Source organism: Anthonomus grandis, chromosome 4 (assembly GCF_022605725.1).
Source record: "Anthonomus grandis grandis chromosome 4, icAntGran1.3, whole genome shotgun sequence".
Taxonomy (NCBI): Eukaryota; Metazoa; Arthropoda; class Insecta; order Coleoptera; family Curculionidae; genus Anthonomus; species Anthonomus grandis.
In genome coordinates this window covers 7,045,102-7,106,049 of record NC_065549.1, presented here as the reverse complement: position 1 = coordinate 7,106,049, position 60,948 = coordinate 7,045,102, and the positions used below count along the sequence as shown (strand labels likewise).

Below are 60,948 nucleotides of genomic sequence, written 5' to 3'. Positions count from 1 at the left end.
GACTCAAACAAAGTTGTTGTTTACTAATTCTAGCCTTTCAATGTTCTAAGTAGCCGAACATAATCTCCCTATGAATTTGATGGAGCATTTCATCGATTATCTCAATGCTGTAGGCACTGATTCAGATATTGTCAAACAAATGAAATGTAAACGAACAAAGATGTCAAGAGTTTTACAAAAAGTTACAGGCTTGTCTCAAGAATCTTGGCTATTTGGCCTAATGAGGGATAATAAATTTAGCATTATCATAGATGAGTCTACTGATAACTCGTGCACCAAACATTAATGTTTAGTTGTAAGAATGTGCATTAATTTTGACATTGAAGACAACTTTTTGGCGTTAATCCCAGTAGTAGAGACCACAGGGGCTGCACTTTATGAAATTTTAATCAACTTCCTTACCGAAAATGGTGTTCCATATAAGTCAAACTTTATTGGCTTTGCTTCAGATGGAGCGAGCAACATGGTTGGCGTTAATAATTCTGTGGTCAGTCGATTGCGAGAAAATATATATTCATAATGAAATGCATATGCCATAGCTTTCATTTGTGTGCATCATATGCATGCCACAAGTTGCCTGAGGAAGTGGAACAATTTGCGAGATTTTTTTAATAGCTTAATACCAAATAGTTAAAAAAAATTTCACACAGGGTCTCCTAAATTTGGATTTAAGGATGACAACTTTTAACACCCTGTAGCTCAAAAGTTAAGGAATTTAGGACATAGCTTTATTTGAACTTTTTTTCTTGAAAATATCTAAGAATTAACACCCTTAAGGGTCAGTATCTTATTCTGCAACACCCTGTATATCAACAATCATAGGAGATATCTATCCTCTCTCCAGTCTTTTTGCTCCTACCCTAAAATCCCTTTTATATGTGCGCTTTTTGAAGCTCAATCCCACATATAAGAAACCGTTTGGTCGAAACGTTGACAGTTACAAAAAACTTGTTTTCGTTTACGTTTTATGTTGACGTGGTTTTTCAATTAATTTCGCTTATTTAACGATTAGACCTAATTGAAATTCTTCAAGAAAAAGCCGGTCAAAATGTCCCAAAAAACAAAAATAAACGTAAAAGAGCGATTTTCCGATGGCGAAATCGACTTGAGCATGTCAGACTTAAGCGAGGTCCCAGTTAAAGAAATCGTAAGCCCAATATCCACTTTTTTAAACTTCCACTCTACTTTAAACCAGATTGTTATTTTAGGCCGCTTTAAAAAAAACGTTCAGCCTCGACTTGTCCAACAACAGATTAACGTCTTTACCAGTAAGTCAAAAACACATAAATACAGATATTCTAAGTAATAATCTCATTCTAGGACACTTTTATCAGTTTAACTTTCTTAACAAAGCTAGACTTGAGTAAAAATGAGCTCACCGAGTTGCCTGAAGAGTTTGGGCAGTTATCCAAACTGAAATATCTGGATTTGTACAAGAATAACCTGGAAAGATTACCACTTAGCTTCGGGCAATTTACTGCATTGAGATTCTTGGACCTAAAAGACAATCCATTAATACCTACAATTGCCAAAGTTGCAGGACCTTGTGTGGATAATAAAGGGTTAGCTTTTTACATTTATATATATCGATGCCGTCACGACAAAAAGGTGTAAGTGCCAACCAGCAAATTTTACAGGAGATCCGAAAAATTAATACTGCTTGTTCTAAATGCTTGGATAAGTTTTATTGTTTACAAACTGATAAAGTGGGGTTTAAAATGAAGAATTTTATTTAAAATGTAAAACACATCTTAGTTTTTGATTATAATTATTGTTTTGTCGTTTACGCCTTTTCTAATAAAATCTTTTCTATCATTACGGTCTTTACGCCTTTCTAATTGGACTTACGCCTTCTCTAAAATATGGTAGTTAGACAGTAAATACGCCCTTGCCCATTTTATTAAAAAAAAGTTCTTGGAACTTAGATGAAAATTTAAAAAAATAAAAAACAATAATAAATAATCGTTTTTATTAGAAATATTTAAAAAAAATTACAAATAAGTAACATAAACATTTATAAAACAAAAATAAAATCAAATTCTTTCTAAAAGGAAGTAAAATATCTAAACAGAAAATAGCAAAACATTAAAAAATTATTATTTTTTCATAAAAAAATATTTTATGAAAAAAACAAAACATTCTTTGGAAACTAAACTTAAAAACTTTGGAAAAAAATGAAATAGAAAAAGTATGTAAATCTGAATAAGCTATTAATCTTTGCTGTTATCTTCCATATCGGTTTCAGGTAGCACATCAGGTACTTTTTTATTACAAGTAAGGGAAAAGTATTCGGAATGATAATGCTTTTTAATAGATAATTTTTTACATAAATTTGTCAGATCTTGATATTTTGATTTATTAATTGGTAATTCATTTGTATATGTGCGGTAAACAAATTGCAAGGTAATTTTCGACAACTCCAATCAACTTTATAAAATTGTGATTCTAAATCATAACTTGTGGAAATCTCAATGCAAGTTAAATCTAATTTGGAAAGCTTTGCCTTTTTTATATCTGTTATTTTAATTTCGGTACCATCTTTTGCCTTAATCTTTTTTAAAGAAGTTACTGCTTTCCAATCCAAAAAGTCAGAAAAATTCATTTGAACTACCTCATATGGCTTAGGCCGCTTTCTAGCATTCCTAATGGCAGTAGGCCATTCTGAAGGTGCTTGAATGTTCATGGATGCAGTATATTTTTCAATAATGGCGTGAACACTATCTACTGGCATATAGGTATGCCCCGCTACTAAATAAGTTATTGAAATATCGGTTACATGCAGTGAATTTTGTAAAAAGTATGACAACATATTTAGCATGAATTTGTTTTTGTTTTGCCCTGGGCAATTATCGCAAAATAAGGACAGTGATTGAAACTTACCACCTCGATCAACTTGAAGTAAGTAGGTGTATAAATTAGTGCAAATCTCATTAACACCGCGCTTTCCGTCCTTTTCGCCCCCATATATAGGTAACATATTCCGTCTTTTGATTTACTTTCATAAACTGTAAAATTGTAAACGGCATACTTCCTTGAAAAACCGAAAATCATACTTGGTCCATGTGGTGTAGAAAGAACTTTTTGTAGGTCAAACGACACGACAAGAAACCCGTCTTTCGAAGTTTTTCCTGCTCTGCAAGAAAAATCCGTTTTGCTTCATCTTTTTTTTTTGGTGTGTTTTAAGTAGTCATCTTTTACGGAATCAGTTTTTTCAATATCTGGAATATTTTTGTATTTTTCACATTTCAGAGACTTATCTTTTTTAGGTCTGTGTATTCCAATATTACATTTTTCTTTAAAAATTTTTCTAAACGCTGAGAGTTTAATCGGTTTATTTCCATGACTCTTTACTACCGATTCGTACATTCTAAACAGATTTTGTACATTTCTAATTTCGCTTGAAAGATACAACCTATTACTTGAGGCACGGCAATAATGTGAGGGAACTCTCGGCAGACTTTTTATAAAATTGTCGAACTCATTTATTTGATCTTCATTCATTTTGTGCTTGGCCGTATGTTTTCCTCTATGGTCCCTATTTTCTTTTAGTTTTCCTTGAATGGAGTTTGTAATTATTTTTTGTGTAATGTTTAAAGTGTTAATTACAAACTGTTGACAAACTCGAACTTGCATCCCTTCCTTCATGAAATAATATTGGTATGTAAGGCCCCTCCTTGACGATTCCTTTCTAGTCCTCTTGCGTTTTATTGGTACTACATTAACACATCCATTCAAAAAACTTTTTTTTCCACTGAACTCTCCATACTCCAATAAAGCGAGAAAAGTTCTAATCTCTCCTCCTCCGTAAAAGCATTGCAGTTGTTTACACATTTTTTATTCAAACAGGGATTTGGTAAAATAGACTTGGCCTTTACTGTTTCATTTTTATAATTTAAATGAGATAAACCTAAATTTTGCAGTCTTTTGTTTCTAAGGCACTTACTTTCTGCCTTTTTTTCTTCCTTCCTATTAAATAATTGCTGCTAGAGGTAGATTCGGCACTAGATTGGTTACTGTCATCAGAAAAAGACATGCTAGTAGAAGATAATACGTCAGAGTCACAAGGACTGTTGTTTTCAGTTGATGGTCCTGCTGCATCTTTTTTTTTTTTCTTGATTTTCATCTTCCGGTATTTTGTCACTAAATTGCTCTGGATACAACGCATCTTCATCGTTTGAGTCCGAATAGTCTACTAAACGTGATCTTACACTACTACAAGTTTCAGTCACAGTTTCAAGTAATACATCAGTCTCACATTTTTCAGTCTTATCGGAAATACATTGTAACGAAGTAAAAGAAATATCTTGGTCACCTAAGATATAGTTGACAACATTTACAGGACCTTCTCCTTGTTCCCCAAAGAGAATGTCATGTTGCAAAGCTTTATTAAATATGATAATATTGGTTCTTGTATCATCTAAAGCCTTATTTGGTGATTCTGGTGCAATTACTACTTGTTCTTGCGCCATTTTAACAATTTTTCGACTTCGAGATATCTGAAAAAAAATACTTATTTTTATAACATAGGGGGGTTATTATTATTTTTTTTTTGTTAAATAACACAAAAAACTATACAGTATAAAACTCTTTTAAAAAATCTTTTATGACACAAGTGTAACTAAATAAAAATTATTTATTTTTTATAGCTACTTTGTTTTTAATACTTTAAATTATAACTAATAATAATTATTATACACAATAGTACTAGTATTTTTTTATTACTTAATAAAATGATTTTACATTTTGGTTTCTTAAGGCGTAAGCGACACATCTTCACTTAATTTTAAAGTTAAATTATGTACCTATTGTTTGCACAACATTAGCGTGCATTATGTAATTATTAAAATTAATATTGCATTAATTAAAATAAGCAATAATTTACAACGGAAGTTTAACTTTTGTAGCAGATAGACTAATCTAAACTTTGTGTTACTTGCTTATGGGAGAATGGCGGTTAAGCCTTTTAAAAATTGTAGTTTCAAAAGGCGTAACCGCCAAAAACACAATTAAGGGCTTTTTTACCTATATTAAAAACAAATGTTCATTTCAATATGACAATTCACCTTATAAAGTTAAATCCAGTCAAAATAACCCATAAATACTAATTATTTATACTTACCGTGGTATAAAATTTGCACCGGGCGTAAGAGCACCTTTCACCGTGGGAGTTAAACGATCACTAATGGAAAATCGGCATAAAGTGGCGCTTACAAATCTTTTGGGTCAATTTAGAGCGAATATAATTTTTTTGTCGCTTGCGTTCAATACACCAAAAGATGAGTCGTTTAAAGAGGAATTCGTTTTAATTAAAATCTCAATTTTGATTTTTTGGCACTTACGACTTTTTGTCGTGACGGCGTCGATATAAAATAAAATTGATTAGACATTTAATCTTAAATATCTTTATTAGGATGAAGTTACTGTTTCTTTAACTTTTTTCTTGTTTCAGTTGTCAACAGTGTGCCAGAGACATTGTACAATTTTATAGAAGACTTCAGGCTGAAGTAGATAGTGAAGTTGAAATGAGCAAAAAAGCGAGACAAAAGCAATTGGAAATTAACCAGCAAAAGAAACAAGAGGAAAAGAAGAAACTGAAAAAGGAAAAACAAAAGCAAAATAAGGATATTGCGCCTGAAGCTATTAAAGCCAATGGGACAAGCAGTAGTAGTAGTAAAAAGAAATTAAAAAAAGAGCAAAAGAAAAACAAACACATACAAGAAAGTAGCATTATAAAAACTTTTGTTAAATTTATTTTCTTTTCTTTGTTATTGTGTCTTGTGGCTCTTTGGTTCATATTTGCCTTAGACTTACCTGTAACGCAACCAATGAGGCCTAAAATTACTGAATTTTATGGGCAATTCTTAGAGAAGTTGCCCCCCAATTTCAAACCGTATGGGCAATATATTAGTGACTCAGTAGTGTTACTGCAAAATGGTACAAGACAGGGCATTGAACACCTAAGAAATTGTGAGGTGGTGCAAATTGCCGTTACAAAAGTACAGGGGCTAGTTAACAGTTTCACTAAGTAATAAAAGTTTTTATTTATTGTTGAATATATAGATTTTAAAATGGTCATTTTGTTTGTTACTCTTGTAAATTTATGGGATTTCTGGTGTTCCATATTTTTTATATAATATTATTGTTTATGAAGAGTGATCATACATAGTGTGATGGATACAGAAAACTGTTTATTATTGATCTTTTGTAATAAAATTTTATTAAAAAAGTTGATTTTTTTTTTATTGGATCAAGTTGCTTTCAACTTAAAATATATTCCATTAAGTGGGTTGTAGGTAAACTGTTCCCAAATATTATAGAGTGCAGGAGATATTGAATTTTGTAAATGAACTCAAAAAAACACAAAGCATGGTCCCACAGCTATAGTTGGAACAAAAACTGGATTCTTTTATAGGAAGAATACAATAAAAATGTGAAAATGTACTGTTACTATAATTTGTAATGATTTTATTTAAACCTAAATTTTTTAAATTCTACATCCTGGCATGAATAAACTGATTTAAACCTAACTAATGTATAAGTAAATTTCAATTTATTTTTATTTCCTAAACAGTTTTGCTACAATTAAAAAAAAAAAAGATACATAACGACGATTGAGAAGTAAAACCATGTATCTACTGTTTTCTGAAATTCGTGAAACCACGTATCTTCAAAAACTGAATTTTACAGGCGAGCAAAAAAACTTCATTAAACTAAAAATTTTAATTAAAAAATGTAAGAAATGTGAAAGATACGTATTATCACACATGGACGGTGCAGGGCGGAAGGAACTTTTTTTTTTAATTTATACTAAGAAAATTAAATCCCCATTTAGTGTTTTTCAAAATTTTTATTATTTACTAAAGTGAGTAGGTAAAGAAAACGAAAACTTCAAATTAACAAAATGAATGTTGAAACAGTTTTTAAATAACAAAAAACGGATAGGTTAATTTTGGAACTTAAGCTTATTTTATGAGATCAATTCTTTAAACCAAACCGCTCGAACTGCAAAATAAAAGGAAACTCTTAAAATAACATTAAAATAAAAACTCTTTAACATTGGATATTAACAAATATAAACTTTGCTTTAAAAAATACTTACGCCTAGGGATTTTTTTGAACTAAATTGTTCTTTAATAAAAAATCAAAAATGGGAACTGAATATGTGTGATACACTTTTATTCTGAATTTGGTAAGTGATCATAGAATAGATGACAGTCTTTTGAAATAACAGATTTTAACTGTTACAAATGTACCCATTTTTGTTTTTTATCTTTATAGGTGCTTTTCGCAATTGCACAAATGATAATAAATCAGGTACAGTCTTTTCTACTCGTCGTTCTGGAAGATTTTGAAATTCTTCTTTAAAACCTAACTTAATTTGAATAATGCCATCGGGGGTATATCTGATAACTTTAATATCATTAACCGTAGGGTCATTTACGCTCCGACCTGGTCTTATAGAGTCGTATTTAGGTGACAGAGTAGTCTTTTATAAAGTCGAAATTAATATTTTTAACTAAATAAGGGTTCTTTTTTCTTGTATCCGTTGTAATTTTTAAATAATCACTAGGTAAGTATATCGACTTATTCTTAAGATTTCTCTCGATAGTAGCGTGGACCGAGTCCACTTCCATTTGTGTATGTCCACGTTCAAGGTATTTTTGGTAAATGGTAATGTTCTTATGCACGCTTAAGCTTAACAGCGCATTTGACAATACAGAATTTCGGTTTTGATAAGTGCACCCGTCACTCCATATTATAACGGGTTTATTTAAGTCTTTAATTTGCAAAATGTAATCAGCAATGCAAGTAGCAAAAGTACTAGCCGTAAGGTCGGCTTCGGTTTCAGTAAACCAATAGCAAATACAATGGTGGCTATTAATAATAAATATTTTCAAATTATGACAAAGTAATTTTGTTTTGTAATATAAAGCCGATGCATTGAGTGATGGGCACACTTTTACAGCCTGCACATCCTGGGCTAAAATAATAGCTTTACCTTCTGCTCCTAAAAACTTGTCTTTTTGTTTTTCTTCCCTTGCTAATGTTTTCCTTTCAACGTGGTCTTGGTAGGTTTGATCATCTAAGTTTTTGGCTTCATAGGAACAGCAGGTATCGCATTTATCTTTTTTGGGAGGTTGAAAAGCAATATTTTTTTCTTTTACAATGCAGTCAAAAGTATATCTACATAAGGGCTTTGCATTGGGATTTTTTTCCAGGCTATAGTTCTGGTACTCTCGATAAACAGCAGACATGGAATGTCCATATATTGGCTCCAAATATAATTTATTGGTAGACTTTCTGCAATAATGCGATGGGTGCTTTGCTAAAAAATCCAGAAACTTTACAAGAATTTCTTTTGCAATGGAACTGTCACTTCTAGGTCCCTTACTTTTCCGCCCAGTGGAGTTTGCTGCCTCTTTTGAAGGATCAATACCAGACTCACACGTTTGGACCCACGTTAAAAGACTCCATTCTCGAAGCCCTAATGTCGAAAGAAAAAAATTCTTTCAATACTCTACCGTTAATATTAAGGGTGTATTTTAATGTTGAGCTTCTTTTTGAAACATCACCCGGACCCTTTGTTAAGCGCGCAGTCTCAGATTTCGTAACAAGTGAACAGACATAGATTTTTCTTTGATCCCAACTCATTTGGGAAAGTTTTAGTCTCGTAACTATATTTCGGCATAAATGTAGGTGCGTGATCTCACAATTCTTAGAAAATTGTGGATCCGGGGTTTCACTTCTGAACCGTCGATAAGCTAAATGGAAATTTCTCATAAAAGAACATTAACATAAACTACTAAAACTAAGAACAAAAAAAATAAAATAAGATAAAATATCATGTACTTATCCTTACACTATACTCAAAATTATAAATGAAGACTGTCAGGATAATAAGACTGCAATATAATTATGTTACAAAAATATAGGAATTGTAAAGACAGTTAAAATTGCCATATTAATTTAATGTATTCAGGAGGAATTCTTATTCCTACAGGTCTTCATTAAGTTTTTGAATTTTCTGATGCTTACATTTTTATAGCTGTTTGGCAAATTATTTAGCAATTATGCTGACATACATTTAAAGCTTTGAAAGGTCGATTAAGGCCTAGAATAAAATTAAATTCTGTTATTGCCTGCTAGAGGAGTTTGCCAATGTAAATTGGTCTCTGTTTTTATATTTGAACATAAGACATTCCAGTATATAATATAATGAGGTAGTTTTGTTATTGAGCAATATGCATAGCAAACAATGATTTTTCCAGTTTACCTGGTTGTCCAAAAATACGCCCTAAGCAGTCTTATATTCTTTTTTACTTCTGTATTGATTGCACTCTACTAAATACTAAATTTTCTGGGGCTGTATTTTGTTTTTGAAAAGCAATACATTATTTGGTTTTTTCAAAGTTCATTTCTTTTCCATTGTATATAAACCATCTGTTTGTAAATTTCTGAAATCACTGTATTTATTTGTCCTTTTTGTTTTACAAGGCAAAAAAGGATGACAAAAATTTGTCATCTGCAGCAGTTATGCATAAAGGTAAATCGTTTGTATACAGGAGGAATGGAGTCGATTCTAGGTACTGACCCTTGTGGTATGTGCCACCATTTATCCCGTATTTAAAAGAGTTTTAGTACCTCAAGAATAATACTATCTAAAGCTTTTCTTTTATATTATTCATTTTTACCAGGAGATTTTAAAATGGCTGAGTTTAAAATTAATCAGGATTTACAAGCTATTTGTGATGTTTCTTCAAAGCATTTATTAAAATTAAATCCTTCGAAGTCATCTATAATATTCATAGGTAATCGAACTAATGTAAATAATATTTTAAATGGTATAAACATTAAATTGGGGGACGAAAGAATTCCAGTTGTTGACAAATGTAAGAGCTTGGACCTTATAGTAGATAATAATATTCGTTTTAAACATCACGTGTCTAATATTCTTAAAAAGGCATATCTTGCTCTAAAATTAATTTTAGACACTATAGTAAAGATATTAAGAAGCTTTTATGTGATTCATTGGTCCTTTCACAATGTAATTACTGTGATGTAGTGTATGGCTGGTGTCTTGAATATGAGGATCGGGGTAGACTGCAAAAGCTCCAAAACTCTTGCATTCGACTAATATTTGGCATTCGCAGGAGAAACCGCATTTTCCATAAACTTTACGAACTTGGATAGCTTAATATGCATAATCGAAAAATTGCTCTATAAAATTTTAATATGTCGTAGTCCGTCCTATCTCTATCAAAAAATAACTTTTAGAAATGATGTACACCATTTAAATTTAAGAAGAAATACTATTCTCATTCCGAGATTTAAATTTGGATCCGGACCGATTATCAATTTTTTTGTAATACTTTTCGTAATAGGTTGATTGTACTAATTGTCTAATGAAGCAATACAGGGTATATAATTTTGGTTCTTTTTTTTAACTTTTTGAAAGGTTGTTTTCTTGAGTAATTTATTACAATTTTTGGTATTGGGATCATTTTATTTATTTATTTACTGTCTGTAATAATTTTTCTATTTTTTTGTTATTTAACAAAAAATTTAATCTGTTTTTAGGGTGTTTGCAATGTGTATTGTTTTGCTTGATGTTAAACTGTCAAATTTAGAACTTTTATATGTAGGTTTCTTAGAACATTGAAAGGCCTTTCAATGTTCTAAGGTAGGTTTTTTAGGTATATGATTAAAGAAAAAGCTGTATTTAATCAGTTATTAGTTAAGCGTTACAGAAATTACCATTTTTTTTTATGAAGTGTGGGGTAAAGACCAGAATCTGCCATGGCAGAATTCTGAATTTGTAGGCCTTTTATTTGCGTAAATTTATTACTAGATTTTGTAAACTTTAAACGATTATTTTTTTTCTTTCTATACAAATAAAAAATATGTATTATTATTATTTTCTGAAATCACATGATAGTCCATAGGTCATTTTGTTTTGTTCGACTGATGTCAGATATTATTTTTTAAACTGCATCTAAGAAAATGCCTTTTTGAAAAGCTTTTGATTCATTAAAATCTCCAACAGTATAGGGGTGATTGATGATTTGATACTAGGGGTAAGCTGTCAGTTCAAACCTGTTTTGAAGGGTTTGACTTACATTTTTAATTTCAGTTACATCTACAGGAATTTTGTTTTATAAAGTTATTTTAGAATTTATATCCTGATGCGACCATAGTGCATATTGCGGTTCTGCGACAATATTTCCGAAGAATTTATTTAAAGAGTTTGTAACCGGATCTTCGTTATTATTTATGTTGCTTCCAGGGGAATGTAAGTCTATTTTTTCATGTTTTTTAATGATTGAGCCTTGTGTTGAACTGGAAAAATCATTGCTTTTATTGTCACTTTCAGAAATCCTATCTTCTAAACTTTTTCGTTTTGTTATAAATTTTTTTTGAGAATTTTTGAATATTGTTTTATATAGCTCTCCAGAATTTCATGCCCTACTGTGTTTTCAAGTTTTACTGAATTTTAAGATTTCTTTTTACTTACTATATATACATGCATTGGAAACTTTTTTATCTCAGGTCATGGAATTCATACTCAATAGGCAAAACAGTTTCAGGTAATTTAGACCATAATTCCACTCCTAGTTCTCAGATCTGCTTCATTTTTGTTTTAGAAGTTTCATCGGACTGTTTTTCAACTTCTATTTAAAAAATCGTGAAAATCCATGCATTGAAACCTTTTTTATCCAAGGTTATATGGAAATCATGTCCAAGAGGGAGTCATAACTAACCAGTCATAATTTCACTTGTTTTTGTTCAAAAAAATTCTTTACTTTCTTTAGTGATCCATCTTTTGTTGCAATATTTATTTAGTGGAAATGATTCATTAAAATTATGTTTACAAACTACCATGAATTGAAATTTGTCATGGATGGTGCTGTTTTCACAGAGTTATTGATTCTCATTTGTTAAGAATTTCACTCAATTTCTTTATATTGGCGGAGCTATAATTTCGTCTATAGACGTATTTATTTTCTTTACTTGAGACATAGTTTATCGATTGTGGTCTGAGACCGAAAATCTATTCTGCTGCTGAAATCCAACGTGCCGTTTTGACTAACTTATGACGGCTCATTAAATATATATATTTCAAGCTAAATAAAGCTAGTAAAGAATTTAAGTATGTAAGTTAGAAGAGTCTACGGAATCACCTGCAACTATAATTTTAACTTGCACACAATTAAACAAGCTTGACAAAAAATTGTAAATAGAGATCGTTAGAAAGACAAGAAAACCAACATAACCTTTTTAATCAATTTTTAATTAGTCTTAACTTATGAAACAACACTTTCATATCAAAACTTGTCAGAAATAAAACGACGAATCCTCTACTTCTTGTAGCCGCAAGAGCGCCTACGACCGCGGGCCCTCTCGAACTTGCGACCCTTAGACCTGACCAACGGCTTGGCGTGGCTGTGGGGCACACCGGGAGCCAAACCAAAGTGTTTGTTGGCCTCTCTGGCGTTACGACGTCCCTGGAGCAACACGGTTTTCGAACCGGTTGGCGATTTGAGGGCCAGTTGGTCAAAAGTGATCACTTGACCGCCTGTAATAAGATGGGGTGCGTTATATTTTTGGCTATTAAAGAGTTTAAAAGAGTAGTTTTCGGGTGTGGAATTGTCAGTATTACGTCCACTTATAAGAACAGCATGTTTTCTAAAAGAAAATCTGAATAAAGATTCATCATTTAAACGTTTTGTGTTGATTCAATTGAGGAAGTAAAATGATATTGTTTGTACTGTTGTTTGTAGCATTTTAAGAGTTAAATTTTATAGTTTGTACTACAGTGTTTGAAAGTGCTTTTGTATCCATTTTATGATTTTATGATCTTCATATTTTCTGCTTTCTGGGGAGAAAATTACACTTTCCTGGTGCTGTGCAAAACAAAAATCAATACAAATACAGTATACTTACTAAGGGAGGAAATAAATGTAAGGAAATATAATAAGGAAAAGTAAGACTTATGCAAAAAGAAAAGTGGATCAAGAAGAGATTTAAAAGGATTCAAATCTGTTCTTGATTCACTTATAATCACTTAAAAAGCATTGCTAAAGATTTGTTTATATAAAGGTAAAAAAATATCCTCAACTGACCTGTTTGAAGAGGCAGGAGTTTTTCAAGTTCAATATATTTAGCTGAAATAGATCTGAAGTACTTACAGCAACAAGATTTGAAGTATTAATACCTTTCTTTTGCCTAAAATAAACTTTTCATTTACTGAAAGATCTCTGGGTTATATACCACCAAAAATTTACAATATTATGCCTCTTGAATTTAAAAGAAGCTCCTTTATACTTAATTAAGCCTCGAAGATCCAAGGCTTAATTATATAATATAAAATTAAGCCTCAGATCCTAACAAATCATTAGCAATTATTGCTTTCATAAATTAACTATTTAATGTCATTCTCCTTATTAGCTTGTAATATAGATTAGCTTAAAAAAAACTGAAATTATGAACATTTTCCCATGGGTACCCCTTTGAATTTTTTGAAGAAGACTTTTTGGGGTATAACTCTTTTCAGGTACATTTTTCAAAAGAGTGTTATAAGACTTTCTTGAAGCATTTTGAGTGATCTAACGATTTAGCAAAAAAAATTAATTTTTTGGAGAAATAATTTTTTTAAATTTTTGGTCTCAAAATTTTTCAATTTTTCAAAAATCGTCTATAACTTCTGTATTTTTTGATTTACGGTTAAATGTTATTCTTTATAATTGGTTCTATTTTTTAACAGAATTCTAATACTAAAAGAACATTTTTAATATTCCCAATAGTTTCCGAGAAAATTAGGAAAAACTGTTAAAGAGGTTTTCCTCAATTCTCTGGAAAACTGTTCAACCTAAAAATCATTTTAAACATAGATTTTATTTTGTCCAAACCAGATGCATACATATTTTTTTAATAGAACCGCACACAAACTTACAAGTCCTTTGAGAAAAGAACTGCAAAAAAACCTGCTAATGAATTGCTTGCCAGGGTTTGTCCTTTTCTTACATTCTCATGCAAGAAAATGAAAATGCAACTAATTAGCTAATACAACTTGTAAGGTGGAAAGTTTCACTTTCCTCCTCTTGTGTAAAACATCATTGAATAGAAAAATAATGTACATAGGAGGAAATGATTGAAATTGTTTTTACTCCCTAACTTAGTTGATAGCTCTGAAAATGTGTACATTTACAATGCCACTACATAATACAATTTGTTCTTGAATAAACCATGTTTTATTTTAATAGACTTGGCAACAGTAAAAATGGTTGTATATACTAACTGTGGAATGCCCTAAATTTATTTAAACTTTATATTGTATTTAATGGCAGAGCACTTCTAATGGTTCAATTGCCATTGACAACATTGTGAATGTTTTAATTAGCAAAAGCCCAAATACTTAAAATTATTTAATTTATTAAACACTTAAATAATACCAAGTGATTATTGTGTGTGAATTAAACAGTTTTCTATGACTTATACTAAATTTAAAGAAACTAAGTTATGACAAAGTTGTTTTATTTTTCTTGCTTTGACTGCTATGTTTGGTAAAGCATTGTAACTCTTAATACTGCCAAATGAAAGTGATCTGTCCTTTAATGATCATGAGTATTTATTTAAAAAATCACTTGCACTTGTTACATGGTACAAATTGTACAATAACACTAGTACCATATCAGCAAATACAAAATATCTCAATTTTAGTTTTCTCACTTTAGTTTTAATAAGCTCTGAGCATAGAACCTTAAACCACATCGACACTAATAAATTTTTTATTAGCTCTAGAATTATTTATTTTTAGTGCCTCCTATTTTTGAAGGCATTTATTTCAGTTCCCTGCAATCCCATTTTTTAACAATATATGTCGCCACATTTTCGAGTAAATCTAATGTTGTTCCCAAAATGCTGATGTTTTTTTGGTAGTATAATAAAATTTGATAATACAGTATAACCTCGACTATCCAAACACGCGTTTATCCGATTAGCCGAACCAACAAATTTTTGGTCATTATCCGAACCCTCTCGATTAACCGAACAGTGGCGTCAATTTGCAGGTCTCGACTCTTCAGTTTCTCGGGTGTTTGCTTTGGTTGTTTTGTTCATTATTTGGATTAGATCAGCGGATGGGTACACGACACGTTAAGCGGCGTGTTACGTACATGTTCTAGACGGTTTCAGTACATACAGTGTTTAATAAAAAGACTATGTTCCTGAGTCTAACACAATTAGGTACTGCAAATCTGTCAAAGAGAAAACGCATTTGTTTAAAGTTGAGTGATAAGGTCACAATTTTAAAAAGTATTGACGCTGGTGACAATGTGTCAAATTTAGCTACTAAGTATGGTGTTGGTAAATCTACGATCTGTGATATAAAGAAGAACCGCACAAAACTTTTGGCCTACTTTGCTAGCTTGGATAGTGGCCCTGGAAATCGAAAGAGTCTTAAGTTAAGTACTAATCCTGACGTAGAGAAGGCGGTTTACATCTGGCTCTTGCAGGAGAGGTCTAGAGGTAAAATTTCAATGCATAAATGTTTCTTAAACTTACGATTTTTTAAAAATTAAATTACAGGTACACCAGTGTCTGAGTCTGAGGAAATTATTTGTGAAAAGGCAAAGTATTTTTACCAGCAATTGCATGGTAACAATACGTTTAAAGCTAGCTCAGGGTGGCTCCAAAATTTTAAGCAGAGATTTGGAATTCGACAGCTTTCTATTTCCAGGGAAAAAGTTTCTTTACAGTGGCCTCTCTGCAGTAGATCCTTTCAAACTAAAACTTCATGATAAAATTAAGGAGTTAGGCTTAAATGCCCATCAACTTTATAATGCTGATGAAAGTGGGCTATTTTGGATAATCTTGCCTCAAAAAACATTGGTTTATAACCAGGAAAATTCAGCTCCAGGCAGAAAACAAAATAAAGAACGGATAACATTTATGCCTTGTTCAAATGCTTCAGGTAGCCACAAGTTAAAATTACTGGTTCTTGGTAAATCAAAGAGGCCACGTTCATTTAAAAGCTATTACATTCCTGTATAAAGCTATTACATATAAGATAAATTTTTACAGAATAGTTTCACACGTGCTTTGTCCCCGCCGTACATCAAAAAATGTACGACTTGGGTTTACCTGAAAAAGCACTGCTACTCCTTGATAATGCACTAGTGATGTGCAATGTTTACTTTTATAAGTATCGAGTATCTACTCGATACTGATACTTTATATCTAGGTATCAGATACTTTGTATTCGTTACAAAGTAGTCATTACTTGTATACTTGTTAGTTGTAAGTGAATATACAGACGAATATTAAGATTTTATATGAATACCTATATTAAATTTAGGGCTTTCTTTGGCGTTTGTTATATTTTTTGAGTATAATAGAGGGTTATCAAGTTTTAGTAAGATATTACAAAATGATACTTTAATACTTATGGTAATAAAAAGTAATCAAGTAATCGGGCACGATGGTCGAATTTAAATACTTTTACCTAGAACAAGGTATCGAGTATCGAAGTATCAGCAAGTGCGAGGCAACCGGCGACAACGCCGGGTCAATATAAATAGGTATTATTGATCATTTTATTAACAATATTGCCATATTTTATTTATAAAATAAATTTAGTACGCATAAGCACTATAAGCAGCCACCGGTGACATGGACATTTGGGATTTAAAAAAGTATTCGAGTAACGAGTAGTTGGGGTCGAAGGATTGGATTACTTCGAATCTTCGCATGTATCAGATATTAACACGTTGACTGCCATGTGTGTATATATTATACACAGCGTGTGTGTCACTGGCGCCATGTGTATAAAGTATATACATAGTTCTATTGATGACTGCAGGCCGCGTGTATACGATTTACGCACACATTACGTGTATTTCTTATGGGTTCTCTATTTGTCCGGCGTAGTCCTAACATATAATGTGAATGGCGTGAAAATATTTTTTTATTTCTTGAAAATATAGCTGTTTTAAATTTTGCATTGCAAAAAAGTGCCCAGTAATGCGGGTCTGTTGGATAGGATTTTCTTTGTTTTTTTAGTAAGAAAATACCACATTTTAGGTTAGGAAATGTTACATAAAGTAAATTGGAAAATGTTTTATTAAAAAAAAAAATAGAAGGTGATAACTAAAACTTACTTCTAAACTAATGGAAAAATACACCAAATATTTAAAACATTGTGGAAAAAATGGAATAATTGATAAAAATATGGAAAACCCCTTTATTACTTTAATTTGGCTTTATGAATTACAAAAAAACATTCAACACATATTGGTGGTTTACCTGGACAGGCATATGTATAAATTTAAGCGGTTGTGTATAGTATTTACACACACGGCGCAGATTGATAAAAAATAATACTGCGCCGCGTGTATACATATTATACATGCTTCTAAACAAGGTCAAATACAAAAAAAGTGTCTCTTGCTACTATATTTGGATCTAAAATCTACTTATTAGAAAACAAAATTAATTAAACACTCCCGGCGCACCTGACCCAAGTTCTGATATACGTCCGGCAGTCAACGTGTTAAAGTATCGAGTAGATAAAGTCTAGTGTAACGATATATTAGAATGGTCACCCGTCAAAACACCAGCATTCCACCTGCCAAACAATGACATCCACCTTCTATTTACATTGTTTGAAAAGTAAAATGCTAGTGTTTTGACGGGTGACCATTCTAATATATAGTTGCACTGGACTTTACTATCCGCATATCTCTATAATGCACCTGGACATCCAGAAAATGTATCCAGCGAGGATAAACAAATTTGTGTAATGTTTTTACCTCCTAACTGCACTCTTTTGATGCAACTCAATGGATCAACACATAATTCAAGCAGTCAAACTGTACTATCGGAAAAAGCTTTTAAAAAAAATTGTTGAAACACCAGGAGATGTATTGGCGGAATTGAAAAACAAATTACCTTAAAGGATGTCGTAGCCGAACTGGCTGAAGCTTGGCAAAATGTCAATCAAAGCTTGTTAAGAAGATCTTGGAAATCACTCTTTACCACCAAATTTGATTGTACAGGAGTGGGATGAAGAAGATCTAATATCTCTTGCTAGTTTACCGAATTGCTTAAAAATAGGTATTTTTCATCAAGAGCTGGGTGAAATCATAGATGTATCAAAAAAAATTGAAATAAGTTTAGCTGATGAGGAAATACAACAGTGGGCTGTAGGAAAAGAAGAAACCGTCGAAAAAATTATCAAAGAAGATATTATAATAAATTTGGATGAGGAAGATCAAGATTCAGAAGAACATGGGCTCATAGCTACCAAGTCTATAATGCCTAATGAAGCGGTATCCTCTTTTGATAAATGTATAGAGTGGGCAAATAATAATGGAGAAGCTCAACACCATATCCTTCTATTGGAGGAAATGAGAAACAGGGCTAACCAAATGAATGCTATAAAGCAAAAAAAATTACTGATTTTTTTAAATAAGTGTTTTTTTTTGTGTCAAGGTTTTTACATATTTATATGTTTATAAAAAAAATGTAAACTGACGTGAAATGTTTTACTTAAAGGTTGTATACATATTTTAATAAAGAAATTTGCAACAAAAACATGTTTTTATGTAAAACTTAATTATCCGAACATTTTGCTTATACAAACGGGCACTTGCAATTAATGATTCGGATAATCAATGTTATACTGTGTGTAATAAAGAATGACAGTTGCATTGTAAGGATCATTTTCACATAGAGTTTCTTGATTCAGATTATTAGTACTAGACCAGTAATATTTTCTTGAGAATATAGTTGCATCATCAAAAAAGAACCTAACATTGCATAAAACAAGTTGCACAGCTATAAAGGTGATAGAAAAGAAACACTTAACTATTAAAGACTCACCAGCTTTCAAGATCCTTGCACGAGCCTTCTCAGTAACTCTCAAAGCACAGATATTCAACTTTGGTACTTCGAATACCCTGGAATCGTCGGTTACGGTGCCAACGATGACAGCAGTGAGGCCCTCACGGCCGGGCTTCTTCATGTGCCTCACAAGCCTGGCTAGGGAAATTGGGGGTCTGTTTATCCTGCTCATAAACAATCTTCTCAGGATGATTTTGTTGAATTTGGCACCTGTACGACGGGCCAAATAACGGTACAGCTACAACAAATAAGTTTATAGTTTACTATTGGGGTTAATGATTAGTGGGCACCATTTACCTTTACTAAAAGACGTAAATATACATCTTGACTTTTGGGGGCAGTGCGCCTAACCTTACGGTCGTATTTGTGATTTATGTCGATACCCTAAAAAATAAATGTTACAATATTCACAGGCACCAATGCACAAATTATTCTGGTATGTAAAAAAACTGGAATTATTTGTATTTAGTCCAAGATGGCAGAAATAATTCAAGATTTATCAACGGGAACTCACCATGTCTGACAAGGAGTATCAAAAAAAGAAAAGGGAAGACTTTGAAAGATCGGAGCCGCGGTGTTGTATCATCGAACTAAACAAGGATAGCAACCTTTAGCAAGTTTAGTCGATCTTTAATAGATGGCGCCAGCGAAGTGCGCTTTTTTTTTTCAATACTGAATATTAGAAAGCCTTCATGTGGAGAAGACTAGATGGAGGAAAGATATCTGGCCTGTGTTCTTATTTATGAGAAAAAGTAATCCATTAAAATTAAAAGTAATGCTTACTGATCAGGAAAAGACTTTATTCAAGTCAACTTGCATTATTTGATTTTATATCTCCAAGAATGTTTGTGTTTATTGACTACACTGACTAAATCACTAATAAGCAGAAGGAACAGCATAGGCCCAAGATTAAATCCCTAGGCTTTTAGGGGTTGGGGAGGTGGTCTGGGCTCTAATCGGCGTAAGGCTGAACGGTCCCTAGCACACCTCTTGGGTAGTTTGTTGGACCTGCACGGAGACCTTTTTGTTTTTCTTCTTGGCTAGCACCTCCATAGTCATCAAACTCCCAAGACTATAGGATACTCCCGTCAATGATCGGGAGTGTGCAGGCTAGCCTGCATCCTTCACGCGGTAACCCTGTTGAAACTAAATCCTGTAGATCTAGACTGGACGTCGATAAGCTCCCCGGCAATAACACTTGGGATTGTTGGACTAGAGTTACACCTTTCTTCCACTATTCTTGGGTGTGCCTCTGCTTTCTCTTTTTTCTGCTTACTATCTGCCGCCCTCGGCCTGCTGTTCTTCTTTCTTAGTGTTCGTTTTTTCCTGCGTGTCTTCTTTTCTTCTTTAGCCCAATCCAAGGTGTGTAGGCAACGTGCCGAGGGATGAATGGCCGTGGGGCAAAACACGGTCGCAGACGTTCCCTCTGGAATACCGGGCGACCTTCCAGAGTATCCAGCCTTACCCAGGTAAACGGCTCTGCCTGGGTGGACCGCTATTCCGTTATACTCGTGGGACCAACATGAACTATCAAAAAACCAAAAAAACTCTTTCTCCCCTTCGTTCCCCCTCCATTATTGCGGGCTCTGATACATCAGAGCCCACCTTTCCTTCAGCTCCTGTTGCGGGTCCTTCAGAGTAAGGGCCCACACATTCTCCCACCCCCGAGGGCTCTGTCTCAGCAGGGAACTCGGTAATCCCCGACGTCAACATTGACGATCTAGCTGGAGTTCTCAACAGGGCACAGATGAAAAGAAAGAACCTCTGCGGTTCTGAGAAAAGAAGGAGAAGGCTAGGGCTGCAGAAGAGGCCAAGGGCTCCCTGGGCTCGGCTTCCGCGGCGGCCCTGGCACCTACTACTGTGGATTAAGAAAATGTATATCTAACTTTATACATTTCCAATTCACTATTATGTACACGAGTAAATAATCATGTTTCAGATAATGACCCTAAATTCGCTGTATATCTTACGAATTTATATTGAAAGTACATATTTCGGCAGCAATCGAAACTTGGCATAAATTAATTTTTCGAAACTGATACCAACACTCTTTTGTCACTTCTAAATTTTGTTTTTGTGCAACTATTTTTCAATTTTCTATGCGTGTGTGCGTCAATTCATAAAAAGTGATTTATTTTCTGAATTTACGTAGCAATGGAAACCCCGTATAAGTGTTGCGCTTTTCGACAACCTTGTGAAAAATACTTAAAATCCCAATAATTTCCTTTCCAATACCAAGTGTCACCTGTCACTTTGACATTTCCTGTCTTTACTCTCGTGCGCGTGTCACAAATTAACCACTAATAGAGAGACTCCTAAATGTTATGCTTGGAAAAATGTTTGGCGCCGCCAGTGGTTGCGCCGGTAACTACAATATTCGGCGGGAAATTTGATTTGCTCATTATTTTTTAGCTATGATCAAGTTTTTAAGCATGTATCGTTTGACACAAAACTCTTTGTTTATAAGTCAAAAGACACATAGATGGAATAAGTCGGTGAGTTTAAAAATACGGCCTAATATGAAGAATTAAAACTTTGTTAAATAATAGGGTCTAAAACAGTGAATGAATCTCCGTTTATTTCAGCCTTTTTGGAACAGGGAACATTCCTTTATTTACACAGTTATTCAAAGAAATATTTATATAACAAAATAAATTTAAAAAAAAAATTGTTTGGCCACTATTGCCAAACACCTTTATTAATGCGATACAGAGTTTTTGCAGAGTGATCTATGTAAAGGGTTTCTTGGTATTTTAACAAGTTAAAAAAATATAAATAATAATAATCTTGATAATTTTAACTGAAATAATAATGTTAATATTTTCTTTCATTCTTGTGTGTTATTATTAATTCAAACTGGTTTTTTCAAAATTAGAATATATTTTCTGTCATTCAATAACTACTTGCACTTATACACATAGATCAGGTCAATTTGGAAAATCATTAAAAGCTAATATAAAATAAGTAGAGTAACAGTATCAGGTCATGATAAAGAAATTTATTTTGTTAAAACATCGTCCAGATTTTTAATTTCTTGCGTGACTTTTTCTGAATTTACGCAGCAGTGGAAACCTTGCATAAAAGTTGCGCTTTTCCAGAACCTAATTTAGAATATTAAAAATCCCAATAATTTTTTTAACACGGATTCAACTGTCAACTGTCACTTTGACATATCTTGTCTTTGCTCTTGTGCGCGTGTTTTCCGATTTTCTCTGCGGGTTGGTGCGTCATGGACGTTAGGGGTTGTTGAATCGAGCAGGAAAAACCCCATAAAAAGTGCGATGGTGTCCCCCAAGGCGGTGTTGGGACTCTGTGCGGGAGTTTCCGCGACCCTCTTCATCGGATACTGCATCTACTTCGACAAAAAACGCCACACAGACCCAGATTTTAAGAAGAAATTACGTGAACGTAAGTTGAGGTTATGTCAGATAAAGGGGAAACAAGACTCATTTCTGCCTTTTTTTGATTGATTTTTCCTTGTGTGAAAGGTTTATTTTCAGTTCAACACAATTCTATATAAAACTCCTCTGTTACCCAGATAATATTTACTCCATAGATGACATCTGTGATTTGTTTACTTTATGTAACAATTTTTTTTTCTATTTAATCATTGATTAACTTAAGAACGCTTTTCAGGACGCAGAGCACAAAGGGCTAATAATTCATCGGGAAAGCGCACAAAAACAGTTTTCCCCGATATGAAAGATCACGAGGCAGTACAAAGGTTCTTCCTTCAAGAGATCCAACTTGGAGAAGAACTTTTGGCCGCCGGAGATTTGGAAAATGGAGTGGACCATTTGGGCAATGCCGTTGCCGTTTGCGGTCAACCCAATGATCTTTTACAGGTACTTCTATAATGCAATAAACATTTTGGACAGGTACTATTACATTGATGGGGGGTTTTTAGGTGCTACAGCAAACCTTACAACCAGAAGTGTTCCATCTATTGGTCAAGAGGCTGCCCGCAGTGGCTCCTCGCATTATGAAAGCACAAAGTTCATCTCTCCAAGAGGACGATGTCGAGTGATGGAGATGATTTTTTTTGTTTAAGCTCCTAGTCTCAAGGACTTTTTTTTAGTGTCAAATCACATTTATACTTTTGTGCTTCAGGTTTGAATGCAATAAATTATTTAGGAAAATTTAATGCATTCGTAAATATTTAAAGAGTGGTGGCAGAAAGTTTTTTTTTTGTTTGTTTGATGGAATATAGTACAAATGTATTTCATATATTGTGTATATGATAAATACAATGCCTAAAGTTGTCACTAAAAAAATACACCTTGCCGTAGTCTTGTTGGATAGATAAAGTTTAAATATGTGTTGTTCTAATTGGAGGAAACTATTTTCAGTAATAAAGCAGGAGGTTTGTTGCATAAAGCAATACTATTAATTGATTTGTTGTTCTTTTTTATATCGTCTTGAGTTTCTGTAAATAAAGGTTAAAAGCAACTATTAGCTAATTTTTTGTTTAATTTTAAGGATAATTTAAGAAATTAGAAATATTAAAGAATTGCTACTGTAAACAAGGGCGTCGCCAGCCGGTAAGCTAGGGAGGAGCAGCATGAAAGAACTAAAGACAAAAAACAAAAATTTTAATTAAAAAAAAATAAAAACTGAACAAAAGATTTACATGAAAATCAATTGAAACATAATCTTCTAGGGTTCTTTGCGAATTCGTTAGTCACTTTGTTAACAAAATCGTCGCAAGTTTTTAAAAATGTGTTGCCTGTGTACACTCATCATAGCGAGGCCATTGAGTCAAGTTTCAGACATAGTGCTCCTCAACCAGGTTTTGATTCTCCTAAGGCTACTAAATGACCTTTTAACTGTACAAGTCGTACAAGGTAATGCAACAAGGATCTGTAAAGCCTTCTTAATTTCAGGAAAGAAATCATCAGTTTCCTTGAGGATGTCCACAACACTCATTTTGACCGATTCTGGTTTTTCCTCCCATATTTTTTTCCAAAGCTCTATCTCATTTTGGATATTTGTAACACCGTAAAAATTTTTTAAATTCCTCGCAAGCCTCTTCAAGTTCTTCCAAAGAAATGTTTTTCATTTGCGCAGGATGTAGTTTTGACAAAGTAAATGATTAAAAAGTCTATTTTTTTCAGAAAACCTTATTTCTAGGGAATTTATAATTGAGTCCAAATAAGGAATTGTTATGGACCTGCGCCAAAATTCTGAGGGGCTTTTTGATGGGTGGTTGCTACGGTGTTGTTGTCTTTCAGCAGTACGCGGTATTGATTTCATATCCAATCCAATTTTTTCCGCAACACCAGAAGAATCTTTCGTTGAAAATTTCTTCTGTTATTTTTTCGGGATTCTCACGGTGGTTTTTGATCAGTTTTAAAATACGACCAATATGCTGTGATGCCTGAACTGCATCCAAGGAGACTGATTGGAGCACGTTTACTGTTGGTTCTAAAAGAGCGGAATATTTGGCTACCAATCCAAGGCTAAAAATAAACGAAACTTTGGAAGCTGCAGCATGGAGCTGATATGCATGTTTCCTTGTCGCAATATTGTCATCTCGAGACAGGTTTCTAGTGCCTCCATTATATCACAAAAGTTCTCTTTAAAAACTCTGATGCTCTTGTATTTCTCGCTCCACCTTGTTTCGCACAGCTTGGGAATATTGGGTATTAATTTTCTTCTTAGAACCGATTCACGAAAAAATGTTATTATATCTTTGTTGGCCCCAACTGTATTTCGGATCTCCGGCAAAGCATTCAGATCATTGATTACCAGGTTGAGTTTATGTGACGAGCAATGAAAAAATAGTGCTTTCTTGTATTTTTTACGCAAAATGGCCTGAACGCCACCTTCTTTTCCAGACATCGTGGCACAACCATCGAATCCCAAACCAACGCATTTATCTGGATCGAGATCCTCTTTCGTCAGGAATTCGTTTATTCGATTTAGCGTCCAAGGCTGTAAGCTCAGCAAATCCGAGGAATACTTCAATGTTGCTGGTTTCCTCATCAAAATATCTTATGCCAACTGAGAGCTGTTTCTTTCCAGAGATATCCGCTGTTTCGTCTGCTAAAATGTTATATGCTTGCGATATCTTCACATTTTTGATGCAATCGGCCTTAATAACATCTCCACAAATACTGATAATCTCATTCTGGATGTCAACTGATCGATAACTTGCATTTTTCTTTCCATGCTCAAGATGGTTTTTTAAAATAGTGTCTCCTGCGTCAATTCGCATCTTACACAGCCCTTCCAGAATTCCATCACCATAGCTTGCCTCCCTTAATGCTAGGTCGTGGGATTCGCAAAACGCAATGCAGGAAATAATCGATCTTATAATTTTCCTGTTTTTTTCAAGACTTTCCTGAGAGTATTTGTTAATTTGCACATCTACTTGCACATTATCAAGAAAAGATTTAGCTGCTTCCAATGCCGTCTTATGAAAGTGAGTATCTGCGTGTTTTCTGCAGTATTCATGAACATCTTTGAACTTACAAAACGGCCTTTTAATGAACGAACCTAAAACACCTCTAACGGAGCTCAGATTGGGTGGAAATAGTGTACATAATTTACAGAAGGCTCCTTTTTGTTGGCGGGAGTATGCTAACCATGGTGAGTACATTTCCAACCAGGAATGATTGAATTTTCTTTTCAGATACTGGGCGTTTTTGGCAAAGTCGTACGTTTTCCGTAGTATCCGTAGGTTCTTGGCTCAAAGTAAGCGTAATCATTTCAATTCGCTTTTCATTTGCGAGCGCTTCGAGCCCCCGAAATGTAAATATGTATAGGTATAGTAAAGCCTTATCTTAGATTGAAGTTACCTAATAGCCTAATTATTAAGTGAAGAAATTATTAAGTTTTCAATTAGCCGGATGACTGGTTTAGCGTTAACCTCTAGGCCTCTAGAGGGGGGGAAACTGCCTCCCCTGCCCCTCTCTACTGCCTTTTAGAACATAGTATCTAAAAGGCAGTTAGATAACTTGTTCCGCTGGGTTAAGAGATTCTTGTAAACCTCTCTTTATATCTCAAAAAATCCTAACTCTTTTTTCTCTTTTTATCTTAGAAACAGCTACTCTTATTCATAAATGTCCTAAACCTCCCTCTAACACTGGTCATATGACTCGCCAGGTTAACGATTTTCCCTTACCAATCCCTACATCCTCCCTCACCAAGAACTCACTTATATACCTTAGCAAAAAAATTTACAACCATGTTCCTCTATGTATCAGACAAATTTTAGAAGTTAAGAGATTCAAAAAGGAATTAAAATCACTTTTATTATCCAGGGCATATTATAGCCTTGACGATTTTTTTAATGATACCTTTTAACCTGTGCTCTGACATCATTTTAGTGTTTTAGTTTTGTTTCCTGTTAAATAATTTAATTTACTTCTTCTAAATTCTGTTTTATTGATAGCTCTACTTATTTTTTAATGAAATTTATCAAAAAGATGCTTTTTTTTTCTCAATCTGTAATGTAATGGTAATGTGTGTAAATTTTATGGTAAAGTGTTTTAGATGTTATGTTTGTTTGAAATTTAAAGTGAATTTGGAATTTTTTAGTTTTTAGGATGCTTGTACACAAGATTTTGTTGTCTTACGTAATATAGCACATTTTCTTTCTTTCTTTCTCTGGTGACGCCCTTGCTTGTAAACAATTTTGTTATTGGCACCAATTGCACCTATTGCCTAAAATAATGATTTACAGATAGGTTTGTAGAAATGTGATCCTTATTATTTTGTCTCTGTGTCAAGCCTTGAACACTTTTTTCTTTTAACAATCCAGAGTTTCATTAGAAAGAAAAATATGTTGTATTATGTAAGCTAAAAAAATTACAAATTTATTTAAGTCTCATATAGAACCAATATCTACATATTCCTAGTAATAGAGTTCCTAAGTATAAAATTTTTCAGAAACACCATACCAATAACAGGCTTAAAAATAAGTAAAGCTGCTGCCAATAACAATTAGAGAAAGTATATTATACATTATCAACTAAAGTAGATGAAACAAAATAAAAGCTATCACAAAATATCAAAATTATGTTAGAGCATAGGTCAAAAATAATTAAGAAATTCATCAAGGCCTTAGGTAATAAAACTGAGTTTAAATTGCTTTTGAGCTTATTAATATTTAATGTTTCTCTAATACATAGAGGAACATGATTGTAAATTTTTTTACTTTGGTTTATAAGCAAGTTTCTGGTATGTGAGGATGTAAGACAAATCATCTATCTGAACCAGTGTTAGAGGAAGGTTTAGGATATTAATGAATAAGCGTAGATGTTTCCAGAGGTAGGATTTTTTGAGATATGAAGAGGGGTTTACAAGAATCTCTTAACCCAGCAGAATATAGATATCTAACTGCTTGTGTTTGTATCATAGAAATAATGTTTACTAACCCCTTGTCGGTTAAACACCAAAAAGGCGTTCAATAACAAAAATGAGACTCGATGAGAGAAAAGTATTCTGAACGTGCAACCACAGCTCTGCCCTCCTTAGTTAAAACGTCCTTACTACAAAATTCTCTTTTTTTGGCTTATTACATTTTATTGACCTATCAAATAATATCTACCTCCTTGGCTAAATTAAAAAGTCCTAACTACATTCTTTATGCCTTAAATTCACCTAAATATATTGTTCGATGTGCAGAAAAGACGATAATCCCAAATTAAAATGTCCGATCTATCTTTTTCTAAGTTAAAATGTCCTAAGTAGCATTCCGTTTGTAGAATATTCATTTGTGCCAGTAGGGGCCTATTCGAAAAGTGCTAGGCAAGTGGCAATAATATGGCACGAAGGGGTTGCGGGTCGAAATGAGAAAAAATTAATTTTAACTTTTTTTTTATATAACAGAGACTTATGTTACGATCCGGCTTGACGACTGTGCAGCTCAAAACAAAAATTGGGCTTTTTTTTTTCTTTACGTTGTAAACTCTATCGAGACTGAACTGGAGAATTTGGAAATAAAATACTTTTAATCTGGTCACACTTTTATGTCCGCGGACTCGTTCCAGATAGAACAATTATTGAAAAGGTACGGTAAGGTATTCGATATTAATGATTTTGAATCGGCTGTAGAAAAGGCAAAGTCATCTAAGGTCCATGTAAAAGAGATGAACATAAAAAACTTTTTTGAATGAAAAGATTGTTCATCCAAGTTTAAGCTTCAAAAAAATGTTCCCAAAACTTACTTGCAGAATATGGTACATTTGCACTTTAAAAGGGAATAAAATGTGTGGTACTACAAAAATGCCTTTTCGGAAGAACCAAAACCTTCTTGCTGAACACAATGTCGAGGTGTAAAATTAAAAAGAAAACAAGATCTGATTTCTAAGCTACGTCCTATTATTCCAGCTAACCGAATGATATTCTGGAGGAATTAGCCGTTTCCGAAAATAATGATACTGACAATAAAGAAAATGTAGATTTCCAGTAAGAGTAAAGCACTTTTTGAGTAACTGATTTCCATTCATAATGATTTCATGATTTACTTTCATCCTTTTTTTTTAATCTTCTAATGTTTTATTAGTGAGTAATTTAGTTATAATGTTAATTTCAAATGTAACTCCTGTGTCTTTAATAAAAATCAGTCCAAATATATATATGTATTTTTTTTTATTATAATTACCTTACTAAGTTAAAAAGTTCTATCTAACTTTTTTTTCTAAAATTTCACCAAATATTGAATCTAGTCCCTTATAAAATATTAGTTTTCATAAAATCTCATTTAAAATATGATCTTGGAAAGGTGACCATAAATGGTTATACCGAAGAACTTACAGTTTTCTTCATTTTGCAAGGGAGATTCTTCTTACCAAGCATCATGCCTTGGACGTCACACTTAAACCCCATAATAAGGGTCTTACCCACATTAAACACAAACCTTTTTTAAGTACACCACTTTAATAAAACCTTAAAATCTTCGAAAACCTGAGCTCTAATGTAATCAGATCAGAATCTTTATGATTCCATAATAATGGTAGCATCACTAGCAAACTGAACTACTTTGCCTTGCAGTTTTTTAGGCTCATAGTCATTTACATATAGCAAAAACAATAGTGGTCCCAACATTGAACCTTGATTTCAAGGATCTAGAATCAGATAGACACCCAGATACTGTAACTCTCTGAGAACGATTTTATAGATAGGATTCCAGCCATTACAATGTCACATCCCTTAAATTTCATGATCCCACAATCAAATGCCTTGGATAGATCACAAAACACTGTCACTGCTGACTTTTTAGAATTTAACGACACATAGACACTCTGCAAAAAGCTAAAAACAGCATCACGAGTTTCCGTATAACAGTTTGAAATACAAATTGTTTTGCAGATGAAATGCTATTATGTTGTACAAAGATAAAATTCCACTTTTTGCAAGTTTTTCTGGTCAGTATGTAATCTCTAAACTTTACGAAACAAGAATAACTAATGCTATGGACTAATATAAAGGGTTTTAGGTCTTTATCTTAAAACCCTAGGATTGGTCCATTCAGTCATAAAACTGTTCACTTCACAAATACTATGTCGCAATATTTGTTTCATTTAAATATTCCATATACAATCCTATAGGACATAAAAATCAAGCAATGAGTTACAAAGTCTTGATTTCTCATTCATTGATCTCTTTGTTATTAGGTTCAGATGCTTTATAAATGTCAATACCTCAGAAAATGTTTAGGCACGTCAAATAGGAGAGGGTTGGAGCAATTCTCCCTCTGTCTCGTGTAATGATTTTGGATATCTGTTGTTGTATAGATTGCTCATTTAAAACAAATAAAAACTAAACACTCGAGTACATATACAGAATGAAAGCTTAGAATATATTTAACTAATAAACTGCAAAGATCTGCCAGTAGTCATCCCTGTAACCCAAACCATAATATGCAGCTTTCAGAGTATGGAGGCTCACAGAACTCTTCAAATTCCCAAGATGAAAGACATAATATAGTATCAGTCTCAAATTTTTTTGTCAGGTTTTCAATATGGACATCTCAAACTGCATAACATACTTGTAGACCCAGGTAGCCACCTCAAACCTGGGTCTACAAGTATGCTCAAAAATGTAGCGCTTGTATAATGCCCACAATTACCCACTGAAGACATTTCAGGGAAGCGGTAAGATTATCTTGTTATTGTTTAAAAGAAATTTTAAGATCATCAAAAAGAATATACTGAGATACACTTTCCATTAGAGGCAAATCATAATGTAAATTAAAAAAATTATTGGTCCCAGGATAAATCTCTATGGAGCACACCAATATTTAATTCTCTCCCCACTCAACACTTCACCAACCCTGTTTACGGTTGATTAAAGTCTATCCATTTCTGTTTGTTCAGGACGAGGCTATGCGACATTGTCAAAAGCCTTGCTAAGGTCACAAAACACGCTAGAGAAGTAATCAATCCGGTCATAGACGTTCATGATAAATTCCACCAAACTGACGAGAGCCTGTGCATTATCGTTCCCAGATCCAAAACCATATGGACACCCTGTAAATAACTTATTATTTTCCAAGTATAAAGTTTTCTGGTTGGAAATATATTTTTAAAAGACTTTCGATATTGTAGGTGCAATACAAATTAGCTTATAGTTTGAAGTGCCTTGTTTAGACCCGAATTTAAAAATTGGTGTGACCATATGAGTTGAGGTTCTGAAGGAAAGAAACTCTAGAGACATAGATTTATTAATTTTGTAAGGGGATACATTATTTGGTTTTTAACAAAGGGACTATCAGTCTATATGTCGTAGCCAAATTATAAAAGTTGTCGTTTTATAAAACGCCTAGTCGTTTTATAAACGGCGGCCAGATTGTCAAATATTAATTGTCAACTCATTATTTTGCTATCTGGCTAGCCATTTTATAAAACGACCATGACAACTTTGCCAGAATGTCAAACGGTAATGTTTTCACCATTTAACCATTTAGAGTATTTCAGTCGGTTTGTAAAATACGAATTCTATTTAAAAGTATTTAATAAAATATAAATTATTGATATCAACATACATATTTGGCAGCACTAAGCAGATAAAAATTGTCCTTGTAACTATAAGACAGTTAGATGAATATGTTAATATGCTTTATTTTATGAATAAAATTTATTATTTATTAATAAAAAACACTAAAAATACAATATTCTTACTATGTATACATAAGCATACTTCATTTATTGGAACATGGACCACTAAAATAAAAAAGCACCTACTGGTACATTTTTCGCGAGCCTTAAACTATTATAATTATTATTAATGTGTTATTGTATCATGTTACATACTTACCCTTATAAAACTCTTCTAACTGGGAATAAAAGTAGTTTTTATCTACTCCCGCCGCTGCTACTTTAACAGGATCCATATTTTTAGAGTATTAAACAAACCAAGAAGAGTTGTAACTAAACGAACCAAGCAAAACTGAAATTATGGATCAAATTTGAGTATCTGGCTAATACTGGCTGCCGTTTTTTAAAAGACTAAAATGCATCACTCATCACAATGTCATAATATGAAACGATGAAATGTCTTTTTAGCGTTTAATAATCGGGCCAAGCAGTCAGCGTAGTTTTATAAAACGCCTAGTCGTTTTATAAAATGGCTATAGCCAGATAGCAAAATAATGAGTTGACAATTAATATTTGACAATCTGGCCGCCGTTTATAAAACGACTAGGCGTTTTATAAAACGGCAGCTTTTATAATCTGGCTACGACATATATATATCAGAGCTATATCAATAATCTCTATTACCATAATAAAGCTTACTTCCTGGAAAGATAAATGTAATGAGGAAGCATCCAATTGAGAAATGTTGTAGAAGGGGTCAAAATTAACTTCAGGTATTCCCTCACAAGCTTTACGGCTATATCAGAAAATAACTCATTCGGATCAATTTTAGCTTTTTGTTGGATTCTTTCACTGTTCATTACATTCTACATAATATTGATTGCATTTTCAGAGGAATTTATAATTCTATCATTGGAACTTTTTTTTGATTTCTTGATTGTCTTTTGTTAACCGTTCAATCTTAATTTTGTTACATGATGGTGCTCTACAGAGCACTCATTAACTAAAAGTCATTTGTCACAAAAAGCACTTTTTATTAAAAACATTCCTATACACTGTAAAGTATATCAATATTAAAAATAAATAATTAAATGCCATATATACAAAGTGACCACACGTCCCGATTTTCGAGGGGTAGTCCCGCTTTTTGGTGGACTGTTTATTAAAAATAACCAAACGATTCAAATAAATCGTTTAAAAAAGTACACTATATGTTACAATGTTGAATTTTTGATCTTACATGGTGCAATTGCATTTGCAAGGACAAAAACCGAAGCAATTATTGGTAAAATTTTTTTCACTAAAGAATAATTTGAACAATAAAATGATTTGCCTGTAAGAAGCATCATAAAAATCCACGTTTTTATAAAACTTTAACAAACGTAAGACAAATATTGGCTTAGTTGACGAAAATGATATGAAAGCAGCTGTTACTGCAGTTTTAAATGGAGGTCTATCTACAAAAGCGGCTTCACTGCGATTTGCCATACCTCGTACCACGTTGCGACGATATATTTTAAAATGCCGTGACCAAAATATTAACTGGGAAGAGCCGATATTTCCAAAAATGTGCCTTAATTACGAATGCCGAAAAATTTTTACACATGAAGAGGAGGCAGTTTTATGCCAATATTTAATTCGGTGCGAAAAACTTCAACATGGCTTACAACCAAAAACCGCTAGAAAGCTAGCTTATGATCTTGCAGTTGCAAATAATAAACAAATTCCGCAAAGTTGGCATACAAATGAATCTGCCGGCCCAGACTGGTTTAGTGCTTTTATGAAGCGGAATCCCATTGTCAAGATCTGTAGCATTCAATAAAGTCGTAGTTCATAAATGATACGATACTTTGTTAAAACTGTATGAAAAGTAACTTACTTTAGATGCCAGTAAAATTTATAACGTCGACGAAATTGCATTGATGACTGTGCAAGGATCAACTAAAGTTATTGCAGAGAAGGGTCAGAGACAACTTGGGCAAGTGACTTCTGCGGAACGGGGCATTCTAGTTACTATGTGTGGAGCAATTAATGCTATTGGAAATTGTGTTCCACCACTATTAGTGTTTCCAAGAGTAATTTTTCGAGATAATATGATCAAGAATGCTCCAGTAGGAACAGTGGGAGCAGCCTCGCCCAACGGATGGATGACTTCGAAAATATTTGAATCTTGGTTACAGCATTTTATTAAACATGTCAAGCCCGCGAAAGAAGATCCGATATTACTAATCATGGATAACCATGAAACACACTTATCCTATAAAGTGATCTCCTTAGCTAAAAAATCAGGAATAATTCTGTTCAGCTGCCACCGCACGCACAAGCCATAAATTGCAGCCTCTGGATAAATGTGTGTATGGACCACTAAAAACATATTATAATAATGCTTGTAAATCTTGGCTGGCTAATAATCCCGGAAAGCGTACCACTATATACGAAATAGCCGAACTTTTAGGCGTTGCTTATCCTCTTGCCTTTTCACACAAAAATTGCATATCTGGTTTTGCTAGTACAGAAATATTCCCCTTAACAAGTTTCTATATGGAGATGCTGAGTATGTAGCAGCAGAAGTCACAGATAAGCCAGAAAAACCAAAGAACCAAACTTCACATATAGAACCTGAGAAGACAGTGAGACCAAACACCCCGTTAAATCAGGTCATCCCGACCACCAGCTCTTGTAATTCAATTCCTTTGAAAAATGATACATTAGTGAATCAAAATGAGTCTAGATTACCTTTAATCTCTCCTGAAAATTTACGACCATATCCAAAAGTTAATGACATTAAAGAACGAAAAACCGGACGTAAAAAAAAGAAGCAGAGATATTGACAAGCACACCTGTAATGAACAGAATATATAGAAAAATGTCGAAAGGAGAGTTTGAAACAAAAACAGAATAAACAAGATAACACTGTAACAGGTAAGAAAAATATAATGAAACTAATGCCATCCAGCAGTGAAAGTGAGGGTGAATTATCAGACTTAGCCGAGAGCCATACTTCCGACGAAGAGATTTTTGAATCAGATGAAGACATTGTTGAACTGGATGAAAATTTGGACAATATACATGTTAAGTGCTATTTGTTGGTTCGGTTTGCAACTAAAAAGACAATAAGGTTCTATGTGGGCCAAGTCGAAGATATTGAACGCGACGAATATAAAGTTAATTTCTTAAGGAAGAAAGGCAATAAGTTTTTTTTTCCTCAAGTGAAAGATGAGGCATCAGTCCCAGTTTTTGATATTGTTTCGATTTTACCAGCCCCTTTAGATTATGGTGGTACTTCCAGATTACGTACAACTTATAAGTTCGGTGTTGACTTTAGTGGATACAATATAATGTAATCTTCCCTAAATATTAGTTTTAACCTGTATTTCTTTGTTAGTGACCAGTGTGCCCCAATGTCATGGCCACTCTACCCCTGGTGCGGGGTACAGTGGCCAAAAATCAAGGCGGATTAAAATGTTTATTTTTTTTTAAATATATTTTGCGTTATTAGTATAGACTATGTTCTTTATTTCCCTTAAAGAAAAAATCAAATACCTTAAATGGGCTGAAAAATATGCCAACAATAAGTAAAAGGTGGCCACTGTGACCCGGTCTCCCCTACTTGGTTACAGCAAAACACGATGGCTAGCTCTTTTACCAGCTGTAGAAAATATGCAAATTATGAAAATCATAATTTTTATCACAAGTTCGTTGTCCAAGAATATTGCAGCTCTTTTTTGGGAAATGACACATCACAAATTTGGCTTCTGTTTTCAGCATTATTTCACAATGGTGTGAAAATTAGTGAAAAATTTAAATTATGGAGGTGTTAAATAAAATCAATAATTTACCAGAAGGAACGACTTTAATTATTCAAAAGGGCATCACTAATCATCCCTCCAATCCATCACAGACTGGAAGAAAAAGATGCCATTAAACGACTTGATTTTCTGAAGATGTCAAATTATTTTTATAGCTGCTTAGAATATCTTTTCTAGAAGAATGGACAGTTCAGTTAAAAGATATTAAAAATTGTAATGGGGTGACATTAAAAAAGTAGATTTTATGGTAAGTTTAACCTTTTGAATATATCAGTAACCATTTTCCGAAAATGACCTTTTTGATGAGGTGTCTTTGGTAAAATGTATGGTACAAATGAAAAAATTAAATGTTGTTTGTTTGCAAATGTGGAACAGACAAAAAATGGATGGAGTTATTCATTCATTTTATTATTTCCTTCAACAGAACAATATTCCTTATCAAAATATGTTGAAAATTGTAGAATTCGCACTGCTGAAACAACGCAGTTGAACATTAAAACTTTAAAACCTATATAAAGGGTAAAATATAATTTGACCAATTTATATGAAATATTTCGCGACTTATAAATAAATGATTCACTTGAATCAAAAATATAACTGTGTATAAAAAATTTAATTTGATTAAAAATCATGACTATTACTTTTTACAAATATTTTTATAGTTACCAATGTTTAGTAACCAATACACTTTTGTACAAGTACATGACTGTATCCAATAAAATTTATATAACTAAATTGTAATTCTCATTTTATCCCACTTCTCTCAATGAAAATGTGGTCACTTTGCATAAACAATAACTAAATTCATTAATTATACTCCACCGTTTTCTGCTTAGGCACATAATACATGTTATCCAAAAAGTACTTAGTAATGTCTCCCACTATAGACCTATCGGGCAACTTTTGGGCAGTACCATAGAGAGCCATTTTACCCTCGACGGGTACCGAGGGATCCTTCATAATTTCCGCGACCGCCTCTTTAACATCATCCAAGAATTTCTGTGCAATGGTTGCTCTGGTGTGTAACTTAGTGATGCAAATATGAATTCCCGAGGGATATTGCAAAACGTTTAAACTCCAGCCGCGTTTCTCCAACGCGTCGGATAACCTTAAAATGTCAAAGTCGTGACTCCCGATGGCCACCACACTGGTAGCCGGCTGACCGAATATGAAAATTCCCTTAATACGTCGCAGTCCTTTTTCGATAAAACGCGTGGTATAAATTATGTCCTTGGTGCTGTCCACGTAACCATTTAATCCGTGGTAGAGTAAAGTCGCCCAGCAGGTGGCGATGTTGCCACCAGATCTACTGCCGTTTACAGTTGGTGATCCGTAGACTCCCCCAACCCAGTCGGTTGTTACGGTGTATTGACAGTGGCGGTACTTGGGGTCTCTGTATAAAATTACAGAGGTGCCTTTAGGGGCGAAACCGTATTTATGGGTGTCAGCCGATATGCTCGTCACCCCTTTTAATCGGAAATCGGTTACGGTGGGCGGATATCCCGCTTTTTCCATAAAAACGGTTAATAGGCCGCCTAAGCAAGAGTCTACGTGCACCGGGATGTTGTATTTGAGGCCCAGCTCTGATATTTCTGCAATGTTGTCAACAGTACCTAAAGAGAAACAAATCATGGCAATGTGACTCAGGAAATTATCTTACAATAGTTTTTTTAAATCTGTTACAAGTAATTTATAACATCTTGTTATACTATTACATTACTATAATAAATTACAAGTAAATCAATGTTTTAAAATAGGTATTGCAAATTCGGGATCACCATCACGAAAATCTCGGGATCCCGGCCAAAATTAAGTATTCGAATATCCCGGGAATTCTACAGTTTAATCCCCGGAAAACAGGAACCACTAAAATTATTTCAATCTCGAAAATCCCGGAATCAATTAAATCTGATACAAGACATTTTAGAAAATCACTTCTGAAACATGATATGTTACAAAACTATGTGAATCAAGATCACGAAAAGGAATTTAAATTAATTTTAGACCGTCAAACACGTTGGAGCAGCCTTTTTATAAATGCTACCGCGTTTTATATTAGGTATTAGAAAATTGCATATGAAAAGCTACAGTTGATTTAAAAATGCCTTTCTTAATTGATACTGAATCAAACAGTTAACTCTAATAGAAGAACCAGTAAAGTTGAAACTTTAAAAAGCAGATATCGCAATGCAATTTATCATTGAAAAATAACAAAAAATACATAGCTACATTTGCGGTTAGGAAAAATATTAATAGACTCTTAGCTATTACTATAGCTTAGCTATTTGGAAAATTCGATAAGCCTACGAAGTGGAATATCGCCATTGCATGGAAAACCAGTAAAAAAAGCATTAGTGCGAGGAAGATAAACACCTCAAAATGCTTTAAATCAAGTCAAGTCAGATCGTTTAAAGAAGCCAGTGTAAAAAAAGAAACTGCCTGGTATTATTTCTTAAGAAATAGACTTGTTGAATAATGGTGGCAATCCTGGCATAAATCTTCTATTAACGTTTGACTTGAAAGATGTTTTTCCACGGCAGGGTTAATTTGTTCGAAAATTAGATCCAAATTAGAAGACAATACTATTTATTAAGGAAAAGTACATTCTGAAGTGGAGTGATGTAATATTGAAAAGTTTTGTAGGGATAGTCTTTTCTCCACAAATAAAATACCAAATCTTATGTTAGAAGTGATGCATTTCGGCAAGTGTTCTTGCTATCATCCGACTCTAATATACGACAGATAGCAACATTCTTTGTAATAGATAATTTCAAAAAATACAGATTAAAATGGCAAAATATTAAAAAACTTACAGGAAGTTACTAATTGTCCCTTTACATAGCAGAACAAAAATAATTCCAGAATGACATGTTGCACATATGCAGTAAACATTCAGTAAATAATTAAAATTACAACAAATTGAATAACCTCTGAGTAGCAGATTTCTAGTACTGAGAGCCAGTGAGAGAGAACCATCGGACTGCGGTGTTATTGGGTGTAAATAAAAAATAAATGTGTTCTAAATGGGATCCCAAAAACCCTTGAGGATGGCAATCCCTATTTTAAATCAATCTTGCTTCAAATTAGCCAAAACTCCTCCATGCTTCGGTTTCTTAACTAATGATTTATTTTAAGTACAGAAATGAAATCCCCAAAAATGGAAATCCAGAGCATTAAGATCAGTGCAATGGGATGGCAGTAAATATGATCTATCAATCCAATAGTTATTATTTAAAAAAAAATATTACTTAAACTTCTAAAGATCTGCATCATACTTTTACATGCCTTTATTAAAAAAAGGAAAATTGTAAACACCATATGCATCACATAACAAATTATAAAAATGTTCTTACCGTAGGGAAAGTTAGGTGCAGACCCAACAAGCATAACAGTATTCCGATTAATAGCCCTTTTCATTGCCTCAATATCAACTTGACAGGTGTTGGGATCAATGGGGATGTGCCTAAGTCTTATATTTAAGTACAAACCGGCCTTATCGAAACCAGAATGAGCAGTCACTGGGAGAACCTTCAATAAAACCATATTAAAGGCTTACCGGAGTAGAATTAAAAACAAACCATTTCAGGTCTCCTAATGCCTCTAGTTTCCTTGGCGTAATCTCTATAAGCTTTACAAGCCATCATAATTGACTCTGTGCCTCCAGTTGTCATGGTGCCACAAGAGTTTTCATCCCCATGAAAGAGGTTACAAATTATTTTAACTACTTCTGCTTCCATTTTACAAACACCTAAATGGGTTTTAATGTAACACACATTTGATAGAAAATTGGGGAAAAATTACCCGGAAACAGGTCTGGATGCAAAGGATTAGTGTAAGAAGACAGCTTAAAGACCTCTCCGACCAAATCTTTAACATTACTATCGTCAGCATAAACAGCTCCTGATGCCAAGCCACTCTGCCAAGCTTCCTCATTGATTCTTAGGTTTTCATGTAATTTTTTTATTATTTCATCTCTTTCCAGGCCCTTGTCAGGCAGCTCGACAATATAATCTAGATGTGCAGTTTTCTTTATTACATCCTCCTGAAATGTTTTGTTGATGGCATTTAGTTCGTCCTCAACTTTTCTTCTCACTTGTGGGATGTATTTTGCAAGGCGGAAAATAGTTTTTTTCCCTATAGAAAGTTGGAAAATGTTTTTCAAATTAAATATATAACATGCAAAATCACAGACTAAAATGTTACATATAAAATATCAAAACATAATTTAAGATTTAACACTAGAAATGAACAATACTATACATTAAGTAAAAAATGAGAATGACTATGAAAGAGTATGGAGGGCAAACAGAGAGCTTTTTAACTGTCTTGAATTCTCATCAATATGATACTAAATAATTTAGAAAAGCATAAAAAAAAATGTTTTAAGTTTGTTTGGGTGATTATTCTGCTCTGATAACCTTCTTGATGTGAAAACAACAATTGTAATTATTTTGAAACTTATTTCTTGCATTACTGCTATGATAATAATTTCATAAGTAGCACAAATATTTCAATAGGTTTTATTAATGTTGTCACTTAACAAAAACAAAGGATTAAATTATTAGGTAAGGTACACACTTTATGATTGAATTTGAATAGATTCCATTTTTATTCAAATATAGACTATATAAACAGGTCTGAGAATTGTCTACTCCAATGGATCCCAGAAGATTGTGTCCTTGGATAACAATCGTAAACAAAAAAAACAATAGCCTTGTCCAACGGGGATATCTCTGCAATTTACCAGAATGTTCGGGGACTTAATAGCAAAACACACGAATTCTACAAGTCAGTGTCCGGTGGCGATTATCAACTTATATGTGTATCTGAGACTTGGATTCAGGATGGTGTACGGGATCGAGAACTTTTTAAAAATAACTATTTAGTGTATCGTAAGGACCGAAATCTCGAGGCTCTTGGAGTTAAAAGAGGAGGTGGAGTTCTTGTTGCTGTTAGACATGACTTGGCATCTGTCAGGGTTGATTTGAAGGACTTGGAGGTCATACTACCATCTATGGATATTGTGGGTTGCAGGGTGTCTGTAAACAAGACAAGTGTTTATATTTTTGTTATATATATACCACCAAACTCGCCTTTAGAAAATTACTTGTCTCTCTTTGATTATCTTTCCTCTTTTAGGGCAATTCAGAACCAAAATATTTTGTTGTTGGGGGATTTTATTATGAGGTTTATACAGGATAATGTTTATGATTGTAACAGTAAACTTGCTGGCCTAAGGGATTTTATGGCGTTTTTGAATCTCTCTCAATTTAACAATGCCCCTAACTGCAACAATGATTTGCTTGATCTAGTTCTCTCCAACTTCCAGTGTTCTGTGGATAGGGACGACCAACCCCTTGTCACTGAGGATGCATATCACCCTGCTATTAATATCTCGTTGAATCTTGTCAAATTCGAGAGTGTTACAGATTTCCCCTCCAACAATGAGAGTCCTAAGTATAATTTTCGGAGGGCTAATTTTCCCTATCTTTACCAGCTTATCTCTGATGTGGATTGGACTTTTATACGCACCCAGTCAGATGTTAATGAGGCAGTTAAAACCTTTTATGACAAAATCCATGAATTTTTTTGTCTAGCTGTTCCTCGTTTTTGACCCTCTAATAGTAAATACTCATATCCTGTGTGGTACACTCATGAAATTAGGAAATTATTAAAATTATTCTTCATACACGGTGCTCTGCTGCTTATGAGGATTTTAGAGCTGCTAGGAGGGTAGTAAAAACAAAAATGGATCTTGCTTATCACGAGTATATATCCAGGACTGAGTCAGCTATTCGGAGTGATCCAAAGCAATTCTGGAGGTTCATTCACCTTAAACAAAACAACTCTCGCATTCCAGGTTCAATGAGCTATAAAGATACCACTGTTGTGGGTCCTAAAAGTATTGTAAATGCTTTTTCTGATTTTTTCAGGAGTGTTTATGTTGAGTCCTCTATTGCTCAGCCCAAAGAATCTGATACATATGGTTCAGACAACATTTTGGTCCAATCTTTTGTTGAGGCAGATGTAAGAAAAGCTTTACAGAAGTTCAAAAACAAAGAAACTGCGGGTCCTGACCAAATACCTTCATTTCTTTTGCGTGACTGTGCATCGGCCCTGGCTGTACCACTCTTACAAATCTTCAACTTATCACTCAGGACCAATACATTTCCGGAAGAGTGGAAAAAGGCTAAAATATGTCCAGTGTTTAAGAGTGGCGACCATGGCAGAATATTGATTGAATTGACACCGGTCTGTAGTTCTCTCTAATTTTTCGAAGGCCTTTGAGATATGTGTGCACGATAAATTGTCTCCTCAAATTAAGCACATAATTACAGAAAAGCAGCATGGTTTCTTTCAAAAAAGATCTACTGTCACTAATATGGCTTGTTTCTTGGAAACAGCATATCTAGTTATAAATCAGAAAAGCCAGTTGGATGTGCTGTACACAGACTTCTCAAAGGCTTTTGATCGGCTGGATCACGGTTTGCTGGCACGGAAGCTACCTTTGGCTGGATTTCATCCTTGTCTGGTGGAGTTCTTCATCTCATATCTGACTGGCAGGCTTCAGTATGTTGAATTTAATGGTTTTGGGTCTGAGTATCATGTGGCTTCGAGCGGTGCGCCCCAAGGCAGTAACCTCGCCCCAATGCTGTTTGATCTATTTATTAATAATTTAGTTGATTGTATGGAGAGTTTCTGTTTTTTATTCTCTGATTAGCTGAAGTTGTTTCGTATCATTCGTACTATGCTGGACTGCCTGAAGCTGCAAGAGGACATGAATAGGGTCTTTGAATGGTGTGAAAGAAATAAACTACCTCTAAACTGTGACAAATGTAAAAAAATTACAATTTCCATTCTTCATGAAGAGATTTTATACCCATATATATATTGAGTGGTTCTCCGTTGCTAGACTGTTCTTCAGTGAAGGATTTGGGCATTGAAGTAGATAAGAGGCTCACATTCAACCAGCATGTAGCACAGGTCACTGGTTCAGCCTTAAAATCCCTCGGGTTTATAGTAAGGTCCACTTCTCAATTTAAGAATATATCCAGCTTGACTGTATTGTACAATTCATTAGTAAAGTCTAAATTAATGTATGGCTCTATGTTGTGGTTCCCCATCTATGATGTTCATGTTAACAGACTGGAGTATGTACAGCGCAGATTCTTAAAGTTACTTTCTGTTAAGTTAGATGGAGTATATCCAGTAAGAGGTGTGGAACAGGAGTACCTGCTGAATAGATTCAACTATTTGTCACTAAAGCAAAGTACTATTCTCTCTAGTCAGATATTTTTATATAAACTTTGCAATAATAAAATTGATTGTTCTGAGCTCTTAGAGAGGCTACCTCTATTTGTTCCTCCTGCCAATACAAGGAGGCACCATATATTTTATCCCTCTCTTAACTTAACAAATCTGTCCAGCAAAGCTCCACTGTGCCGTGCTTGTACATGGTATAATCAGATGAATGCTATAGATGTCGACATCTTTAGCAGCACTGAATATGTTTTTAAAAAAAGGATGTGTTACTCTCTTAATTTGAATGATACCTGATTATTTTTCTGTGATTGTTATCATTTGGTTAGTGTGTCTTATATTCTTACAATTATGCTATTGTTTTAAATTTTGTTATCACTCTATATTGGATCTTATATTATTTTTTTTTGTACTACTTATTTAAGGTGCTTATAACTTGTACTGTTTTAATTTTAATTATTTCGATTGTCTTGTAATTGGGAATTTTCCTGTTGGACAATAAACTATTTGAATTGAACTGAAATAAAGAAGATATCTTACCTCGAACCGACAAGCTCTCATCTCTATCTAAAAAATCATAGAGCCAAACAATAAACAGGACAGAGCTAGTAGTTATTGAGACAATTTGCCAGGGCTCCTTCCCACTAAAGGTAATATTAATGCCACTTTTCAAAAGATCTAAAACCGCCCGCACAGTATCCATTTTTATAATTTTATAACAAAAAAGACTAAGAGCTTTGCTATGACTTGCAACTGAGACGGGAGTTTTAACTACCTGATAATTGATAAGATTAAACCTTAAACATCTCGTTAAATATTTAACTAATAAAATAAAGTAAAACGAGCTACTCAAGTTAAACAAGGTATTTAATAAAAAACGACCTTTGATTCAACCTCCAGTGAGATGAGATGAGCTCGTTTGTTATTGTTTGGCCGAACAAACATAACCCTATTTTGTCAAATTATTGACGTTTACCGGAGATTTGACATATTCCGTATAAGGTCATTGATTAGATGAAGGTAGTAGCGAGAATCGCTAAGAGATGGCGCTAATGTTAGTTTAACTACAATTTATCCCACTGTTTTGTAAAAAGTCTTATTTAAAAAATTTCTATAACTTTTTAACGATTTGACGTCAATATCAATGTGGAAAACTGAGTGCTATACTCTCTCTCAAAGTTTATAAGATTGGTTTTATCGTGAAGCGAAGTTAGTAAAGCCGCTACAAAACGTTGTTAAGCGGATAACGTAATTAACAACACTTCCCGAAGACGTTCAACGCGAGCGAGTTCCAAACTTTTAGGAAAGGTTTATCCAATTTTAACTTAAGCCAGGGAATAATGCAGTTAAAGGCACGGGGAATTTAGTGAAATAATACTTTTTTAGGTCAATCAGTTTTACTCATTAACTTTGTTTTGCTTAATTTAATTCCGGAAATGGTCTAACTGTATCATTGACGTCATCACTCTTTGGAAATAATTCATAAACTATCTCTGTTCCACTAACTGTAAAAGATTGATTAAAGTCGCCTGTGAAATTGTGACGTGTGATGTGTCACACTATGATAGTGCTTTAGAATTTCATAAAAAAGTAAAACTTAGAATGGCTTAAATTAAAAAAAATTAAGATTTCTCATGACAGAAATATTGGGCTTTCCGGACATGTGCATATATTCTCATTTTGTGCTTTTGGAAGTCCTAAAAAAACCGATAAAGATAACCCTTTTTTGACATTTACAGTAACAGCTTGGCTCATCTTAGGTTTGCTTGTATTGACAACTGACAGTTGGTTGTTATCATTCGATAATATCAATATTTGGCGGAAAATTTAAATTTTTATTGCGATATTTTAATATTTTAGCGCAAAATTGAGGTTTACACAAAACTTAAATTCAAACACGTATTCTACGAAAAAACATTCTTCTATATATATCACTCAAAGTACATCGAGAGTTTGTTCGCTTTTCAACTTTTAGTCAATAAACCGCCGACGAGAAAGCGAATAAAGCAAGGCATTCCAGACTTCGAATCCTGGAAGCGTAAATCCTTCAATCCCTAAAACGAAGTATATATTTGCGGCCGGGAGATTCAGATGTGGATATTGTCGTCGTCTAAATATATATATACTACCGTTTCCAATGTTGCCTTCCACGAAGTAAAATCTATTAGATACGACTTTACGGTAGACTTGATTCGTGCCGCAATCTTGATTTGCCTTTTGTATGCTCGGAAGGTTTGAAGACAAAATATTTTGACTCGTGTGTAAAAAAATCCATGAAATATGTAGATATACAGAGAGTCTCTCAAAGGGGAGTTCTTATGAAAACTAAAAAGAAGTTTCCTATTTGTAAAATGCCACATATTCAAAATATAAAGGGTGGCTTTTGTTTACTTGATATTATTTTATTTGTATACAACTTCTATAAACTAAAAAATGTAACAATATTTTGATGCACCTAACTGTTGACACTTGTATGTGCATAAACTCTTAAAATACATTCTAAAAAATATATAAAAACAAAATTCCAAAATGTATTAATTTACACGCTACCAGCGAAACTAAATAATCCTATAACATAATTATTGCTTCATCTTAGGTTTATTGATTATTAATTAATAAGTTCCATGTTGTCCGCAAGTGTCACACAAAGTCAAACTTCTTTATATTTGTACAAACTACAGAAATATAGTGCTTTCAAGCTACAAATTTTGGAATTACATAAGAGTGCAATAGAGTAAAGTTTGGGTTTAAACAATATAATGTTTAGTTTTAATTGGTCTCCTCAGAATGATATATACCATATTTTATCAGAGGTTCCACTAAAGATTTATAAAACGGTATAAGAGTTTTCTTAGTAAGAATTTGTTACAACAACAGATAAAATTTACGTATAAAAAAATTTAATTTATTGCAGGTACTGAACATGAAAATGTCACAGTCTAAAATTTATTATAACTCCTAAATATCTCACATGAGTAGTCAGTCCAGGAATTTTGATTTCTTGAAAATAAGGATGGTTTACAGTTGACAAGAAAAAGCTACATTATTTCTCTTGCCCACACTTACGCGTTAATTTATAATTTTCTAAAAAAAATTTAACAAGTTCCATATTTCTTATAAGCGCTAGTTTCATGCCATGTATCAGCAGAAAATATGAGTGCGGTATTATCTGCGTATGCTTTTATGCTTCGTAAAAGAAAAATCACCCGAATACAGTGGCTTGAGAAATACCAACTACTCTTCCTTGACTTCTTGTATTTATAATTTTGACATATCTATATAATCTATATAAGTATATTATGTACTATTCTATATATTCTTTCTAACATTTAAAAGTTTGGAATGGGACACTGTGTCAAACGCCTTTGCCAAATCCTAAAAAACTGCTTAATGACTTTTTTACCTTTATCTTATTTATTCTACATAAATTATAATATTTAATTTTGTCTGTTCCTTAGACATTTTCCAAATATTTTTGCTAAATTATTAATTATACTTATAGGACGATAGTTACTTACTTCTAGAGTACTGTCTGATTAAACATTCTTATATAAGGGGGTTATTAGAGAAACTGTAAAATGCTTATATGTACATGTCTTGTTTCAAAAATGTTATTTATTATATGGGTTAGAGGGTTTAATAGGTGATTACTCAACGCCTTTAGTACCCTGGATGTCTAACCTGTCTAAACCTGAGGCACAATTATTTTTGAAACTTTTTATATATAAGTCGCCTTCACTCTTATCGTGCGAGTTCAAAGGTCACCACGTAATATGAAACAAATTGAAAAATCAGTGGCTGCCAAAATGCCATTTCCTTGAGAGTTTGACAATACTTTGAACGCCGTCATGTGACATATTAAAGCCGCGTATACACCTTAGATCATAATTATTAACTGACGTGATGCCTTTAACGCCGTAAAAATGTCTGCGTACTACTACGTATCCGAGATTCGACATGTAAAACATACGTTTATTATTTCCTTTCATGACGTGAAAAAGCCCATAGCCCGTTGTATAAAGCCCAAGTATAAAGTCCGTTGGGTATACGCCTCATCGGTATATGCCTAGAATCCCCGATATTCTGCTAAGTTGCCAGATATAATATTTACTTTTCTTTTTTGAAAAATTGTCCGAAATAGACGAAATTCTCAATAACAATTTTTCTTTACGCAATAATATCTAAATCTAAGCATTTTATATTTTTTTATGAGAGCAAAAATGCCTCCCTAGCTTTTCATTAAAATTGTACATATTTCATTTAAAAATGGTTGTTACCTAAATTTTTGAGAAATTAGTATACGATTTAGCATGACCCTATGTATGTGCATAACATACTAATTTGTCGATTTCAGAACACAGCGTATAATATTTAACGATTATTTGATCTTGTCTTCTTCTTTGTCTATGTGTGATTGTGTTTTTTTGTAATAATTATTGGGAAACTATACATTTTGGTATAATGACAAACAATTAATTTTTATTGTGTGTGATGCAGTGCAGTCAGAGACCAGAAAACTACTTTCTTTGTTTAAAGGCAAGTTCATGTAACAATCTCACTTTTAAAATGACATTTTAATTTTATGATTTATTATTTGTCGTTCGACCCAATCTATACGTTGATGCACAGAAAATTAAAAAAGTTGTGTTATCTTTTCTTTTATATCAGTTAAAAGTCAAAAAAAGATAAAAAATAACTAAAAAAAACAACTGGTGAATGCGGCGGGCATTTCTATCTCCCAGCGCATTCACCAATTTATTTATTTAACATTTTTTAAAAAGATAAATACGAGGGGAGCTACGGCAGTTCTTTAAAATGTCGTTTTCTTATGAATATTTATTTATTTACACATTACAAGGCAAAAAAAGATTGAAACTAACTATTAAAAAAATGGAGAATGTGCCGGGCATATCTATCTCCCAGTGCATTCACCAATTTATTTACTTAACTTTGTTTAAAAAAATTTTTTTTGTACTTTTTAATCATACCTAAATAATAAACGATATAAATAAACGAAATGCAAAAAGAATACTAATTATTTTAATAACGAAAAAGAAAATAAGGGATTGCTTAGAATGTACAAGAAGAAGTAGCTAAAGCGCTTGGAATTAGTTTAAGAATGGTGCAAAAGGTTGTATATGAAAACAAGAACAATCTTATTTCCAAGCAGGAAACAAAGTGTAAAAGGAAGAAGCCGAAGACTGAAGATTTAAGTGAATGTCTAAAAATGAAGTAACAAATTTGACTAAAAAAAGAAACTAATTATAACTATCATTATCACTAACAGAGTCGGAAAACTCTTCGTCATTTTCCGAATCTTCTTCAAATGGAGCAATGATCAATGGTTCAACTTGGATATCGAGTACTTTTTCTCTCTTCCACCAGGTTCTAATAATGTTTTCTGTGTGATCCACTGATTTCCGCCAATACTCCTTTGTGATGTGATTCAATGCCTCATTCCAAACAGCTTCAACCTGGTCAGATCTAAGCCCAGCACCCACATGCTTCTCATAATAATATTTTGACCCTGCCCATATAAGTATGGTGGCAATCTTAAAACTTCATGGCCATATTCACGTATTATTTCGTCAACAGCATATATTTTTGGTCTTTTCAGCGATTTTGCAACTGAAAGAAGTTCGGATTTTAGCATATATGGCAAGGGATTCTGATTTTCTTTTACTAACCATTCATAAATTTCGCTTTTTCTCCAACTTCCATTTGGTTGTTTAACTGTTCCTTTAACCATTTTTCAAACATTTCGCAATTCATATTGTCATGATAATCCATACTTTTAGACTTAGAAGAAAAAAATAAACTTGCACCTGGAACGAATCACTTTGAGGACCCGGCATGTAAAATAATAAATCGTTTTCCCTGACCACATCCTTTTTTTCTTTTCACGCTTTTCACAGATTCATCTTGCCAAGATTTTATTCCACTCCCGTTTGAAAATATCCAAGTTTCATCTGAGAATACCACTTTCCTTAACTTTGATTTTTCATTTTGTGTATATTGTCTTAAAAATCCTATTCGTTGGCTCACAATATTTGGTAGTTCACACAAATATCTTCTATTGCAGTCTTTTTTATAGCGAAAACCTATGCTTTTAGTTAATTTTGATAAAGCAGAAAGTCCAATTTCTAAAGTGCCGCGTTGCTTTAAAACATCCCTCAGAAATGGCAGCGTTATATTTGTTTTTAGCCTATATAGTTCATAAATCCTATCCCTTGCTTCCATTTTTACACATTCACTTAAATCGTCAGTCTTCGGCTCCTTCTTTTTACACTTTTTTTCCTTCTTGGGAATAAGATTGTTTTTGTTTTCATATTCAACCTTTTGCACCATTCTTAAACTAACTCCAAGCGCTTTAGCTACTTCTTTTTGTACATTCTTAGGCAACCCTTTATTTTCTTTTTCGTTCTCGAAGTAATTAATAACATTAAGTACCATTTTTTTGGCTTGAGGATTTAAAAATCCACAAAAAGGCTTTTTCTTTTCCATAATTTGAAATTTAAATTATCTTGTGACAAATAATGTCATCCGTCAATCGAAACGAGACAGGCATGTTTGTTATGAAAGTAATTATTTTAGAAACATTGATATTTATCATTTTATCTTCTTTTGATACATTAACGCTGCATATATCTGTTTCGTTTATCTGACGCGTTGTAGTTAAAAAACGTTGTTGCGCAAATTGAAATGAAACGTAACTACAAAAGTTTGTCGTTGATAATCCGATACACCCGCACGATAAGAGCGATTTTGACTATAACAAATTTTAATATTTCCAGTATTTCCTCTTTATTTGCCGGTATCAAAAACATTGAGGAATCACAATAAGGTGTTGCTGGTACATTTTTTTTCTGGTAAAGTGATTTCTTCAACCATTTTTACACCCACACTGAAAAAATTTGCATTATCTGTTGTAATTTTTAAATCAGTATTTAAAAATCTGTATTGGGGATTTTGACACTTATTCTCATTGGTTGCGTCGGATACAATTTTATAAATTTTTCTGAATTTACCATAATTTTAGTTGTATAGTTTCTGCAAGTTTGATATTCATCCTTCATTTTAATAGATGCGGGTCTAGATTTTCCGCATCATTTCATTTAATCGCGTTTTTTTTTATGGTTTTTGAGGTTATTAAAGCGTTAGTGGTCCATGGCTTTTTTATGCGTTCATATGACTTAATAATGATTTGTATATTATTACAATTTGAATTTGGGTAGTCCAAAGTTTTTTCCGAGTCATTGGTTCATGCTTAGCAACATTGGTTTAGGAACTATTGAGCATAATTGGTAAATGAGTTGTTAAATCATAACTTATAATATAATTTGAGATGCCAATTTGACTCTGTTTAATGCTAATTGGAATGCTAAAAGACATGTTCCGGAGTCAATGCGAGTAACTTCTTTAAACATGGATAAAAAGCCATGACTGCTTAAAAATGATTTCGAGCATAATGAGCGCCACGGCTGGTTCGAATGTAGCGTAATCGGGAAGTCCAATTTTCGACCACTTTTTCAAGCATCTGGGGCCGTATCTCGGCAATAACGCGGCGAATGTTTGCTTCCAAGTGATCCAACGTCTGTGGTTTATCTTTGAAGACATGTGACTTCACATATCCCCAAAGAAAGTAATCCAGGGGTGTGAGATCACACGATCGTGGAGGCCAGTTCACAGGTCCATTGCATGAAATTATGCGATTATGGAATGTTTCCCGCAATAAATTGATAGTGTCACGCGCTGTGTGGCATGTTGCACCATCTTGTTGAAACCAAAGCTCTGCCACATCAAGTCGGTTCAACTGAGGAACAAAAAAGTCGGCAATCATGGCTCTATAACGTTCTCCATTGACTGTAATATTCTGGTCGTTATCATCTTTAAAAAAATATGGGCTAATGATTCCGCCTGACCATAAAGCGCACCAAACTTTGACTTTTAATGGATGTAAGGGCGTCTCAACAAAAGCTTCTGGATTTTCTCCACTCCAAATTCGGCAATTTTGCTTATTGACGAAGCCGTTCAACCAAAAATGAGCCTCATCCCTGAACAAAATTTTGGATTGAAAAATGGGTCAAGCTGAATACTGTTTTCCGCCCATTCACCGAACGTACGGCGCGCATAATGGTCACGCGGTTTCAGTTCTTGCACAAGTTGGATCTTGTAAGCTCGCAAGCCAAGATCTTGCCGCAAAATCTTCCACAAAGTGGATGGGCACAGCCCCAATTGTTGTGCACGATGGCGAATAGACTCATTCGGGTCCTCTTCAACACTATGCTCCACAGCAGCAAGAACTTCTTCTGTGCGCACTGTATGGCATCTTTGTGGATGCGTATTATCAACTAGAGTATGCGTGGTACGAAAACGATCCATGGTTTTTCGAATAACTTGCTCGGATGGCCGATTATGTCGACCGTAAAATGGACGCAGCGCACGGTAAGTTTCGCGAATTGAACTATGATTTTCAAAATATATTTGCACAATTTGAAAGCGTTGTTCTGGAGTAAGTCTATTCATTGTGAAATGGCAAACTGTACTGACCACGAATACACCACCAACTGTCAAATTGACAATCACCAGAAACAGTTTTGACAACTTAAAATCCAAACCTCTAAAAAAAACACCCTTTATTTAGTTACTTTATTATTAATATCTTTCAAGATTATGTTTATATGTAAGCCACCAAAAAGAAAATCTTTATATCATATTCTGAAAGTATAAATCAAGGTCTTCAAGAAATAAATCCACACCTTAGTTAGTGAGTTAGGTGTGGAATTACCCTGAATTACTCTGATATTTTACATTATCTATGTCTAGTTTTAACTGAGTAAAAACGTATTTTCGATTGAGGTAATTTAACCATATCAATTGTTATTTTTAGATACACTTTTGTTATAATAAAAATTATATCCAAGGATACAGTTTATATTTGTTAATTTATGACATTCAGTTCGTAGTAATAATAGTAAGTCACAATGCATGCAAGATCATATGTCTGCGAAAAAACTAAAAAATTACCCAAATTGGTCATCAAACCTCTAATGCTAATATCAAGAATAGTTAATGACTTACTTCCTAAATTAATTTTATTCCAATGATTCTGGTTCTGTTGTTAATAATTTAGTTTTTTACACTACACAAGGTACTCTATTCTATATTTACCCTCTAGTTGACCAGCTTGTCTGCAAATATGGTCTGGCATTTCTTTGTATTCTACGATTGTATGTTGAAATTAATTTTTAGCTTATCATTATCAGATGTCTAGTTAGTATTCTTAAATCATTTATTAAATCTTGTCTTCTCAAATTCCTTTGTTCTCTGATGTGCAGCTTTTCTCTTTCTACTTTTCTCCTAGTATCTGCTTGACATGAAGACTTATTAGAATATAATTTGTTTAGTTTTTTCTTTGTATCAGTTTTGATTATTATTTGGCATTCCCTTATTTATCTCTTCATATGTCATTGTTGGATTTATTTTAGACTTAGTTCTTTTGCTAGTAATTTGAGTTTCCTGCAGTTGTTTTGGTTTTATGAAAAAAGTTTTATCATGGTATATTTGTGTTTTAACTTTCAAATTTTGAGTCATAGTCTACTCAAATGACCAGACTGAGTTTTAGTGACTTCAAGCTTAGGACTGAGTTGCATTTAACTTAACTTATGGCATGCTAAATTAAACTGTATATTTCAAGACAACATAATCTTAATCATAACTCGACGTTGTCAAAGATTTTTAAATTTCCAAAACGTTCCAATTACTTTTACGTTACATCATCCGCTGTAATCCAACTTTTAATTATATCCGAAGGACGCACTTAAACTGCAGATTTATCCGACATGCACGCAATCTTTTAATATTTCCCTGCTTGTTTTTCCTTTTTATGCTCATAAAAGCATGACTTGTCGGCTAACTCGCATTCGTACAGTTCTATAGTCAAAGCATCGCATTTATTGCTGTTATGCATAATTAAAAAATCATTTGCCTTCCGCGTCGCTTACTAGAGGGGGTATTAATTTAAAAAATTGCTATATTTTCATTACTTTTTTGCTTTTTAATAAAATATTTGACAAATATTGTAGGTACATAAAAGCAGGGTCCAAAGGGACGTTTGCCTAATGAGAACTTGAGTGGCAATCAGTTAAAACTAATTAAAAATTAAGCGTCGCCATTGTAGCTAGCTTAGCAGCTCTAACCCATAAATTGCTGCATGGGGCATAATTAGATTTTAACGCTTTATAAAGTGCAGCAAGGCCGCTTAAACGTGTTACAAACCTTCGTTTTACCCTCAATAAATTTTTATTTGAATTTAGCTTAACGCTGCGCGTTCTATTCGGATTTTTTCTGGAAAAATTTTTCTTAATACCATCTTAATTGTAGCATATTCCTGGTTCGTTCATTGAATTAAAACGTGAATAAGGCCAAAAAATTTATAATAATTTAAATACTTCAATAAAAACGATAACTACTATGAAACTTGAGAAACATTCCACAATGTAATTAGACGCTTCAAATTACGCGGCAATTTATGTCAAATTGACTCCGCCCCCGCCTATTTGGCCAATTGCTCGAGGTAATTCTGGTCAGCACTAGAAAACTTCGCGAACATTCTCGAATAGATGTAAAGACTTGTTGATTTAGCCAGTGGCGGACTAGCTATATACTATTATTATTAATGATAAAATTCTATGGAACAGGGTAATCCGTAACATTTTTGGCACATTAATATTCATCACGTACCTTAAAAATTTAAATGGAAAATCACTAATTTATGGAAAAGTTTAAAAAACTGATCCATTTCAAATTTTCTTATTCAAATATACCAAAAAAAAACGTTTCCCTCGAATCGAAGAATAATAATTCCATTCGCGCCTCGTTTAACCCATTTTACAATTCAATATTATACGAAAGCTAGCGAATTCGTAATTGCAAAACCGCGGTCGTATACGATAAAATATTGAAATTTAAATTTCTAAGTGGAAATTAACGCGATAATGAGATTCCGGTGGTTTTTCATACACTCGTGCAGTCGGAAAAGTTACGAGCTTTCCAGTTAGTCTGGCGAGATAATTTAATCAGTTTTTTTCTATATAATAAAAAGCTCTCGGTTTATAAAGGTAAATGTATCAAACCGCTTTTAATGTACCTGCTATAAGCTTTATATTAAATATTTCTTCATTGTTTGGTAACATACACCGCCTTTAAAAGTTGTTAAAGCCACCCTAAAAGGCCCTCAATCACGCTTTTAAGCGGATACATGTGAATAATGTTAAGTAAACTGTTTTCGTGTAGAAAATCACGCGCTATGAGAGCTTTATCGCTTTTTTTTTTTTTTTTGGGTTTAGCTTGTCTTTACTCGCATTTAAACGATATTGATCCATGTTAGCTTTTATATAAAAGCTTTTAGGTTTATGAAAATAAGGAATTTAAAACGCCGCTATTTTATTCATCGTGACTCAAGAAAACCTTGATTTGAATTGTTGTAATGAGTGGAAGAAAGAACGATGACTTGTTAAATTCACTGTCGCACACATTGAAAATTAGATGTTCAGTAAACCACAGAATTTATCGCATTTTCATAGCTAAAAAATCCATTTGTTTTTAGTCATACATATATTCGGAAAATTCAAAGTCTCTACTAAAGATTCACACCATTTTCCGGACATTTAGAGCTATTTTAGACATTTCATTTGTAAAATTAAAACTTCCAAGTCAAGTAATAAACTGTCATCGGCGGCCGCTTTGTTACACCCTACCTTCGCGGTGCTGGACCAGTAACTTATTGGTCGGATTGTTTGATTATCTTGCACCTTAAGGCGCTTGGTCGGCTGTAATTTCAATATTTTGAGATCTTTTTTAATAAAAGACTATTTCACGGGAATTTCGTAGGGTTTAAAGCGAAAAGGTTTTTAATAAATTATAGCCAGAGAAATGATGAGTGTTTTTCATTAAATTTTTTGTTTATATATGCTTTAGATTTTCAGGTATTAAGCATCAAAGTTACCGCAAATTATAAAATACTTAGAAAATTTTAAGAAAATATTAAGAAAATAAGCTCTCTAGTAAAGAACTTAAAACGCCTCCAGTTTAATCTGATGTCATCATGACTCAAAGAAATCCTGATTTGATAACATCATTTTTATAACATCCTTGTTCCACTTACTGTCACATATGTTAATTGACCTTAAATACTTAAAATAGCTTTATTTTTACAAAGAAGGAGTGTCACAATATTCAGAAACGTTGGTCTTTTCGTGTATGTGTATATTTACCGCCCTATGTGCTTTTGTTAGCGTACACAAGTCTGTGGAAATTGCCATGTTTACCATACCAAATATAGTCCGGGAGTCCGTGACACATATGACCTAGTCATTTGAATAGAGTGAGTGAGCGAGTGATAAAAAACGATAGGGTTTTACTGAATACGAACTTCGTTTGCTGTAAATCGAAATCGATGGCAGCAAAAAAGCTTGTGCAGTATGTTAGATTAATAAACAAATATTGTCTGAAAATCTATTGGTGCAAGCCGACAGCTGACAGTGCAAAATGTTGCTGCCAATCATAACCGGAGAAGCTGATCTCACATGAGCGACTCATTTAGACCTTCTGAGGTAGAAAAATAATTTGCTGCAAACTCCTACTAGTAACAGATTGCTGCCTTTCTCGGATTATTCTAGTGCATTGTGAATACACTCACGTATTAACTATACTTAATAATTGTTCAAACATGTTCATAGCTCCAAAATGATATCCAGTAAAACTCAGATTTTTATGTTTCATAGTTTTCATTCCTCGATGAATTATATATTCCAGTATTCACCAAGTTTTTATCAGCTGATAACAGTGACAGAATTTGAAAGAATTTGAAATCATCAATTCAAAGTTTTTTATTATTCAAATAAAGGTCTACAAATAGAAAACACATGCAAGAAGATTCAGAAAAAAAATTGATTGAAGACAACAGTGTGATAAACTATAGCTACAAAATTTTCAAAGAGGAAATCACATTGCGTCGTTAATTAAAGTCATACCTACAATTTTGTGGTTGCATTTATCGAATATTGTAGTTCGAATTATTATTTTCTAAATTTTACATAGTTGTTATAAATTTTACATACTTAATGTGAAGTAATGTCCAAAGCAATTTGACAATGATTAAAGAACTGATAATTAACATAATAATGAAAGCGAAGTGTACACTGAGAAATATTTAGATGTGGCACTCAAACTTTACGTAAGCAATTTTATTTCCATCGTGTACGTACTAAAAAAAAGTGAATACAAAGTGTATTTCATGTCTACTTACATTCAAAATCAAAAATATGTTAAAATAGGTTACAATTTTTCAAATACATATCACAATAAAAATTCGTTATTGCAACTTCCTTCAAGTATTTCTAATTTAGTCATTGCTATTATACAATATGTCTCTGTTTCTCTCATGGTAGATGACACATTGAAGAGTCTTCTGACTCGCAAATAGTAATTCAAATTCAGAATCATATACTTGTGAACTTGTGAAGGGGAACATCGGACAATAACCACCCAGGCGCCCTGTGACATTGACTTCGAGATACATACAATTTTTTTTTGGAATCAACATAGAGGTACCCAAACCTTAAGACGTATGCTTGGGGTAATTCTTGCAAAAAATGATTTTCGTGTTATATAAGCTGCAAATATTAATGTTAACAAAAAGTTTGCTACTAGAAAAAAAGGCATGAAATATTGTGAATAATAAATTTTCTGCCTTGACGCATGTTTTCATGCATTTTCTATAGAAAAAAAAATCAGTATGACAAGCATGTAAAGTAACGATATGGATATGTGAAGCTATCCATAATATATTATAGTTGCAGTTTGTAACAGTTGCATCTTTTGCAAATAGTGTAAGTATAAAGTTCATTCGGGCCCTTTACTTCTAGGCAAAATCATTCAAGATATATATAAAATATAATTATATAATAAAATATAATTCTCATTATATTTTAAGGAGTTGACAATAATTTATCATCGTCTTCAGGCTGAATCACAGCGTCTCGAATCAGACCTAGAAATTGATCTTCTTCGAATAACATAAATTGAAATTCCTCTTTTTCCCTCCAATCGTACTTTATACGAGAAATTCTCAGTTTTTCAAAATTTCTCCACACATGATATACACTGAATGCAAAAAAAATTGTAATTCAGGCTTACAGGGAGATAGAGATGACGCGTCAAAATTAATAACCTTTTTCATAAATTCTCATCAATATCGCGTTCTTGATAATTTTCAGGTTTAGTTTACTGAATCGTTTTTTTTTTCGCCATTAAGCTTACATACAAATTGCTCAATAATAGCAAAAAGTCAATCAAAGTGTAAGTAGGGTAAATATCCTGATTAATTAGAAATACTGCTGAAAAGTACGGCGTTTCAAAAAATCCACGCTAGAATAAGGCTTAGATAAGTTGGAAGGAGGGATAGAAAAGTAGCTGCATGATCACGAAGTACACATATGGTCTTTTGTACAGTGTAAAAACCTTCACATTTAATCCGATTTTATGCCTTACAATGACTTTATCGTGAATATCGTTTATAGTGTATATACATTTTCCACCTCAGAAGGTTCAAATGAGTCGCTCATGTGAGTTCAGCTTCTTTGCTTATGATGAGGTGGGAGGGTAAAATTGTGCAAATTCATTCGATTGAGTTACTTATTTTATTGGGTATTACGTCACTTATAGCAAAAATCAATTTAGAAACTACTATCTCGCATGCTCAAAAATTTAAAAGAAGAAGAAAATAGACTTATTCACGTATTTAAAAGAAATATTAACTCAAATCTATAATGATACAATAAATTACTTACTTTTTTATTAATATAGTTTTAAATACAATAATTTACTTGTGGTATAATAGATTTTTTATATACCTATGAGCTGAGGTTTAATCTATTAATCTCTGAGCTCGTTTCTTCTTTACAATATCCTACCTAACTTCGTTATGAATATTAAAATTAAAAAACGATAAAATCAACGAGAAGACCTACTTTTTTTTTAAATCTAATTTGAACCAACGTTTCGGTAGTTATATCTACTACCGTTATCAAGGTAATTAAAGTAAAATTAAATTAAATTAAAAATATTAATAAAATATACTTATCTTGAGAATACCCTGTTCTACCTCTCTTTTTAGCAAAGTAATCCATGTAATATTAAAATCAACCGAACAAGTAGCTAAGCATTTAACTTCATTTAACATTATAAATGCACTTTTAGTTTACGTAATTTTGAAATTGGTTCCTTTGCTAAAATTGAGGAAGCATTCCAGTTTATTCTATGGTTACTGTCGAATGCATGTTGTGTAATTTTAGATTTTTGAAAATCATTGTTTTTTATGTAAGATTTATGCTCATTAATTCTTTTTGATAATGGCCTACAGGTTTCACCTATGCAAAATTTACCACAAGTACAAGGAATTTTATATATTACGTTTTTATTAAATTCATTTTCATTGAAAGGTTTAGTTTTTGTTAATAAGTATCGTAATGTGTTTTGTGATTTAAAAATAGTTCTTATATTAAATTTTTTAGCAATTCTTTTTTAGAAAAGCCTGGAATAAATGGTAAAATAAGATTTGCCGTAAAAATTGGTTGATTTATTTTATGCGTGGATTATCAAACCCTTTAAAGCAATTTTCCCAAAATTATTTGGGATAATTATTTTGTTGGTTTACAGTAAATTCTAGTTTCAAAACTGTTTAAATCTTTTTTAATTAAAATATCAAGAAAAGGAAGCTGACCATCAGCCTCCTTTTCAAGAGTAAATTTTATAGTAGATTCTTTGGAGTTAATGTAATTTAAAAAATTTATAAGATCTATTTCGTTATGGTGATATATTGAAAAAATATCATCAATATATCGCCACCATATTTTAGGTTTTTTATCAAATGTATCAATAATTTCAGATTCAAAATTTTCCATAAATATACACATCAAAATAGTCTAAGGAACACTTAGAAAAATAGTTTTTTTTCGCCTTATACATTTTTATATATTTATATTTTCATACGGAATAGATACTACCTTTAATATTAAGATACCAACGAAGTAAAATAAATATTTGGGTACAAAAAATCATGCCAGAACAGCGTTTTTTGCTACTTGCACATTTTGTCGAAATAACGCAGATTATAATTTTTAAATTCTAACGCAATATCGCATTTTCTGTGGTTCCAACCGAACAATTGTGATTTAGTTTTTATTCCATAAAAATGGAAAGACGACATTTAACTCGAGAGGAAATGCTAAGAGCAGTCGGAATGCTTGAGGCAGGAACAAGTCAAAGAGAAATTGCAAGAGCTTTGGATACATCTTCCAGTGTAATTAACCGTTTGTGGACAAGATATAGAGAGACAAATGATGTTAGAGAATGGCATCAAGGTCCGTCGAGAGTTACCACACCTGCCCAAGACCGTTTTATAACTTTGCTCAAAGAAATCCCACGGTAACAGCCTCTGTTTTGGTTCAGCAGCTCTCACGAGTGCATAACGTCGAGGTTTCAGGTCAAACTATTAGAAACCGTTTGCATGAGAGAGGACTTCATGCCAGAAGACCCCTAAGGGTTCCTCGGTTAACTTTAGGAAATCGAGGTGCAAGATTAACGTGGTGCCAAGAACATGTTAATTGGAATCAAGAAAGATGGGCCACAGTTCTTTTTACGGATGAGTCTCGATTTTCATTTTATCCTGATTCTGGTAGAATTCGTGCCTGGAGAGAGGAAGGAAATGAAAGTCGTTTGCGTCATGCCCGGGAAGTAGTAAGGCAACGTGGTGGATCACTAATGTTTTGGGGTGGCATTAGACTTGACGGAAAAACGAACCTCATTTTTGTGGAAAATACAATGACTGGAATAAGTTATAGGGATAATATACTACTGCCTGTAATTGTTCCATATTTACGCGAAATGGGCCCAAATTCGTTGTTGCAACAAGATAATGCCCCACCACATCGAGCACGGCTTGTACGAATCGCTATTGAGGAAAATCAAATCAATCTTCTACCCTGGCCCTCTACCTCACCGGACCTTAATCCCATTAAGCATGTTTGGGATTGGTTAAAAAGGCAACTTCTTCAACGACTTAACTTTTTTCAAAGCGCTCTGGAGCTTCGTCTTGCTGTGACACATGTTTGGGAGGAATTAATTAATAATTTAATTTTAAGTATGCCTAGGCGATGCCAAAGTGTTATTAATAATAGAGGTGGACCATCTGGCTACTAGTTTAATTTGTATTTGGAAAATGTTTATTTTTATAATTTTTTTTTTAATAAACGGTAATAAATGGGATTTTGTTCTTTATTTTTATTTGGGCCCTAAATTATGAGTAAATTATAATCTACAAAAAAAAGTTAATAATTATATTGTTATAATGTAAAAAAATTGCAATAATTATTTTTTTTCCAATCTTCTTAAAAATATTAACATATTTGTATATGTTCCCTAGACCATTTTGATGTGTGTATATTACTTAAAATTGGTGAAAGAGAAGCCATACCAAAATTTTGTTGATAAAATTCATTATTGTATTGGAAATATGTAGTTTTTACACAATAATTACACATTAATTCTAAGTAATTATTCATTATTCATTAATAAGTAACTCATTATGAATTCGTCACAACAATACAGATTTTACTTTCATTCGATTGGTAGCAACATTTTGCAACAGCTGCCAACTTGCAAGGATTTTTTGCTTATTTGTTTATTCATCCAAGATATTGCAAAAGTTCAAACTGTACATAAATTTTTATCACTATTATCCACACAAGATGAGGACTCAGAACACTGAGTAGAAATATTACCGAAGATTCGAATTATTAGTGCATTCATTGCTTAATTCCATTATTAACTGGCAATATTGCAAGAGAAAATCAGAAACTTCCCATTTTCCCACCTCCTCAAAATGAATATTAATGCGTGCATTGGATTTTATAGAGAAATTTAGCATAGAAAAGCCATCGTTATACATTGTCTGACCGAAACAAAAACCACGTAAAGCGAAATCCATGCGAGGGGCAAACCGTACGTAGCAAAAACCGATTTTGATTTATAACAAGTTTTTGGTGCTCGCAACCGTAGAATATTGCGTCCGTTCTGTTCATATAAACCAAATGAATCGGATTAAATCCGCGCGCGAGTCCTTTGCCCACTCCAAAATTAAATTGGGAACCGAGAGCCGTTGGTCGCGGCGATTTATTGTCTGGAACGGCCACGTTTTTTTCCCCCTATCTTTTGTGAATATTAAATCTCGTTATTTCGGTTAATTGAAGCCATAAAGTAGGAGGAGTTTAATGGACAATAAAGGACTTAATAAACCAAACGTTAGCTAACTTACATTTCGTCTAGAAAATCGTCCTATACAAGGCTTTTTAGATCTGAATATCTAGGGCGTAATAAGAACATCTTTAGGGTGTTTTCATCCACCACCACTGTTCAATTATTATTACATGTATTTTCAAACTATTTAGATCTTTGAAAAGCCTTTGACAGTATCAACATTTTTTCAATAGTTCACGTTTTTCAGCTTCATAAGAAACTAGCCTCAAAAAAATCGTTGATGAAACTAACCTTAATATACTTATTAGAGATACGTACCAATAATACGAATCACACTTGCCTGTCAACTCATACGAATCCTATTAAGTGAAAGATTGAATCGGCGATCGCAATTCATATTAATTGTATTTGGTATTGACGTATTGGTTCAGTATCGTATTGTGTAAGTACAATCTAATTGCGAGTAAGAAGTAGGATAACAAAAATTATTATTATTTAAGGAAAATTGTGTTTTTTTTTAAATTTATAATCAATTTACTTTGACACAATATGTAATAAATCATCGACATTCCCAAAGCAATAATAGATAATTAATAGAAGATATTAATATATATAAG

At 33.1% G+C, this 60,948-nt stretch overlaps 4 protein-coding genes across 4 annotated transcripts; 2 read left to right on the top strand and 2 right to left on the bottom strand.

Annotated features, from left to right (window-relative positions):
- The first annotated feature begins 943 nt into the window (after window positions 1–943).
- LOC126735485 (leucine-rich repeat-containing protein 59-like) lies at window positions 944–6,229 on the top strand. The gene is made up of 4 exons (XM_050439488.1): window positions 944–1,147; window positions 1,209–1,268; window positions 1,321–1,562; window positions 5,450–6,229. Exons 1-4 carry the CDS (start codon window positions 1,049–1,051, stop codon window positions 6,027–6,029), a joined length of 981 nt encoding a protein of 326 aa, XP_050295445.1. The 5' UTR covers window positions 944–1,048; the 3' UTR covers window positions 6,030–6,229.
- A 6,041-nt stretch (window positions 6,230–12,270) lies between these two features.
- Window positions 12,271–19,493, bottom strand: LOC126735337 (60S ribosomal protein L18). The gene is made up of 4 exons (XM_050439295.1): window positions 19,415–19,493; window positions 19,198–19,284; window positions 18,880–19,138; window positions 12,271–12,574 (listed from the first exon to the last, which is right to left on the bottom strand). Exons 1-4 carry the CDS (start codon window positions 19,415–19,417, stop codon window positions 12,357–12,359), a joined length of 567 nt encoding a protein of 188 aa, XP_050295252.1. The 5' UTR covers window positions 19,418–19,493; the 3' UTR covers window positions 12,271–12,356.
- Window positions 19,494–22,071: 2,578 nt separating this feature from the next.
- Window positions 22,072–23,350, top strand: LOC126735568 (mitochondrial import receptor subunit TOM20 homolog). The gene is made up of 3 exons (XM_050439597.1): window positions 22,072–22,308; window positions 22,537–22,745; window positions 22,808–23,350. The coding sequence occupies exons 1-3, from the start codon at window positions 22,182–22,184 to the stop codon at window positions 22,925–22,927; spliced, it is 456 nt and encodes a 151-aa protein (XP_050295554.1). The 5' UTR covers window positions 22,072–22,181; the 3' UTR covers window positions 22,928–23,350.
- Window positions 23,351–31,957: 8,607 nt separating this feature from the next.
- On the bottom strand, window positions 31,958–42,950 carry LOC126735128 (sphingosine-1-phosphate lyase). Its single transcript, XM_050439059.1, has 5 exons — window positions 42,554–42,950; window positions 38,555–38,887; window positions 38,332–38,501; window positions 38,107–38,281; window positions 31,958–36,366 (listed from the first exon to the last, which is right to left on the bottom strand). The coding sequence occupies exons 1-5, from the start codon at window positions 42,714–42,716 to the stop codon at window positions 35,561–35,563; spliced, it is 1,647 nt and encodes a 548-aa protein (XP_050295016.1). The 5' UTR covers window positions 42,717–42,950; the 3' UTR covers window positions 31,958–35,560.
- Between the last annotated feature and the right edge of the window lie 17,998 nt (window positions 42,951–60,948).

What these genes read in the sequence shown, in the direction of transcription:
- LOC126735485 (XM_050439488.1), top strand. Translation starts at nt 1,049, where the DNA reads ATGTCCCAAAAAACAAAAATAAACGTAAAAGAGCGATTTTCCGATGGC. An exon ending in AGGTCCCAGTTAAAGAAATC is followed by an intron (nt 1,148 to 1,208) that starts GTAAGCCCAATA and finishes TTGTTATTTTAG; the next exon opens with GCCGCTTTAAAAAAAACGTT. An exon ending in CCTTGTGTGGATAATAAAGG is followed by an intron (nt 1,563 to 5,449) that starts GTTAGCTTTTTA and finishes TTCTTGTTTCAG; the next exon opens with TTGTCAACAGTGTGCCAGAG.
- LOC126735337 (XM_050439295.1), bottom strand. An exon ending in ATTTACGTCTTTTAGTAAAG is followed by an intron (nt 19,139 to 19,197) that starts GTAAATGGTGCC and finishes TATTTGTTGTAG; the next exon opens with CTGTACCGTTATTTGGCCCG. An exon ending in TGCAAGGATCTTGAAAGCTG is followed by an intron (nt 12,575 to 18,879) that starts GTGAGTCTTTAA and finishes ATCTTATTACAG; the next exon opens with GCGGTCAAGTGATCACTTTT.
- LOC126735568 (XM_050439597.1), top strand. Translation starts at nt 22,182, where the DNA reads ATGGTGTCCCCCAAGGCGGTGTTGGGACTCTGTGCGGGAGTTTCCGCG. An exon ending in TAAGAAGAAATTACGTGAAC is followed by an intron (nt 22,309 to 22,536) that starts GTAAGTTGAGGT and finishes AACGCTTTTCAG; the next exon opens with GACGCAGAGCACAAAGGGCT. An exon ending in AACCCAATGATCTTTTACAG is followed by an intron (nt 22,746 to 22,807) that starts GTACTTCTATAA and finishes GGGGGTTTTTAG; the next exon opens with GTGCTACAGCAAACCTTACA.
- LOC126735128 (XM_050439059.1), bottom strand. Translation starts at nt 42,716, where the DNA reads ATGGATACTGTGCGGGCGGTTTTAGATCTTTTGAAAAGTGGCATTAAT. An exon ending in TGAGAGCTTGTCGGTTCGAG is followed by an intron (nt 38,888 to 42,553) that starts GTAAGATATCTT and finishes AACTTTCTATAG; the next exon opens with GGAAAAAAACTATTTTCCGC. An exon ending in GCATTAGGAGACCTGAAATG is followed by an intron (nt 38,282 to 38,331) that starts GTTTGTTTTTAA and finishes GTTTTATTGAAG; the next exon opens with GTTCTCCCAGTGACTGCTCA.